This window comes from Canis lupus, chromosome 10 (genome assembly GCF_003254725.2).
Source record: "Canis lupus dingo isolate Sandy chromosome 10, ASM325472v2, whole genome shotgun sequence".
Classification (NCBI taxonomy): Eukaryota; Metazoa; Chordata; class Mammalia; order Carnivora; family Canidae; genus Canis; species Canis lupus.
In genome coordinates, this window is record NC_064252.1 from 16,550,378 (window position 1) to 16,622,466 (window position 72,089).

The 72,089-nt window shown below is 40.5% G+C and overlaps 1 protein-coding gene, 1 long non-coding RNA gene and 1 pseudogene across 5 annotated transcripts in view; 2 read left to right on the top strand and 1 right to left on the bottom strand.

Moving 5' to 3' along the window:
* Window positions 1-16,743: 16,743 nt before the first annotated feature.
* Window positions 16,744-17,677, top strand: LOC112656689 (olfactory receptor 4Q2-like; annotated as a pseudogene).
* Window positions 17,678-30,082: 12,405 nt separating this feature from the next.
* Window positions 30,083-32,041, bottom strand: LOC112674867 (olfactory receptor 4K14). Its single transcript, XM_025471274.3, has one exon. The coding sequence runs from the start codon at window positions 31,175-31,177 to the stop codon at window positions 30,212-30,214; it is 966 nt and encodes a 321-aa protein (XP_025327059.1). The 5' UTR covers window positions 31,178-32,041; the 3' UTR covers window positions 30,083-30,211.
* A 21,347-nt stretch (window positions 32,042-53,388) lies between these two features.
* LOC112665234 (uncharacterized) overlaps window positions 53,389-72,089 on the top strand; it is a 24,207-nt gene continuing 5,506 nt past the window's right edge. For 2 of the 4 annotated variants that reach the window (XR_003140284.3, XR_003140286.3), the window contains exons 1-3: window positions 53,389-54,225; window positions 54,328-54,462; window positions 71,316-71,459. This is a non-coding gene — a long non-coding RNA (uncharacterized LOC112665234). Of the gene's footprint in view, window positions 54,226-54,327; window positions 54,463-55,801; window positions 56,187-71,315; window positions 71,460-72,089 lie in introns of those variants that run through there. The other 2 variants (XR_007413392.1, XR_003140282.3) reach the window with 2 other exon arrangements.

Sequence of the window (72,089 nt, forward strand, 5' to 3'; positions counted from 1 at the left end):
GCTTTTGGTTTTCTATGTAGAGTATCATGTCATCGGCGAAGAGGGAGAGTTTGACTTCTTCTTTGCCAATTCGAATGCCTTTAATGTCTTTTTGTTGTCTGATTGCTGAGGCTAGGACTTCCAGTACTATGTTGAATAGCAGTGGTGAGAGTGGACATCCCTGTCTTGTTCCTGATCTTAGGGGAAAGGCTCCCAGTGCTTCCCCATTGAGAATGATATTTGCTGTGGGCTTTTTGTAGATGGCTTTTAAGATGTTGAGGAATGTTCCCTCTATCCCTACACTCTGAAGAGTTTTGATCAGGAATGGATGCTGTATTTTGTCAAATGCTTTCTCTGCATCTAATGAGAGGATCATATGGTTCTTGGGTTTTCTCTTGCTGATATGATGAATCACATTGATTGTTTTACGAGTGTTAAACCAGCTTTGTGTCCCGGGAATAAATCTTACTTGGTCGTGGTGAATAATTTTCTTAATGTACTGTTGGATCCTATTGGCTAGTATCTTGTTGACAATTTTTGCATCCATATTCATCAGGGATATTGGTCTGTAATTCTCCTTTTTGGTGGGGTCTTTGTCTGGTTTTGGAAATAAGGTGATGCTGGCCTCATAGAACGAATTTGGAAGTACTCCATCTCTTTCTATCTTTCCAAACAGCTTTAGCAGAATAGGTATGGTTTCTTCTTTAAACGTTTGATAGAATTCCCCTGGGGAGCCATCTGGCCCTGGACTCTTGTGTCTTGGGAGATTTTTGATGACTGCTTCAATTTCCTCCATAGTGATCGGCCTGTTCCGGTTTTCTATTTCTTCCTGTTCCAGTTTTGGTAGTTTGTGGCTTTCCAGAAATGCGTCCATTTCTTCCAGATTGCCTAAATTATTGGTGTATAGCTGTTCATAATATGTTTTTAAAATCTTTTGTATTTTCTTGGTGTTTGTAGTGGTCTCTCCTTTCTCATTCATGATTTTATTAATTTGAGTCTGCTCTCTCTTCTTTTTAATAAGGTTGGCTAATGGTTTATCTATCTTATTAATTCTTTCAATGAACCAACTCCTGGTTTTGTTGAACTGTTCCACAGTTCTTCTGGTCTCCATTTCATTGAGTTCTGCTCAAATCTGAATTAACTCTCTTCTTCTGCTGGGTGTAGGATCTATTTGCTGTTTTTTCTCTAGCTCCTTTATGTAAGGTTAGCTTCTGTAGTTGAGTTCCTTCCAGTTTTTGAATGGATGCTTGTATTGAGATGTATTTCCCCATTAGGACTGCTTTTGCTTGGGATCCCTGGGAGGCGCAGCGGTTTGGCGCCTGCCTTTGGCCCAGGGCGCGATCCTGGAGACCTGGGATCGAATCCCACATCAGGCTCCCGGTGCATGGAGCCTGCTTCTCCCTCTGCCTGTGTCTTTACCTCTCTCTCTCTCTCTCTCTCTCTGTGACTATCATAAAAAAATAAATTTTAAAAAGGACTGCTTTTGCTGCATCCCAAAGATTTTGAACGGTTGTATCTTCATTCTCATTAGTTTCCATGAATCTTTTTAATTCTTCCTTAATTTTCTGGTTGACCCTTTCATCTTTTAGCAGGATGGTCCTTAACCTCCACGTGTTTGAGGTCCATCCAAACTACTTGTTGTGATTTCGTTCTGATTTCAAGGCATTATGGTCTGAGAATATGCAGGGGATGATCCCAATCTTTTGGTATCGGGTCAGGCCCATTTTGTGACCCAATATGTGGTCTATTCTGGAGAAAGTTCCATGTGCACTTGAGAAGAATGTGTATTCAGTTGAGTTTGGATGTAAAGTTCTGTAGATATCTGTGAAATCCGTCTGGTCCAGTGTATCATTTAAAGCTCTCATTTCTTTAGAGATGTTGTACTTAGAAGACCTATCGAGGGTAGAAAGAGCTAGATTGAAGTCACCAAGTATAAGTGTATTATTATCTAAGTATTTCTTCAGTTTGGTTATTAATTGATTGATATATTTGGCAGTTCCCACATTCGGGGCATATATATTGAGGATGGTTAAGTCCTCTTGTTGGATAGATCTTTTAAGTATGATATAGTGTCCCTCTTCATCTCTTACTACAGTCTTCAGGGTATATTTTATTTTATCTAATGTAAGTATGGGTACCCCTGCTTTCTTTTGAAGACCATTTGAATGGTAAATGGTTCTCTAACCTTTTATTTTCAGGCTGTAAGTGTCCTTCTGTCTGAAATGAGTCTCTTGTAGACATCAAATGGATGGGTCCTGCTTTTTTATCCAGTCTAAAACCCTGTGCCTTTTGATGGGGTCATTAAGCCTGTTCACGTTCAGAGTGACTATTGTAAGATATGAGTTTAGTGTCATCATGATATCCATTCAGTCCTTGTTTTTGTGGACTGTTCCACTGGACTTCTTCTTAAAGGGTAATTTGAAGAGTCCCCCTTAAAATTTCAGGCAGAGCTGGTTTGGAGGTCACATATTCTTTAGTTCCTGCCTGTCTTGAAAGCTCTCCTTCCATTTTGAATGAGAGCCTAGCTGGATAAAGTATTCTTGGCTCATGTTCTTCTCATTTAGGACCCTAAATATATCCTGCCAGCCCTTTCTGGCCTGCCAGGTCTGTGGAGAGGTCTGGTGTTACCCTAATACTCCTCCCCATAAAAGTCAGGGATTTCTTGTCTCTTGCTGCTTTAAGGATCTTCTCTTTATCTTTGGAATTTGCAAGCTTCACTATTAAATGTCGAGGTGTTGAATGGTTTTTATTGATTTTAGGGGGGATCTCTCTATTAGCTGGGTCTGAATGCCTGTTTCCCTTCCCAGATTAGGAAAGTTTTCAGCTATGATTTGTTCAAATGCATATTCTGGCCCTCTGGCCCTTTTGGCACCCTCGGAAACCCCAATTAAACGTAGGTTTTTCTTCCTCAGGCTGTCATTTATTCCCCTTAATCTATCTTCATGGTCTTTTAACCGTTCGTCTCTTTTTTCCTCAGTTTTCCTCTTTGCCACCAACTTGTCTTCTATGTCACTCACTCGTTCTTCCACCTCGTTAACCCTCATCTTTAGGACTTCTAGTTTGGATTGCATCTCATTCAATGATTTTTAATTTCTGCCTGATTGGATCTAAATTCTGCTGTCATGAAGTCTCTTGAGTCCTTTATGCTTTTTTCTAGAGCCACCAGTAGCTGTATAATAGTGCTTCTGAATTGGCTTTCTGACATGGAATCGTAATCCACATTTTGTAAATCTGTGGGAGAGAGGACTGTTTCTGACTCTTTCTTTTGAGGTGAGGTTTTCCTTCTAGTCATTTTGCTCAGTGCAGAGTGGCCAAACAAGTACTGGGAAAAGGAGAAAAAGAGAGGGGAGAAAGAAGGAAAGAAAAGAGAAAAAGAAAAAAGAAAAAAGGAAGAAAAAAAGAAAAATAGAGAAGAAAAGGGGAAAGAAAAAGAAAGAAAGTGAAAAAATAGGGTGAGGTAAGCAAACTGAAATCAAATAGCAAAAAACAAAACAAAACAAAACAAAACAAAACAAAAAAAAACACGGGGCTGGTCTTGTGTGGGATGGTCCTGTTGTGCTGATTTTCAGGTGTTAGCACTTGGGGGAGCTGCTCCGCCCCCTGACTGGTGCAGGGCTCAGTGGGGGTTGTTTACTCCATGAGGCCCTAGGAGGAACAACCCCAGTGGCAGCAGCCACGTCTGGAGCCCTGGATTCAGCCCCCACAGTAACTACAGAGCTCTCCGTCTGCAGGGCCTGGGGGCTCCAGGGGCGGGGCCGCTGACCTGCTCAGCTCAGGGCAGGAGCGTCCTTGCTGTCCTGGGCCCTCCCGGCCTCTGCCTGTCCCGGGGGGAGGCGGGATCCTGGGCTGTGTCCCCAGCGCCCAGTGCTCCTGGGCCTGCGCTGTTGGATTCGGGCTCCCGGTCGCGCAGCCCCCTCCACAGAGCCGCCGTCGGCGCCCCTCCTAGCTGCTACCGGTCCAGCTGTGAGCGCTGCAGCCCTTCAGGGAGCTTGGCGCACTCTCCCAGGGGTGCAGGTGTCTGTTAGTGTCCCAGGAAGCCTGAGGGCATCCCCGCCCCTCCTGGGGTCTTGCTCTAACTTCCTGCGTGCCCCTTTCTGTCCTGGATGATTGGTGAACGTCCTGTTTCTCCTGGATGGTGTTTTCCTGTCTTGGGGACATTCGCCCCGGCTTTAGCCCGGCTCCTCGAGGGGCCCCTCCTCTTGGATGCCTTTTGTTTCTTTATTTCTTTTTTCCCCGTCTTCCTACCTTGATAGAAGCGTGAACTCTTCTCACTGTAGCATTCCAGCTGTTATCTCTATAAATCTCAGGCCAAATTCCTAGATTTTCAAGGTGACTTGAAGGTTATCTAGGTAATTTGGTGGGGACAGGTGACTTGGGGACCCTGCTCTTCCGCCATCTCCCCAAAAAGTAAATTAAGAAATCAATTTCATTTGCAATTGCATCAAAAAATACTTATGGAAAAAATACTAATGCATAAATCTAACCAAGGAGGTGAAAGACTTGTACAATGAAAACTGTAAAATTGATTAACGAAATTATAGACACAAATAAATGTAAATACATCCTGCATTCATGGATTGGTAGTAATGTTAAGATATCTACACTATAACAGTGAACTACAGATTCAATGGAATATCTATGCTATGTGAATTTACCAAAGTTGCTACAACTAATCTAGAAAATTTTTTAAAAGTATGGTTAAAGAAATTGAGATATTGTTTCTAAGGTGTAGGTGAAAACACATAGAACTTAGAAAACACAAAGCATTATGGAACAACAGAGTAAAATTTACAGTATCAGATATTGAGCCTAACGTGATTAGGACAGTACTTATCAGCAAAAGAACAGAAATCTAACACAGCAGATTGAAATGCAGGCCTAAACTTACACAGTCATGATATCTACAGATAGTCTCCTTTGTAACCCAATGGGAAATTAATGGTCTTTTTAATACGTTTTTAGGTCAACTGAGCATCCATAAAGAAAATAAAACTACCTCACATCACATACAAAATTTAATTTAACATATATACTATCAGAACATGAGAGATTCCTAACTCTGGGAAACAAACTAGGGGTGGTGGTGACTGGGTGATGGGCACTGAGGGGGGTACTTGATGGGATGAGCACTAGATGTTATTCTATATGTTGGTAAATTGAACACCAATAAAAAATAAATTTATAAAAAAATAAAAATAAAATAAAAAATAAAATAAAATAAAATAGATACTATCCCCAAATGTGAAAGCCAAAATATTTAAGTATCTAGTTTACAGGAAAATATTCTCATGACTTATAGAGAGATGATTTATTAAAATAGAAATGTCTTTAACCATATGTTAAAAAAACTTGACATCATTAAAGAACTTCTGTTTACTAAAATACACCAGTAAGAAAGTGAAAAGGGAAGTCATCAGAAGGATTAGATCATTGCAAATATCTATTCAGCTAAAGATTTTATTATATAATTTTTTGTATAATGTCAATAAAAATAATGCATACGATCCATCTAACAACTGAGGAAACAATTTGAATGGATACTTCATGAAAAATATTTCCAAATAAAAGGCAGCAACAGAGCCATAAATACAGGGAGTAAACATAGCTGCCAGAGGGAGGAGGAGAATGGGGAAAATGGGCAAAATGGGTGAATGGGGAATGGGAGGCACAGCTTTGCACTTATGGAATGAGTAAGTCATTGGGATGGAAGGTACAGCATGGGGAATACAGTCAATGGTATTGTGATAGTGATGTATAGTGATGGTAGCTATGTCTTTGGTGAGCACAGCACAACATATAGACTGGCTGAACCACTACACCAAACACCTGTAACTAAGGTAACATTGAATGTCAATTACATTCAAATAAAAAAATTAAATAAAAATTTTGAGCAAAAAGAAATTTCCACATGAAAAATGTGTTCACCATCTTTACTTAACAGGAATATGCAAATCAAAGCACAATTATATAGTACCACACACCCAGTAGAATGTGTATATATATATATATATATATTTTTTTTTAAGAGAGCGTGCGTGAGGGAAAGAGGGAAAGGAAAAGAATCTTAAGCAGACCCACATGGGGCTCAATCTCAGGATCCTGAAATCGTGACCTGAGCCAAAACCAAGAGTTGGACACTTAGCTGACTGAGCCACTCAGGAGCTCCTAAAATACATCCATTTTTAAGGATGGATACTGAAAAGTGTTGAGGAGGATATGGAGCCACAGAAATGTTTACAATGCTGGGAGAGTGTAAATTAGGACAATCACATCTGAATCATGTCTGATGGTTTCTAATATTAAATCAATATCTACAGTAGGTTTAAAAAGACCCACTTAATATAACATCCAATGGTAACAAGTGTTGCATCCTTCAATAAACATCTATAGGAACGCTCATAACAGTTATAGTTATATCTTCCAAAAATTAGAAACCACCCAGAAGTCCAACAGTGCCCCGTGTAAATTATTGTATGATCATACAATGGAAGGAATCATACAACTCATTGGCAATAAAAATGTACAAATCCTAATAATCATAACAGTTTGGATGAATTTCACAAACATAGTGTCAAGTAATTAAATACAGAGAGAGCATGTATCATATAATCTCATTTAGATGATGTATAAAATTAATCAAATGTGATATAAGTCATAAAAAAAGTTAACTGTAGGGTTACTGACTGAGTGGTATGAGGATGCCTTTGAGGTAATATTAGTCTATTCCTCCATTTGGTTGGAAGTTTACCTAAGTAAAAATTCAATTAATTTACACTAAAATTAAATTGCATCATGCAATACCTTTGAAATCTAGGGAACTTTTGTATATTAATAATGAAAACATAAACACTCAGTATGTAAAATGACAAATGAACAGGAAATCTTCAGAATATATAACATGAAAAGCCTAAAAATGTTCATTCACAATGCTGATAAGGCAAATGCAAATTAAAATAACAGGGTATCATTTTTATCCATCACACCTGTAAAATTAAAATTAAATGACAGTAACAGCTGATATTATCCAGTGTTGAGGAATGTGAAATTAGTGCCATGTGTATTATTCATGGGAGCATAACGTAGCATTGCTACTTTGGCAGAAAAAAATTCTGTCAATATTTGTCTCAGAAATTTCACATTCAGACCTTCTTATAAATAATAAATGTCTAAGGAACTATGAACAAAATTTAAAATTCAACATCGTTTTTATTGCAGCACTGTTTGTAAGAATAATAATAGATAATCTACAGGCTATCAAGAGTAGTTCATTATACCATAGCCATGTTTTAAAAATATCATGTATCAGTTAAAGAGGAGTTAGAGCTGCATATATCACATGGAAGCGCATCCATGAATCTCTCTTCTCTCTTTGCCCCAAGACATACAGTGGAATAGAGGTGGCAGTGGAAGAAAGGAGAGATTTTTTTTTTTTACTTTACATATTCCTATCATTTGGAAAAATTAAATCTAAAGTCAAAAATTCTGATTAGAGGGGAGCGGGGGCTCAGTCAGTTAAACATCTGTGTTGAGCTCAGGTCATGATCCCTGGGTCCTGGGATTAAGCCCCTATGTTGCCCCCCCGCCCACTCACAGGAAAGCCTACTTCTCCCTCTCCCTCTGCCTGCCATTCCCTCTGCTTATGGTCTGTATCAAATAAAGTCTTAAAATAAAATTCTGATTAAATTAGGTGCTCCATGTGGAGAGCCATGAAAGCAAAGGTGTCCTGTTTTGGGGAAGGCACCTGCAGCCTAACTTTGCTTATTGTTTCATTCTCTTTCCCATCAACTTTGAATACTTTGGTATTGGAAACACTCACTTCTCAATATAACCCAGATGACATTATTCTAACTATCACATTTTTTCTGTTTTATTCTTTTTCTTACCATTGGCTTTTACCCTCACACCCCACTATAAACCCCAAACACACATATTTCCATGTTACATAATTTCTGATAAAAGGTTGTGATTAAAGTTTTTAATGATTCCCTTTGTGATTTGACTGCAAGTATCTGGATCCCTAAATCCCTAGCCATTGAAATTTCCTAACGATGGCCAGTGCAACTAGGGGGTTCCGTTTAATTTATTTATCTTCTGGTTCAATAGTGTCTAGACGTCTTTGTTTTGCTAGCATGCCAGACGTGTGACTCCAAGACATAAGAATCTACACTTTACAGAAAGAAGTTTGTAATCTGACATAAGATCCAATATACTGAAAATCTTTTTTTCTCATATTCCTGTTATCTGTACCCACTTGTAAAATCAGTATTTCATAGTAATTATGTATTTTCAGTAATATATCACATTGCATATGTAACAGCATATCAATTATATAAATTAAGTAATGCATTCAGCAAAGGTTCTGAGAATATGCGACTAGCTAAATAATGTCTCCATTTTGGCGTTGGATAATCATTTTCTTCATTTTTTCATGTTTCTACATCTCAGCAATATGCATTGATTATTTTTATAATCAGAAAAAAATTTAAGACATTAAAAATTAAATAGCAAAATACTTCTTGCAAACCAAATCCATCATTGAAAACTTGTGTTTCATAAATCTGAGTTTGATGTACACATAAACAACAACTATAATTCTCAAAAAGATAATGGGTTATAATTAAAGGTTAGTTAATTAATTAGCTGAAATTTAGTAACTGTAAATTAATAATAAGCTGCAAGAAAGAAAAAATTCCAAATATCAAATTTTTCATATAAAAGTTAAATAGTCCTAGGACCTGTGGACATGCATAACCACACAAGTTCACAGAAAGTTCAAATATTTATCATAAATATAAGAGTTCCCTGTAGCAAAATTGAAGCTATCAATAAATAAAAAGAAAGTCCCAATTGTCAAAGCCAACATTTATGAAGGCTGTTGCCTTGACCTTTAATCTAGTGACTTATGGTTTTACTTTCTTGTGTATATAGATTTTTATTATTTATTTGAGAGAGAGAGGGCACATGCACACACACAAGTGGAGGGAGAGAGAGAAGAGCAGACTCCCCACTGAATGCAAGTCTGACAAGTGTCTGGATCCCAGGGCTGTGGGACCATGACCTGAGTCGAAGGCAGACACTTAACCCTCTGAGCCACTCAGGTGCCCTATGTACATAGATTCAGTCATATTTTAAATGTACTTTGGTGTTTCTCCTTTCGTTATGTGATCATTTTCTCAGATTAATGAATCTTTTTGCAAACATCATTTTAACAAAATAGTATTTGCATTTTGGGATTTTTCTTCATATTATTTATTGGTATTTATAACTGTTAGAGAGCACGTTTCTCCTGACATATGTAAATTTAATTGTTTTGTTTAAAATGAACTTTATGGGCAGCCCGGGTGGCTTAGTGGTTTAGCGCCGCCTTCAGCCTAGGGTGTGATCCTGGAGACCTGGGACCAAGTCCCACATCAGACCCCCTGCATGGAGCCTGCTTCTCCCTCTGCCTGTGTCTGTGCCTTTCTCTCTCTCTCTCTCTCTCTCATAAGTAAATAAAATCTTTAAAAAATAAAATGAACTTTATATAATTTATAATTAAAATTATTTTTCAAAACTTTTATTGTTATTGAATTGCCTGAATAAAGATATTCAGTTTATAGAGAAGGCATAAATTAGAATGAGATAAGAAAATTCACCAGTATCTAAACTTTAAATTATTATGTCTCTTAATTGCTAAAAATATTTCTGTGTTGTAGAACTGTAAAATTTGAGTCAACAGCAACTAACATGAGTCTCCACATTCCTCATAGGACTATAAACTATTTCTCATGCAGTAGCACCTTCCAGCCATCATTCATATGAATGCATAAAAAATAAAAAAACACACACTCCCTGGAATGGTAATTATTTTATCTCAGAGAAATAATTTCTTTTTATTCAGTTTGATAGGATAAAAGAGGGAGTTCACCTGAATGTTTAAATCACTGATTTATCATTCTATTTATAACTTTAAGAGCCTAATCTGTGCCCATATGTCCACAGCTAGTACTTAAAATGAGAAATGTGTTATGCACAATAATAAGCTGCACAGAAATGTATTATAAACGCACAGATATTCAGGAAACTCAGGTACGCATCAATGAACTAACAATAAGCTTAAATGGAATGTGATCCTTCCTCCAGCCATGTACAGAGACGGAGCTCCACATGAGTTACGGTGATAGAGAAGGTCACAGGGCTACTATAGCAGCCTAACCATTTACACAGGGAAATTTACCATCCCAAATAAAACATCTACAGATTCTAATGCTTGTTCCATGGAATCTTAAATTGTACCTTCAAAGCTTTATCCTAAGTGTTTTTTTTTTTTAAATAGTACCTCATGGATATGTAACTTAAGTCTTAGAGACTAAATGTAAAAATGAAGAGAAAAGAATACTGATTGATAAAAGACAGAAATGCATCAATTCAAAAATAGAGACCCTAGACCAGGAAACTTTATGTTCCAAAATATCTTGGTTACTTCATTAGAGTCTTAACGCTGTAACTTACTGAAAATATATATTCAATATCAGCTAAGGACAAAATAATTTCTTCTAGAAAATCAATAAGGATATATCCTAGAGAGAAATATTTCCTTTGAAATGGGAAGGTTCTTGCGTTTTGTGTGAAATATTCACTTTCTTTTTAAAATATTTTTATTGGAGTTCAATTTGCCAACATATGTTAAAACACAAAGTGCTCATCCCATGAAGTGCCCCCCTCAGTGCCCATCATCCAGTCATCCCAAACCCCCACGCACCTCCTTTTCCACTAACCCCTGTTCGTTTCCCAGAGTTAGGAGTATCTCATATTCTGTCACCCTCACTGATATTTCCCACTCATTTTCTCTCCTTTCCCCTTTAATCCCTTTCACTATTTTTTGCATTCTCCAAATAAGTTAAACCATATAATGATTGTCCTTCTCCGATTGACATACTTCACTCAGTATAATACCCTCCAGTTCCATTGATGATGAAGCAAATGGTGGGTATTTGTCATTACTAATGGCTGAGTAATATTCCATTGTATACATAGACCACATCTTCTTTATCCATTCATCTTTCGATAGATAGCGAGTCTCCTTCCACAGTTTGGCTATTGGGGACATTGCTGCTGTAAACATTGGGGTGGAGGGGTCCTTTCACTGCATCTGTACCTTTGGGGGTAAATCCCCAGCAGTGCAATTGCTGGGTGTAGGGCAGTTCTATTTTTTAACTGTCTGAGGAAACTTCACACAGTTTTTCATGGTGGCTGCACCAGTTCACATTGCCACCCACAGTACAAGAGAATTCCCTTGTCTCCACATCCTCTCCAACATTTGTTGTTTCCTGTCTTGTTAATTTTCCCCATTCTCACTGGTGTGATGTGGTATCTCATTGTGGGTTTTTTTTGTTCTTTTATTTTTTTATAAATTTATATTTTATTGGTGTTCAATTTGCTAGTTTCCAAGATCTATAAAGAACTTATTAAACTCAACAGCAAAGAAACAAACAATCCAACCATGAAGTGGGCAAAAGACATGAACAGAAATCTCACAGAAAGACATAGACATGGCCAACAAGCACATGAGAAAATGTTCCGCATCACTTCCCATCAGGGAAATACAAATCAAAACCACAATGACTTATTTCACTCAGCATAATACTCTCTAGTTCCATCCACGTGGAAGCAAATGGTGGGTATTTGTCATTTGTAATGGCTGAGCAATATTCCATTGTATACATAAACCACATCTTCTTTATCCATTCATCTTTCCATGGACACTGAGGCTCCTTCCACAGTTTGGCTATTGTGGACATTGCTGCTAGAAACATCGGGGTGCAGGTGTCCCGGCGATTCATTGCATCTGTATCTTTGGGGTAAATCCCCAATAGCACAATTGATGGGTCCTACAGCAGGTCTATTTTTAACTCTTTGAGGATCCTTCACACAGTTTTCCAGAGTGGCTGCACCAGTTCACATTCCCACCAGCAGTGTAAAGTGTTCCCTTTTCTCCGCATCCTCTCCAACAATTGTGGTTTCCTGCCTTGTTAATTTCCCCCATTCTCATAAAGAAGATGTGGTTTATGTATCAAATGGAATATTACTCAGCCATTAGAAATGACAAATACCCACCATTTGCTTCAACATGGATGGAAGTGGAGGGTATTATGCTGAGTGAAATAAGTCAATCGGAGAAGGACAAACAGTGTATGTTCTCATTCATTTGGGGAATATAAATAATAGTGAAAGGGAATATAAGGGAAGGGAGAAGAAATCTGTGGGAAATATCAGAAAGGGAGACAGAACATAAAGACTCCTAACTCTGGTAAATGAACTAGGGGTGGTGGAAGGGGAGGAGGGCGGGGGGTGGGGGTGAATGGGTGACGGGCACTGAGGGGGGCACTTGACAGGATGAGCACTGGGTGTTATTCTGTATGTTGGTAAATTGAACACCAATAAAAAATAAATTTATTAAAAGAAAAATTTCCCCCGTTCTCACTGATGTGAGGATTGTGGTTTTGATTTGTTTCCCTGATGGCAAGTGATGCAGAGCATTTTCTCATGTGTGTGTTGGACATGTCTATGTCTTCCTCTGTGAGATTTCTGTTCATGTCTTTTGCCCATTTCATGATTGGATTGTTTGTTTCTTTGGTTTTGAGTTTAGTAAGTTCTTTATAGATCTTGGAAACTAGCCCTTTATCTGATACATCATTTGCAATTATCCTCTCCCATTCTGTAGGTTGTCTTTTAGTTTTGTTGACTCTATCCATTGCTGTGCAAAAGCTTCTTATCTTGATGAAGTCCAAAATAGTTCATTTTTGCTTTTATTTCTCTTGCCTTCATGAATGTATCTTGCAAGAAGTTACTGTGGCCAAGTTCAAAAAGGGTGTTGCCTGTGTTCTCCTCTAGGATTTTGATGGAATCTTGTCTCACATTTAGATCTTTCATCCATTTTGAATTTATCATTGTGTATGGTGCAAGAGAGTGGTCTAGGTTCATTCTTCTGCATATGGATGTCTAATTTCCCAGCACCATTTATTGAAGAGACTGTCTTTTTTCCAGTGGATAGTCTTTCCTGCTTTGTTGAATATTAGTTGACCATAAAGTTCAGGGTCCACTTCTGGATTCTCTCTTCTGTTCCATTGATCTATGTGTCTGTTTTTGTGCAGTATCCCACTGTCTTGATGACCACAGCATTGTAGTACAACCTGAAATCTGGCATTGTCATGCCCCCTGCTATGGTTTTCTTTTTTAAAATTCCCCTGGCTATTCGGGTTCTTTTCTGATTCCACACAAATCTTAAAATAATTTCTTCCACCTTTCTGAAGAAAGCCCATGGTATTTGATAGGGATTGCATTAAACGTGTAAATTGCCCTGGGTAAAATTGACATTTTCACAATATTAATTCTGCCAATCCATGAGGATGGAATATTTTTCCATCTCTTTGTGTCTTCCTCAATTTCTTTCAGAAGTGTTCTGGTTTTTAGTCATTTCTATACACTAACAATGAGACTGAAGAAAGAGAAATTAAAGAGTCAATCCCATTTACAATTGCACCCAAAGCATAAGATACCTGGTAGATGGTTCTACAACCTTTCATTTTCAGGCTGTATGTGTCCTTTGGTCTCAAATGAGTCTCTTTTAGACAACAAATAGTTGGTTCTTGTTTTTTTATCCAGTCTGAAACCGTGCGCCTTTTGAATGGATCATTTAGCCCATTCATGTTCAGAGTTACTATTGAAAGATATGAATTTAATGTGATCTTAATCCTATTCAGTCTCTGTTTTTGTGGATTATTTTTTGGGCTTCTTTCTTTTACAAAGTCGCCCTTAATATTTTTTGAAGAGCTGCCTTGGTGGTCACATATTCTTTAAGTTTTTGCCTTTCTTGGAACCCTTTATCTCTCCTTCTATTCTGAATGAGAGCCTTGTTGGAAAAAGCATTCTTGGCTGCATGTTCTTCTCTTTTAGGACCCTGAATATATCGTGCCAGCCCTTTCTGGTCTGCCAGGTCTCTGTGGAGAGGTCGGCTATTAACCTAATATTTCTTCCCATATTAACCAGAGATCTCTTGCCTCTTGCTGCTTTAAGTATTTTCTCTTTATCTTTGGAATTTGCAAGTTTCACTATTAAATGTCGAGGTGTTCAATGGTTTTTATTGATTTTTTGGCAGGAACCTCTCTATATCCTGGATCTGAATGCCTGTTTCTCTTCCCAAATTAGGGCATTCCTCATCTATTATTTATTCAAATGCACTTTCTGGTCCTCAGTCCCTTTTGGTGCACCCTGTAACCTGAATTATACGTAGATTTTTCCTTCTGAGGCTATCATTTATTTCCCTTAACCTTTCCTCATGGTCTTTTAATTGTTTTCCCCTTTTTTTCTTCAGCTGCCTTCCTTGCCATCAGTTGTCTCCTATGTCACTCACTCTTTCTTATATCTCATTAACCCTCATCATTAGGACCTCTAGTTTGGATTGCATCTCATTTAATTGATTTTAATTTCAGCCAGATTTGATCTAAATTCTGCAGTCATCAAGTCTTTGCATCCTTTATGTTTTTTTTTCCAGTGCCACCAGTAGCTTTATAATTGTGCTTCTGAATTGCCTTTCTGACATCAAATTGTAATCCAAATTCTGTAACTCTGTGGCAGAGAGTACTGTTTCATATTCTTTTGTGGTGAATTATTCCTTCTAGTCATTTTGCTCAGTGCATAGTGGCTGTATGAGTGGCCTGAGTCCAGAATATCAACCCATGACCTAAGTAAATTTCTATTTAGATGATTCTGATGATGTCAGTGACCAGAAATTTAAAACAAAGATTGGAAAAAAGTAAAACAGAAGGACCACTAATGTGAAAAACTAATTTTAAAACAAAGTAGTTAAAAACGAAAGGCCAAGAATCTGATACAAGAGGAGAAAAAAGAAAAGAATAGAAGAAAGCAAGTATAAAGAGGATAAATTTTTAAAAAGGAGGAGAAAAAAATGAGTTGGGGGACTGGGACATGGTGGTCGTGACGAAGTTGTAGTGGAGGGAGATTGTAGTCTATCTGAGGGGTCCTAGAGAGTGATCCTCTTGGTTCTGAGTATAAGTTCTGTATGTTAGAAGATGCTCAGTCCCAAATTTATATAAACCAGAAATACCGGTAGAAGGTCCCACCATTGACTAACAAAACATAAATGAGATAAAAGAAGGGGGCAGTATGGGAAATAAGAGAAAATATAATCTCACAGACTGAACCAGCACGGTATGCCACTTTGTTCTGGGTGCATTATGGTCATGTTTTAGAATGTGTTATGTTCCACCATTGTAGAAGAAAATGAGGCAGAGAAAACAAAAAATACGAAACAAACAAACAAAAAATAACATATCTTGTATATCTCCCAAAATTAAGTTGAGTATGTTGAAGGGAATCTGGAAGTGGAAAATATATCTAAGACCTGTAACTGTAGAAATATAGAAGTCAAAAAGGGAGAAAATTAAAAATGAAGAGGTGGTAAAATATTGTAGTTAAGATGGGAAAGAAGAAAAATTGGAAATTTATAGTCTTATACAAAAACCAGTTGTATTGTAAAAAGAGAAAAAAATAGAAGGAGGGATACCCTCTAGTGCTATATACTGTAAACCCCTTGATTTTCCCTGGAGCTTTCCAGCGCTGCTTAGTCAAGAACTTGCTCTTCCCCTGTCCTTCCAGATGGTCTTCTGGGGGAGGGACCTGCTGTGCTGATTCCCAGGTCTGCATACCTGGGGGAGATGTCCCACCCTCTGCCAGGTGCTGGGCTCAGTAGGAGCTGTTTACCTTGTGAGTCCTCTGCTCCCTGGTGGCCCCGCCCCTCCCAGCTACAGGGTGAAACAAGGAAGAACAATAACAAATGGTAGCATCCAGTTTTCCATCCCTGGATTCAGCTCCCACAGTAACTACTCACAGAGTCCCAGTCCGCACTGTCCTAGATGCTCTCAGGTGGTGGAAGTGCACTGATGCTTAGAGACACCCAGCAGCTGTAGAGTCCTCTCTGTCCTATGCCCTTCTCGCCTCCCCCTGGGGGCTCCCAGCAGCAGGAGAGTCCGTGCTGTACTGTGCCCTTCTGGCCTTCATCTGTCCCAGGAGGAATGCAGGATCATGGGCTGTGTCCACTGATGCACCCTGGGATCCGAGGCCTGTGCTGCTGGATTCGCACTCCCAGGGCACGTGGTTCCCCAAGGCAGCAGCGCACAGACCCCTCTGTCTGGAGCCGCCCATCTAACTGACTGGCTTCTCCCAGATGCCCTTCCCTGTGCATGCTGTGGCTTTTTACTGAGGTCGGCCCACATTACGTGGTGCCCTTTACCCTGGGGCACACTTCCTCTGTTAATGACTCTGGGAAACTGGACTTCACTGCCCCTTCTGCAATTCTGTCCAATTTCTCTGCTAAGCACTTTTCTGTCCAGGAAGAATCTGGTGTGAATTTTTTAAATTTCCCACTTCTCTGGGGCTGGGCCTTCCTGTCCTGGAGGCTCTAGGTGCGCAGCCTTAGCCTGGATCCTCGCAGGGCCACTCCCCCACTTGATTCATTTTTATTTTATTTTTTCCACCTTCCTACCTTGTTAGAAGTGAAACCCTTCTCTCTGTAGTGTCTGGATGTTCTCTCTTTAAATATCAGGTCAGATTAATAGGTGTTCAGGACGGTTTGAAAGTTATCTAGGTAAGTTGGTGGGGCCAGGTAAGGTGAGGACCCTTACTCTTCCACCATCTTCTATCTCATTCACTTTCAATGTTACTAATGCCCCTTGTTTAATTTCTTTAATCAAGAAGCCAGGTCAAATGGATGAAAACCAAAGAGAGATGGTGAGAATCTTTGTCCTGGAAGGTTCTCACAGACACCACCTATCGAGGCAGGGCTATTTGTACTATTTATTTTCTTCTATGTGCCCACTTGGGTAGGCAATGTCCTCATCTTGGTCACAGTAGCCTCTGATAACTATCTGAATTCATCACCCATGTATTTCCTTCTTGGCAACCCCTCTTTCCTGGACTTACGTTATTCAACTATCCCTAAGCTTCTGGCTGACTTTCTTGATAATGAGAAGCTCATTCGCTATGGCCAATGCATTGTGCAGCTCTTCTTTCTGCATTTTGTAGGAGCAGTTGAGATGTTCCTGCTTACAGTGATGGCCTATGATCTTTATGTTGCAATTTGTTGCCCTCTGCACTATACCACTATTATGAGTCAAGGATTACGCTGTATGTTGGTAGCTGCTTCCTGGATGGGAGTGTTTGTGTAATCTACTGTCCAGAGGATCCTTGCTATACGTTTGCCTTTTTTGTGGACCAAACCAGGTGGACAACTTCTTTTGTGATGTTCCCCCATCATCAAACTTGCCTGTGTGGACACATTATTATTGAATTACTAATGGCATCTAACAGTGGGTTAATCTCTACCAGTTCCTTTATTATACTGTTTTCTTCCTATTCCGCTAACCTGGCTAAGATTCACTCGAAGGAGGGAAGGCGAAAGGCACTCTCCTCCTGTGGCTCCCACCTCATGGTACTAACATTCTTCTTTGGACCCAGTATTTTCATCTATGCTCGTCCCTTGTCCACATTTTCTGTGGACAAGATGGTGTCTGTACTCTACAATGTTATTACACTCATGCTGAATCCCCTCATCTACACACTTTGGAACAAAGAGGTCAAGTCAGCCATGCAGAAACTGTGGGACACGAGAGGACTTGCTTGGAAAAAACAGGAGACATAAACAGTTGAAGTGAGTTTTTGAGAGCAGACGATCTGAGGTTAAAATAATTACTGTTTCACGAATGAGTTAGGAGATGATAGCCTAATTGTTTGGTTTTCAATCCAATCATGAAATGGGCAAAAGACATGAAGAGAAATCTCACAGAGGAAGACATAGACATGGCCAACATGCACATGAGAACATGCTCTGCATCACTTGCTATCAGGGAAATACAAATCAAAACCACAATGAGATACCACCTCACACCAGTGAGAATGGGGAAAATTAACAAGGCAGGAAACAACAAATGTTGGAGAGGATGCGGAGAAAAGGGAACACTCTTACACTGTTGGTGGGAATGTGAACTGGTGCAGCCACTCTGGAAAACTGTGTGGAGGTTCCTCAAAGAATTAAAAATAGACCTGCCCTACGACCCAGCAATTGCACTGTTGGGGATTTACCCCAAAGATTCAGATGCAATGAAATGCTGGGACACCTGCTCCCCAATGTTTCTAGCAGCAATGTCCACAAGAGCCAAACTGTGGAAGGAGCCTCGGTGTCCATCAAAAGATGAATGGATAAAGAAGATGTGGTTTATGTATACAAGTGGAATATTACTCAGCCATTAGAAACGACAAATACCTACCATTTGCTTCAACGTGGATGGAACTGGAGGGTATTATGCCGAGTGAAGTAAGTCAATCGGAGAAGGACAAACAGTGTATGTTCTCATTGATTTGGGGAATATAAATAACAGTGAAAGGGAATATAAGGGAAGGGAGAAGAAAAAGACTCCTAACTCGGGGAAACGAACTAGGGGTGGTGGAAGGGGAGGAGGGCAGGGGGTGGGGGTGAATGGGTGACGGGCACTGAGGGAGTCACTTGACAGGATGAGCACTGGGTGTTATTCTGTATGTTGGCAAATTGAACACCAATAAAAATAAATTTATTATTAAAATAATAATAATAATAATAATAATTGTTTGGTTTTCTTCCATTAAATCATAATACTATTTAAGGCTGTATAATTAAAGTCATCAAAACTCCCTTCATACTGAATTATTCTACATTTGCTTCCTTTTCCTCAAAGCATCTGTTTTCTGTTTTTCTATTAATTGTTTTTCCATTCTACTCATTCATCTGATCAAATCTTATTCTATCCATTCTTTTCATTTAGTTTGGTGCCACACACTAGTACAAAGCACCCTTTCCAAAGTCTCACCAATTTCTTCTCCACATTGTGCTTGCTTTCATTGTCTTTTCAACTTTCACATTCTAACCAGATGTCTGCAAAGACCTGAAAAGGAATGTATATATGTTTCTTAAAGTCACAAAATATTTAGAGGGTTATCATTTAGATGAGGTAGAGTGAATCCAATTTATATAACTGTATAACAAACTAATGGATATATTATCTGCCTTCACTGCTTCATCACACCACTACCATGTAGTAGTGCAATTCAGGGAGCAACTGTTTAACATGTGGGTCCAACTAACTCTCTTTGAATTACAAATCAAGTGAATCTTAGGCAAGTCATTTAAAGTATTGCAGCCCTAATTTCCTTAGCTGTAGTATGCATAGAATCATGCCTACTTCTTAGTGCTCTGGTGAGGGCTAAAAATGTCAATACATACAAATATGTTTAGTCTGTTGCTTGACACATAACAGGACTTTACTATTATTTATTCATTAGATTTTTCAAGGACATAAAGATACTGATGGTGGAAATTTAAACTGGCTGATTTGCTTTAATGAAACAAACAGTATGGTCTACCAAAACCACTTTAAGGAAAATTCTAGAAACTGTATAGAAATGAGCAATGACTTTTTTTCCTTATCCACTTGGGGCACGGTTTATACTATTATGACCATTATCATAAAAAAACATTGCTGCATTTTCATACTCAGAATTATATTAAGACTAATTCATAGGCTTATGTAGTCCTTACTAAAATTTTATAATTAAAGAGGGGAAAACTGAATTGACATTCAAGTTAAGAAATAACTAGACACAAAATATAAATGGACAATAAAGCATTTTTATTTTTACAGTTATTAATTTTTAATTTTTAAAACATTTATTTATTTATTTTGAGAGAGAGAAAGAGCATAAGTGAGCAAAGGTAAGAGGGTTGGAGGTAGTAGGAGAGAAAATCTCAAGCAGACCCCACACTGGGCAAGGAATCTCCTGGGAGGCTTGATATCAGGACCCTGAAATCACCATGTGAGCCAAAACCAAGAGTCAGAGATTTAACTGATTGCACCACCCAATTGCCCTGTTTTTTACTGCTTTTTAAAAAGTAAGTGAATTATAGAAGCAATTTCAGCAATAATTTGTGTGACAGAGATAGAAGCCAAGAATGTTAAACTCATTGAAGACTGAAGTTTTGTATTTATCTTTACATTCCCAAAGCTTACTTTTTAAAATACCTAAAATAAAATAGAAACTCAATAAAAACATGATTGATAAATGAAGGAATTTTGTACATATTCTTTGATCAGTGTGGTTAAGTTTATGGAAGAGACACTTCAGACCTGTTTTCTTTTCCCATACTTGGAAAGATAACTTGGAAATTTTTCATTAAGAACTAGGAACTAAGAGATTTTACTGAAGCAAGATTTCCCCAAAAAAGATATCAGGGCAGCCCTGGTGGCTCAGTGGTTTAGCGCTGCCTTTAGTCTGGGGTGTGATCCTGAGTCCTGGGATCGAGTCCCACGTGGGGCTCTCTGCATGGAACCTGCTTCTCCCTCTACCTATGTCTCTGCCTCTCTTTCTCTCTCTGTGTGTCATGAATAAATAAATAAAATCTTTTAACAAATAGATATCAAAACATCTAAGGATATACCACTATTATTGTCAGAGAAGTTAGATACTTCAAAATTAAACAGATAATTAAGTAATCAAGTTCACAACAAGTATAAATCATGTGATCTCATCTAAAGATATTGACTATGATATCAGGAATTCTATATTTGAATTCTTAGTACTTTAATAACAGTATCACCAAGAGAGGAATTTTTGAGGGTTAAAATTCAGCAAACTTGAGGCAATCATAATGACACAATTCAGTTAGTTTTCCCTAGAGATTGATACAGAAAGATTCTCTGGTGCGGTTAGAAATTTCCACTAATCAATGCCATGTGGAAAAAGCGATACTTGGAAATTTTAAAAACTATTCAATATTTGTAGTAGTAGATAAAATTAAGATAAAATCAGTGTTCTGAGAAAAAATATTTAAAAAACAGACATAACCATAAGTTCTATAAGATAAATGGAAATATGTATCTTCGTATAAATACAAAGCCTAGAAATTCTCAAGGAAACCAACATATTAAAATATTGGACTGCTTCTGTGTATTTAAACAAGTACTCAAATTGTTTACCATACTACCAGTTTTAAATTGCTTTTTTCTTATCCTTTTCAAAAGGCTGCCTTCATTTCAACATAACATGAAACTCTATGAGAAACCTATCCAATGACTCATACAGTTAAATCTCACATCCAATATCTAATGCTCTTATTCAAATGAAATATGAAATCTTAGATTTTAAACAAAAATTCTTAACCAGTAGTGGAATTATTTGGCCACGTGGTAATTCTCTTATTAACTTTTTGAGGAACCTCTATCCTGTTCTCTACAGTCACTGCACCAATCTGCATTCCCATCGGCAGTGTGTGAGAATCATCAACACTTCATCAACATCTTTATCTTCATCAACACTTGCTATTTCTTGCCTTTTTTATTAGTCATTCTGGCAGGTGTCAGGTGATATCTCATTGTGGTTTTGATCTGCGTTTCCTTGATGATGAGTGATTTTTAAAAATATTTTATTTATTTATTCACGAGAGAGAGAGAGAGAGAGGCAGAGATACAGGCAGAGGGAGAAGCAGGCTCCATGCAGTGAGCTTGACGTGGGACTCGACCCTGGGTCTCCAGGATCATATCCTGGGCTGAAGGTGGCGCTAAACTGTTGAGCCACCCGGGCTGCCCAATGATGAGTGATTTTAAGTGTCTTTTCATGTGTCTGCATGTATTTTTAGAAAAAATGGACCTCGTCTAATTTTTAATGGGATTATTTGGTTATTTTGGTTTTGAATTGTGTAAATTCTTTATAGATTTTGTATAGTAATCTCTTTTCACAAATATCTCCTCCCATTGAGTAGCTTGCCTTTTTGTTTTATTGATAGATTCCTTCACTGTACAAACCCTTTTTGTTTTGATGTAGTTCCAATAGTTTAATTTTGCTTTTGTTTCCCTTGCCTTTGGAAAAATGGGAAATATATTCCTTTACATTCCTCTGCATAATCTTCTATGTAGAAAAATGATGCTATAATCAATGTCAAAGAAATTACTGCCTGTGTTGTCTTCTGGGATTTTTATGGTTTGTTTCATATTTAGTTCTTTAATCCATTCTGAGTTTATTTTTGTGTATAGTGTGAGAAAGCAGTCCAATTTCATTCTTTTCCATGCATCTCTTCAGTTTTCCATGTATCATTTGTTGAAGAAAGTTTTTTCCCTGTTGTATATTCTTGCCTCCTTTGTCCTAGATTAACTAAGCATAAATGTGAGTTTATTTCTCGACGTTTTGTTGTGTTCCATTGATTTAAGTACTAACTCTTTTGACTACTACAGGTTTATATCTTGAAATCTAGTATTGTGATATGTCCAGTTTTACCATTCTCTCTCATAATTGCTTGGAATATTCAGTCTTTTCAGGTTACTCAAAGAAAACAAAAACACTAATTTGAAAATATGTATGCACTAGTACACTTATTTTAGCATTATTTATAGAAGACAAGATATGGAAGCAACCTAAATATGTGCATCCATAGATGAATAGGTAAAGAAAATGTGTAAATGTGTGAGGGTGTATGTATACACACAATGGAATAGTACTCAGCCATAAAATAGAATGAGATTTTGCCATTTGTAACAACATGAATGGATCTAGAGAGTATAATGTTAAGTGAAGTAAGTCAGATAAAGACAAATACCACTCATTACAAATTGCACTCATATGTGGGGTTTATAAAACAAAGCAAAAAAAAAAAAACAAATTAAAAAACCAGGCTCTATAGCAGCAATGTCCACAATAGCCAAACTGTGGAAGGAGTCTCGGTGTCCATTGAAAGATGAATGGATATAGAAGATGTGGTTTATGTATACAATGGAATATTACTCAGTCATTAAAAACGACAAATACCCACCATTTGCTTCGACATGGATGGAACTGGAGGGTATTATGCTGAGTGAAATGAGTCAATAGGAGAAGGACAAACATTATATGTTCTCATTCATTTGGGGAATATAAATAATAGTGAAAGGGAATAGAAGGGAAGGGAGAATAAATGGGTAGGAAATATCAGAAAGGGAGACAGAACACAAAGACTCCTAACTCTGGGAAACGAACTAGGGGTGGTGGAAGGAGAGGAGGGTGGGGGGTGAGGGTGAATGGGTGACGGTCACTGAGGGGGGCACTTGACAGGATGAGCACTGGGTGTTATTCTGTATGTTGGCAAATTGAACACCAATAAAAAATAAATTTATATATAAAAATATATAATATATATATAATATAAAAAGGCTCTTAAATGCAAAAAACAAATAGGTTGGTTGCCAGAGGGAAGATGGGTGGGGGATGGGTGATATCGACAAAGGGGATTAAGAGTACACTTATCTCATAATGAGCACTGCCTAATGCACAGAATTGTAGAATTATATTTTAAACTTGAAACTAACATAACACTGTATGTTAATGATACTTCAATAATTTAAAAAATCTAACCTATGTTGACAGTATTTTTCAGTTCATAATGAAATCACTAACGATCCCTAAAATTCCATTCTCTTAACTCAACAAATATTTATGTATGTATGTATGTATGTATGTATGTATTTATTATTGGATTTTGATTTGCCACCATACAGCATAACACCCAGTGCTCATCCCGTCAAGTGCCCCCCTCAGTGCTCATCACCCAGCCATCCCGTCCCCCCGCCCACCTCACTTTCCACCACCCCTCGTTCCTTTCCCATAGTTAGGAGTCTCTCATGTTCTGTAACCCTCACTGATACTTCCCACTCATTTTCTCTCCTTTCTTCTTTATTCCCTTTTACTATTTCTTATATTCCCCGTATGAATGAACCCATACAATGTTTGTCCTTCTCTGATTGACTTACTTCACTCAGCATAATACCCTCCAGTTCCATTTACGTCCAGACAGATGGTGGGTATTCGCCATTTCTGATGGCTGAGTAATATTTCATTGTATACATAGATCACAGCTTCTTTAATGTGCGCTGACAGAGTAGAAAAGGCCTTAGACAAACCACCTGAGGAACGTTTCCAGAGAGTGACCAGGATGAAAACTTAGGAGATAAGCAATGAGAAGAAGGCGCCCATGGAAATGAACCTGCTGTTGGCAGTCACCATGAATTCCATCCTGTAAGGGTCTGCGCAGGCACATTTGATGAACCAAGGAAGTTCAAAGCAAAAGCTGTCTATCTCATTAGGACCACAAAAAGTCAAGTGGACAACGAAAGCTAACTGGGCCACTGAATGAATGAGGCCAACAGCCCAAGCACCAGACAGAAGCAAAATTCACATCTGCGGACTCATGATAGTCAGATAGTGGAGAGGCTTACATATGGCCACATAGGCGATCCAAGACCATGGCAATGAGCAGCACCATCTCAGATCCACCCAGGACATGAAATACAAATAAATGGATGACACATCCCTGGAAGGATATGGTTTTGTGCCCTGAGTGCAGGTCATGAATCTTCTTAGGAATCATTAAGGTGGAAAGACACAAGTCAATGAATGAGAGATTTGCTAAAAGGAAGTACATAGTGGAATGTAAGTAAGGGTAAACATCACTCTAAACACAACAAGGAGGTTTCCCAGGATAACTGTTACATAAAACACTGGAGAAAAGGCAAGGAGAAAATTCAGTGCTGGTCTATAGGTAGAAAGTGCCAAGGATATAAACCAAAACACATCAGAATAATTTGATTCATACATTGGCTTTGCCTGGTAAAAACCTAAAATACCAAAACCATAATAATAAATCAAGCATTTAACAAAAATTATCATTTAAAAACACAGATTTGAGCTTTCCTTAACTCTGGCATTAAGAAATATCCAGTAACAGCCATAAGATGTTTTTTAAAAATATAATACATTGACTTATCCATTCAGCTAATATACTTAATGAGCACAACTAATATTCCTAATGAGTATCTACCATTTGCCTAGAGCTATGTCAAGTTCTGAGGTAAAATAGTGATCCTGACTTCAGGAGGTTTACAGGCTGAGGGTGGAACTAGACATTAAATAGCTCTAAATACAAATAGAACTCTGGTAATTAATTTAAAGAAATGAACTGTGGTGAATGTGTTTCTTAGGCAGAACCATAAAACTGCAAGAGTCACTTCCTTCGTCAAGATCATCTGGGTCCTCCTAATGGATGAAGGAGGCAATACGAGGAGATACAATGATTGGACATATATTTATTTCTGTGAAAGTCTCCCTAATCTTTTCATCTTCAAACTGCATCTGAGATCAAGGAGAAAGAGAGAGAAATGAAAAAAATATTTCCCCATGTATAGGAATGGAATTTTACTTCCAATGGAAATCTTTACATTTGGAGGCTCCCCTTTGAGAATTTAACATTTAGAAATTACTTATATTGAAGAATTCTTTATACAAAATCATTTGATTTAAAAGCTGTCTAAACATTGACATGAAAGAAAAACACTCCTGAGACCAGATAGTGATTATACAGTGACTATGGGAGATATAGCTCTCTAAATATTGCCCCCTCTGAAATCTGGGCTTTCTGGATTTCAGCATGGTTTGAATTGCTAAGTGGCAAAACCAAGCTTGCCATTTTGTTTTTCAAAGTTTTTAAGGCAGTTAACTATATCTCACAGAGAATCGAAAGAGGAAAGAGCTGATCCCTTCATGACTGCAGGGAGAGAAGAAATGTTTAGGATGCCTCAACTTCACAGCACCTTCTCAGTGATAGACTCATCTGTCCATAAACAACACATTTTATGAGATCACAAATTTTGAATCAATATGTCCTAGTCACATTTTTCTGAGACTATATCCTGGTCCATTAATAGAGATTTCTCACATAAGCAAATCCTTCTAACCGACCCTTAAAGCAGCTACCCCTGCAGATGGATGATGCCAACAATTATCTGGTCGTTTTTCAGTCATGATTGTGAATTAGAATTATCTGAAGCATCTTGGTGTAAAAAGCACATTTCTGGGATTTGGTCCTAGAATACTAATTCAGCAGGGCAATGATGGACCCTGATTATTTGCATTTATAAAGCCTTGCAGGTGATTTTAACGTGGGTGGTCTTCAAATTACACTTAGGAAAACAAAGTATTTTGGATTTTACCTTATTTCAAAACAGGAAAATGAGTTTCATAAAAGGCTTCCTCAAAATTCAAAGAAGTTCCTCCACTTAAAATCTATAGCTGCACTGCCTGTACACTGACTCACAAATTGCCTACAAAAACCCACAATTTGGGGAAAATTGGTGACTTTGGTAACTCAAGTTTCACTAACAAATCAGGCAGGCATACTCCTTCAATCTAGACAGCTAGAGATTTCTGCACCTAAGGTGAAATAGTGCAAGGGTCCACATCCATTTTCATGAATCTGACCAAAGCAAGATGGAGTGGTGAGAAGAGACTGCAGATAAGAGTCATGGATGCTTCTAAACAGTCGGAAATGCCTGTGGGATCTAGCATCTACTTCGGCATTTACTACAGGACTGGTTCTGTGCTGAACATGCTGTGCGTGTGTGTGTGTAATAATAGGACAAAATACAGAATCCTCAGAAATCAAAGAAAAACTGATGTAAGAAAGGAACTTTTTCCTAACCAACAAGACTGGATTGTTTCCCTCTCCTGCACTCAGATATCATGTTTATTGCTATCATAGATCTCACATGACAGCATATTTTGTGACCATTCCCTTGCTTTTATTCCACTCAACACACACTCAAGAATGTGTTCTTAAATACTCTATGTTTGCTCCTAGTTCTGCTGATGTAATCTGAACTATAGCAGGTGTTTGACATTTATTACTTGAATAATAAATGTATAAATAGTACTAGACATATCTTGATATAAAATGGCTATGTCTTAAGGTCTACAAAGTCAATTACATCAATAAAACTAAGGAAATTAATCCAAAACAGATGGAAAAGAGATAATTTAAAAGTAAATCTATTTTTTCCACATTACAGGCCCTGTGGAACCACTGCAGAATCTGAAGTAGCTATGATGTGGTTTCCTCCCAAAAGAATGCCGCCTCAATTGAAATAGAAGACACTGAAAGACTAGGCCCTTCTCTGAGTCTTGTTCAATGAACGATCTGGAAGCCCTCGAATTTGGCATTTTAATTAGGACTACCTGTAAGAGTATAATCACCCCCTCACTGAGGCAACAACGACAACTTATAACTTATTTTCCCCATCATTTTTGGGACCAGGCTGACCACAGCTGCTGTCTGAGCCACACAACTACGAAATCACCGCCACATCCCTGACAGGTGGCTGTCCAAGGTTGGGACGAAGGTCAAGTGCACCACCGACCTATTCTCAATCTGTAAGTACTGGGAAATATCACCACAACACATGCCCCACTACGCAGCTGGAGGAGAGAAGACGCCACCAGAAGCCTGTCCAGAGGACACTCCTTCAGTCGGCCCATTAAGTGGGACCCTTCAAGGACATGTCCTGTAGGCAAAGCACAGAAGGAGAGGCACAACCTCTCCCAAGGAGGTCCCAAACTAGGACGCCATCCGGATCTTCTCCGTGACCTGGCGCCACCTACCTGTTGGAGATCCAGGGTCCCCATCAAGTGGCTCGTGACATCTTCGGAGTCCTCAATGGGAAGCAGGTGGTCCCCTGGAGGAGTCCCCGCCGGCCAGCACCCCTGAGCCTATGGGAAGTCCTCGGTGCCCTTTGAGGGGTCCATGCACACCTGAGGTCCCATGCACTCAGCCAGCCCCCACCCCCACCCCTGTGTGTTAAGCAGCAGCAGATCCTGCCCCCAGGCCTCACTGCCCTTCGAGGGGTCCCACGCCCACCTGAGGCTCCACACAGCCAGCACCCCCCCCCCCGGCAGTTTGAGCAACAGTGAATCCCACCCCGAGGCCCTCTGGACACCCCAGCCTCCACAGCCAGAGGATGCCGGCGACCTGCAAGCATAGAACTCTGAAGGAACACTGGCAGCCCGGGCACCTGGCCCTGCTCCCTGTCGCGCCTGCGCAGGACCCCAGGACCCCCCAAAGCACTGAGCGCTGCACATGAAAACAGCTGGCAAGGTGTGGACGCAGCTGCTCCAGGACAGCTTCTGGGCCCACTCCGTCCATAGCTCAACACTGACACCTGATGCTCTCTCTTTTGATGTTATTTCAAAATTTCAGAGGCAACAGAAGTGCCTTCCCACCTGGGACTTATTTGAAGGGAGGGCTAAGGGAAGGCTCGGGACACTCAATACTTTTGTCCCATTTCTTCAGAGGGAAATGCACATGTCCCTGAAAAATTTTTAAATAATGGCATTAAGAGGAAACCATGAGAGTCCCATAAAATGATGTCTATCTCTAATAGGATTTAAATTATTAAGACAATATATTTCCTCCTTTTTTATTTCATTGTATTCTAGCATTTTATAAATATTACTTTATCTTTCAGATTTTAAGCCTTTTTTTGTCTTCAACAGTTTAAGAGAGGAATATAGTGTCATCTTCTTGAAAGCTCTTGTGGTATCCACTCTTTGTTTTAATTGAAGTATAATTGACAGATAATACCCTATGAACTTCGGGTGTACGTCACAGTGATCAGAACTTTTATACATTAAAAATTGATCCCCTCAGGAAGTCTAGTTACTGTCAACATACAAAGTTATTACCGTATTATCGACTATTTTCCTATGCTGTACATCATATCCCTGACATTTATTTGATAACCGAACATTTGTATCTCTTAATTTTCCTTCACCTATTTTGTCTATCCTCCACCCTCTTCCCATATGATAAACACCACTTGTTCTCTGTGTCTGTAAGTCTGTTTCTTTTGTTCATTTCTTTTTTAGACTCCACATTTAAGTAAAATCATATGGTATTTGTCTTTCTCTGTCTTACTTATTTAACTTCCAATAATACCCTCTAGGTCCATGCATTTTGTCTTAAAGGATAACATTTCATTGTTTTTTAATGGCCAAATAATATTCCAGTATTCCATTATATAGGTAATATACAGATATATAAAAAGATATAAATATAGGTACCACTTCTTCATCCATTCATCTACATTTGGACACTTAGGTTGCTTCTATATCTTGACTATTATACATAATGCTGCAGTGCACATAGACAGCATATATCTCTCTTAAGCTCTTTAAATGTTCGCATAGATGGGTGTAATTCATCATAGAATTTGACTATGCCCAAAGTTTATAAAATCAAAATACAGTATTATTACAGTGCCAAGCAAGAGGACTCCTGAGAAATGTATCCTAAAGCAGCTGTTTTCAATCTGTGTTCTTTTAGTGTTTGTGAAAATGTGTGACATTACAGCCATAAGAGAAGCCAGAAGTGCTCTGGAGCATGCTTCTCCTTATTGCAAACATTGTCTAGGGGTAGCCTGGGTTGCTCAGTGGTTTAGCATTGCCTTAAGCCCAGGATGTGATTCTGGAGACCTGGGATCAAGTCACACGTCAGGCTTCCCGTGGGGAACCTGCTTCTCCCTCTGCCTGTGTCTCTGTCTCTGTGTGTCTCTCATGAATAAATAAAGTCTTTAAAAAAGGAAACATTGTCTAAAATTATTGGCAGTTTCATCCAGTTACTCAAGTAATTTGCTCATTACCTGATTCTCTCCTTTTGTGTGACATTTCAGAATCGAAGTACAAGAAAACTGAACTCTTTAACCATTAGTTTAATACAAAAGTTACCTCTTGCTTATGATTATCTTCTTAAGATCCAAAGACATCTAAAAATTCAGCATGAGATATGAATCTGTGGTACTCAAGCACACTTCTGAATAGATGATTCCCCAAGGGACAGAATTGACTCAGTAAGACAGTGTAAATGTAGTGTTTATTTACAGTCTGTGGGTAAAAATTTATTAATTTTCTAAACCAATGCACTTTATTTTTTAATTTTTTTTATTGGAGTTCAATTTGCCAACATATAGCATAACAGCCAATGCTCATCCTGTCAAGTGCCCCCCTCAGTGCCCATCACCCAGTAAAATTATATTAAAATAATATAATTATTATAATGTAATATAAACCATACAATATCAGGTAGTGATATTATATGTCATAAAATTTTATTTAAAGCATAAAATTATACAGAAGTATATACATGATTTTTGTTGTAATCTACAACTATTTCTCTGCAATATAACACAATACAAATTATATCAGTAAAACATCAGAGTGAAATCTTTGCACAAATCATATTAAAGAAATTATATCCCCTAAATGAGTAAGAACATGTAGGCCTATGGAAAGTTGGGATTCAACGAGAAGTCACATGGTGGTTACACAGTTTCTTCATAGCTATTTTCATCTCTTTATTTCTCAGTGTGTAGATAAGGGGGTTCAAGAGTGGAGTAAAAATGGTGTAAAACACAGACAGGAGCTTGTCCACAGAGAACCGGCTGAAAGGCCACACATAAATGAAAATGCAGGGCCCAAAGAAGAGTGTGACAACCATGATGTGTGCAGAGCAAGTGGAGAGTGCTTTGGATACGCCACCAGCAGTGCGCTGTCGGACAGTGATGAGGATGACAGTGTAAGAGACCAAGAGGAGCAGAAAGCAGCTCATGGAGAGTAATCCACTATCTGAGATCATAAGGATACCTAAGATGTAGGTGTCCATGCAGGCAAGCTTGATTACAAGAGGCAGGTCACAAAAGAAGCTGTCCACCTCATTGGGGCCACAGTACGGTAAATTCACAGTAAAGGCTACTTGACTGATGGAATGCACAAAGCCAATGACCCATGAGACCAACACCAGCCCCACGCAGGTCTGCCGTCTCATCACAGTCATATAATGCAGAGGTTTACATATAGCCACATATCTGTCATAGGCCATGGAAACCAGAAGTACCATCTCAGCCCCACCAATAAAGTGCAAGAAGAAGATTTGAGCCATACATCCTCCAAAGGAGATAAGCTTTCGGTCACTAAGAAAGTCCCTGAGCATCTTGGGGGTGGCAAAGGAGGCGAGCCATATGTCTAAGAAAGATAGGTTTCCTAGCAGGAAGTACATAGGAGAGGAGTGCAAGTGTGAGTCAGAAATTATGGTGACCACAATGATGAGGTTACCCAGCACACTGGCCACATAGATCCCAGAGAAAAATATGAAGAATAAATGCTGGAGATGTCGTGACGTGCAGAGTCCATACAACACAAATTCTGACACCAAGGAATAATTCTGCAACTTCATTATCTCCAGTTTCAGGCTGTGTTCTGAATCCATATGAAGAAAGGAGGTGGATATGAAGGGGTCTGTCAAATATCAGGCACATGAAATTGATGACCTAAATTTTATCTGAATGTAATTTTAATTTGTAAGATGTTAATTCAAAATGCAATACAGAGAAGATTAAAGCCCAGCCCAGCCAGAGAATTTGCTTTTCTCTCATATTAAGGCTGCTTGGAATCTTCCTTTTGTTCTTTTTTAAATCTACTTTATTAAGATAAAATGTACCTATGCACTAAAATTCACCCATTTTAAGTGTAAGACACAATGTTTTTTAAACAGATTTATGGAGTTATGCAGTTATGTCCACAATGCTTTCTTTGAAATCTTGGCAATCCAGACAGTTTCTGAGACTTCTCCTGGTAGCCGTGAAATTATCTCTTCCTTCCATATTCATTTGTTCATTCACAAGCTCACTATTCAGACCGTGTCTATGTATCACTGACAGTTTACCAATCTCACTTAAATCAGTTAATAAAGCAATAAGTATAAAGGAAACTAAACCTATTAACATAAAGTTCACACAGCTCCCCTTTCCCACATTTTACTACTGCTCTTATCATCTCCATCAGTTGGGTTTGCGATTAAAGAGCCAATGATCCAATCATTTATAGGTTTACTGTATATAAACTGACTACTTATGACAGGATTTTAGAGTGGCTTCAATGAAAGAAATATTTTGCAAGAGCTCTCAACAAGGACCAGAACATAGAACCCATGCAATAATTTTTTGGGTGGATGATGTAGTTTTTACAATATACATGAGTGATTGATAAGTTCAGCGTTTTATTAAAAATATAGTACTGAACTTCCAGAAGAACTGGGATGGAATGGATAGGTCTCGTTATCAGTTTATCACGGAAATGAGGTGACACCCCAGTCTTCTCACTAAGAGGAACATATTGTATAAATTTTTTATAAAGATACTGAACAGAATTCTTCAGAGTAATTTCACAAAAGATGCAGAACTGTCCTTTGTATGAACTCTTAGTATGTTAGCCCTTTATAAGATTGAAGACTATAACATGAAACAACAGTTTGGTAAGGCTTCTCTTACAGGGAACTAAAGTAACATATTTCGGATTTGAAATATTCTGATGATGGGAACATATAGTAATAGAATTTAAAAATCTAGAGGAATTAATGTCTATTATATCTGTTTGAGCCCACTCGAATGGCAACAGTCTCAGGCAGGTTTTTGTCAGGATAATGGACTCAAAATCCTTTTGTTCCTTTTAAACTTTTCTAAATGGATTTTATTAAAAGATTTCATTGCAAGACTCTTTGGCTATAGGTGCTACCCCTCTTTAGAATGGGATTATAAATTTAAATTTAACCACAGCCAAGGCACAATGGGTATAATCACAACTCAGGATCTCTTCACAAGCTAAGTTAGATGACCTGACACCAGCTAACTTACATATTACAGACCATAATGGCTGTTCTTTTATTGGTATACTTGTGCTCTACAGACATGAAGTTTTCCTCATGTAAACCTAAAACATAACTGTGTTTCATTTAGTGTGTTTTAGAGATTAGGTGAACAGAACGTCAAAGCAATCAGATGGAAACATGGGAAACAAGCAAAAAAGGAAATGTTTTACTTGCTATTGAATTAAAAGTGCTCTGAAATTAGATATTGGTGACAGTCGTACAACTCTGTAAATATGCTAAAAACCATTTAATTGGACACTGGAAATGATGTAAATTATATAACAATGGTATGTAAATTATATAGCAATACACTTTTGAAAAAGGATGTTAAAAGAAGTGGAGGAAATGAATTTAAACAGGGTTCTGATTTCAGAGAACACTTCATGACTTACAAACGCATTTTAAAGTTTGATAAATGTTGAATTTATACTCAGAAGCAAATGAGGAAGGTTTTGCAAACCTACAAATGCTACTTAGGAAACAAATACAACAATAACAAAATTTGACTTTAACTGACAATGACTTTAATGTAAAAAATAATAGACTGTATTGATCTCTGGTTGACTTGTATGTTCAGAAACAGATTCACTAAATGTCTATCAAAGGCTATTTACTAACCTGGGGTTGGATGCTCACTGCTGACGCTGTTGACACTTCAGCTTGTATTTCAAATCTATAATGTCTGGTTAGAACTTTTAAAAACATATATGCTTTGTCTCCTATAAACAATTTAATAATCTCTTTCTCCTCCTCCTGGAAAATAATTCAGGAAAAATATCACTTTAAGAAGCTAGAGAACTTCATATTTGAGCCTTCTTCAGACTTTAGATGTAAACATCTACATTCTGTCTCCCATCAAATAAAGTATCCCTTAAAGATGGGTCATTGATGGCCAATTACCATCAAGGAGCTTGGGGAATAAATTATCTTCAAGTGAAAATATGTGCTAATAAGTCATGTTCATTTCCACAAGTGAGAAAGGAAGATATATATATATATATATATATATATATATTTTATTTGAAGTTCAATTTGCCAACATACAGTATAACACCCAGTGCTCCTCCCGCCAAGTGCCCCCCTCAGTGCCCATCACCCAGTCACCCCATCCCTCTGACCTCATCTTCCCCAACCCTTTGTTTCCCAGAGTTAGGAGTCTCTCATGGTTTGTCTCCCTGTCTAATTTTACCCACTCACTTTCTCTCCTTTCCACTATAATCCCTTTCTCTATTTTTTTATATTCCTCATATGAGTGAAACCGTATGATGATTGTCCTTCTCTGACTGACATACTTCGCTCAGCATAATACCCTCCAGTGCCATCCACCTTGAAGCAAATGGTGGATATTCGTCCTTTCTAATGGATGAATGGAAAAAGATATATAAGTTATATAGATATAGAGACATAAGTTTATATATATGTATATACATATATATATGTGATTTTAAAGATGTCAGAATCTATGAACACAGTTTATTTCAATAGTTTAAGCAAAATAATGTGTACCACTATCCAGTTAATAGACTGTAAAATGTGCTTTTCCTTTAAATAAAGAAATTAACACTAAAAAATAAATAAAATCTTTTTAAAAAATTAAAAATTAAAATTGTCTCTGTCTGTGTCCCTACCTTTTCTCTCTCATGAATAAATAAATAAAATCTTTAAAAAACTTAAAATTAACAAAGTGCATTTTAAAAATGTACTGAAAATCTGCCGACCTTGCACATTATTTTATGTAACTTTAATCAAGCACAATACTTTGGAGCATCAGATTTGTATGTGTCAAAATATTTGCTTTCTCCAGATTCAACGATCATGAATAAAGAAATCTCCTGGTGTCTGAGTTATTTTGCAGATTTCTTATAATTGTCTCGTTATAATATCCTAGAATTTCCTGATGAATGATAATCACATTCACAATTCACGTGATGTTCAATTCCATATCAGTTATATAAGCACAACCCAATTTATATGGGATTTCACTGCCAAGACCGCATCAAAGTATAGTAAAAAGCCTCTTTTCTATATAGGCTTTAGATAATTCTGTTTCATTTCAGTAAGGAAATGAAAACTTTTCTGTTTCTCTATTGAAAACACACAAATAATAAGTGCTGAAGAAAAATTGTAGAAGTAACTTATAGGCTTCAATGTCATTTTCTTTTCATATACAGTCATCATGTGGGTACAACTATACTATGTAAATACAAGAATTATGGAGAAACTCCTGACAACCAACAGAGTCAATGTTTGATTTGGAGGTAGGGAAAGATTTCCTAAACATAATTATTAATATAATGTGACAATTGGCTGGAATATTTTTGGATGAGATTACCATTGAAATTGGTAAACTCTGAGTGAAACAGATTCCCCTCCAAGAAGTGGGTGAGCCTTATCCAATTAGTGGAAAGCTAGAAGGGGGCTGGGCAGTTCCACGGGTGCACACACCTGAGAATCAGCACAGCAGGCCCCTCCCACAGAAGACCAGCTGGAAGGAAAGTGGAAAAGCAAGTTATTGACCAAGCAGCACTGGAAAGTTCCAGGGGAAGTCGAGGGGTTTACAGTATATAGAATCAGAAGATACTCCCCCCCTTTTTTTTGTTTTCTGCTTGTTCCCCCCCTTTTTTCTTTTTTTGTTCTTTTTCTGCTTTTTCTAGTAAAACTTGTTTTTAGCCACTCTGCAGTGAGCAAAATTTGCAAATTCCAAAGATAAAGAGAAGATCCTTAAAGCAGCAAGAAACAAGAAATCTCTAAATTTATGGGGAGAAATATTAGATTAATAGAAGACCTATCCACAGAGACCTGGCAGGCCAGAAAGACTGGCAAGATATATTCAGCATCCTAAATGAGAAGAACATGCAGCCAAGAATACTTTATCCAGCAAGGCTCTCATTCAAAATAGAAGGAGAGATAAAGAGATTCCAAGATAGCAGATACAAAAAGAATATGTGAAGACCAAACCAGTTCTCCAAGACATATTAAGGGGGAGACTGTAAAAGAAAGAGGAAATCCAAGGGAACAATCCACAAAAACAGGAACTGAATAGGTCTCATGATAACACTAAATTCATATCTTTCAATAGTAACTCTGAACATGAATGGGCTTAATGACCCCATCAAAAGGTGCAGGGTTTCAGACCGGATAAAAAGCAAGACCCGTCTATTTGTTGTCTACAAGAGACTCATTTTAAACATAAGGACACCTCCAGCCTGAAAATAAAAGGTTGGAGAATCATTTACCATTCAAATGATCCTCAAAAAAGCAGGGGTAGCCATGCTTATATCAGATAAACTAAAGTTTATCCCGAAGACTGTAGTGATGAGAGATGAAGAGGGAAGGATCTATCCAAGAAGAGGACTTAACAATCATCAATATATGTGCCCTGAATGTGGGAGCTGCCAAGTATATCAATCAATTAATAACCAAAGTTAAGACATACTTAGATAATAATACACTTATACTTGGTGACTTCAATGTAGCACTTTCAACAATCGACGGGTATTCTAAGCACAACATCTCGAAAGAAACAAGAGCTTTAAATGATTCACTGGACCAGATGGATTTCACAGATATTTACAGAAATTTACATCCAAACACAACGGATTATACATTCTTCTCAAGTGCACATGAAACTTTCTCCAGAATAGACCACATACTGGGTCACAAATCAGGTCTGAACCGATACCAAAAGATTGGTGAATATTCTCAGACCATAATGCATTGCAATTAGAACTAAATCATAACAAGAAGTTTGGAAGGATTTCAAACAGGTGGAGGTTAAAGACCATCCTGCTAAAAGATGAAAGGGTCAACCAGGAAATTAGAGAAGAACTAAAAAGATTAATGGAAACTAATGAGAATGAAGATACAACCATTTAATATCTTTGGGATACAGGGAGGAGGGGCAAGATGGCAGAAGAGTAGGGTCCGCAAATCACCTGTCCCCACCAAATTACCTAGATAACCTTCAAATCATCCTGAAAATCTACGAATTTGGCCTGAGATTTAAAGAGAGAACAGCTGGAATGCTACAGTGAGAAGAGTTCATGCTTCTATCAAGGTAGGAAGACGGGGAAAAAAGAAATAAAGAAACAAAAGACATCCAAGGTTAAGGAGCCCCGCGAGGAGCCGGCTAAGGCCGGACTAGTGTCCCCAGGACAGGAAAGCTCCGTCCCGGAGAAGCAGGAGCTTCACCAAACTTCCCAGGTGGAAAGGCCTCCCAGGGAGTTGGAGCAGGACCCCAGGAGGGCGGGGATGCCCTCAGGCTCCCTGGGACACTAACAGACACCTGCACCCCGGGGAGAGTGAGCCGAGCTCCCTAAAGGGCTGCAGCGTGCACGGCGGGGCCCGGAGCAGCTCGGAGAGGCTCCGGCAGCGGCTGCGCAGAGAGGGGGCTGTGTGGCCCAGGAGCAGCTTGGAGGTGGCTCCAGCAGAGGAAGAGGCTCCGAGCGGAGAGGACTGCGCGAATCCAGGAGCAGCTCGGAAGGGCTCGGGCGGTGGCTCCGGGGAGGGGGCTGCTCGTCTGGGAGCAGGAATCCAACAGCGCAGGATCCGGAGCACAGGGCGACTGGGACACAGCCAAGGATCTGGCCTCCCCCTGGGAAAGGCAGAGGCCGGGAGGGCCCAGGACAGCAAGGACGCTCCTGCCCTGAGCTGAGCAGATCAGCGGCCTCGCCCCAGAGCCTCCAGGCCCTGCAGACTGAGAGCTCTGTAGTTACTGCAGGAGCTGACTCCAGGGCTCCAGAGCTGGCCACCGCCACGGTGGTTGTTCCTCCTGAGGCCTCACGGGGTAAACAACCCCCACTGAGCCCTGCACCAGGCAGGGGGCAGAGCAGCTCCCCCAAGTGCTAACACCTCAAAATCAGCACAACAGGCCCCTCCCCCAGAAGACCAGCTAGATGGACAACTTCTAGGGGAAGACAAGGGACATAAAGTATACAGAATCAGAAGATACTCCCCCGTGTTTTGTTTGTTTGTTTGTTTTGCTTTTTGATTTCAGTTTGCTTCCCCCACCCTTTTTTCCTTTCTTTCTTTTTCTTTCTCCCTTTCTTCTCTTTTTTGTCTTTTTTTCTTCCTTTTTTATTTTTTCTATTTCTCTTTTTTTGCCTTGTTTCTCTCCTCTCTTTTTCTCCTTTTCCCAATACAACATGTTTTTGGCCACTCTGCACTGAGCAAAATGACTAGAAGGAAAACCTCACCTCAAAAGAAAGAATCAGAAACATTCCTCTCTCCCACAGAGTTACAAAATCTGGATTTCAATTCAGTGTCAAAAATCCAATTCAGAAGCACTATTATACAGCTACCGGTAGCTCTAGAAAAAAGCATAAAGGACTCAAGAGACTTCATGACTGCAGAATTTAGATCCAATCAGGCAGAGATTAAAAATCAATTGAATGAGATGCAATCCAAACTAGAAGTCTGAACGACAAGGGTTAATGAGGTGGAAGAACGAGTGGGTGACATAGAAGACAAGTTGATGGCAAAGAGGGAAACTGAGGAAAAAAAGAGACAAACAATTAAAATAACATGAGGATAGATTAAGGGAAATAAACGACAGCCTGAGGAAGAAAAACCTACGTTTAATTGGGGTTCCTGAGAGCGCCAAAAGGGCCAGAGGGCCAGAATATGTATTTGAACAAATCATAGCTAGAACTCATACAGCAATTTGGTAGCGTGGCAGGATACAAAATCAATCAAAACTTTCCTAATCTGGGAAGGGAAACAGGCATTCAGATACAGGAAATAGAGAGATCCCCCCTAAAATCAATAAAAACCGTTCAACACCTCAACATCTAATAGTTAAGGTTGCAAATTCCAAAGATAAAGAGAAGATCCTAAAGCAGCAAGAGACAAGAAATCCCTGACTTTTATGGGGAGGTAGTATTAGGGTAACAGCAGACCTCTTCCCAGAGATCGGGCAGGCCAGAAAGTGCTGGCAGGATATATTCAGGGTCCTAAATGATAAGAACATGCAACCAAGAATACTTTATCCAGCAAGGCTCTCATTCAAAATCGAAGGAGAGATAAAGAGCTTCCAAGACAGGCAGGAACTGAAAGAATATGTGACTTCCAAACCAGCTCTGCAAGAAATTTTAAAGGGGACTCTTAAAATTCCCCTTTAAGAAGAAGTTCAGTGGAACAATCCACAGAAACAAGGACTGAATAGATATCATTATGACACTAAACTCATATCTTGCAATAGTCACTCTGAACGTGAACGGGCTTAATGACCCCATCAAAAGGCGCAGGGTTTTAGACTGGATAAAAAAGCAGGACCCATCTATTTGCTGTCTACCAGAGACACATTTTAGACAGAAGGTACACCTACAACCTGAAAATAAAAGGTTGGAGAACCATTTACCATTCAAATGGTCCTCAAAAGAAAGAGGGTAGCCATCCTTATATCAGATAACTAAAATTTACCCCGAAGACTGTAGTGAGAGATGAAGAGAGACACTATCTCATACATAAAGGATCTATCCAACAAGAGGACTTAACAATCCTCAGTATATATGCCCCGAATGTGGGAGCTAGCCAAATATTTAAACCAATTAATAACCAAAGTGAAGAAATACTTAGATAATAATACACTTATACTTGGTGACTTCAATCTAGCTCTTTCTATACTCGATAGGTCTTCTAAGCACAACATCTCTAAAGAAACGTGAGCTTTAAATGATACACTGGACCAGATGGATTTCACAGATATCTACAGAACTTTACATCCAAACTCAACGGAATACACATTCTTCTCAAGTGCACTTGGAACTTTATCCAGATTAGACCACATACTGGGTCACAAATTGGGTCTGAATTGATACCAAAAGATTGGGATCGTCCCCTGCATATTCTCAGACCATAATGCCTTGAAATTGGAACTAAATCACAACAAGAAGTTTGGAAGGACCTCAAACACGTGGAGGTTAAGGACCATCCTGCTAAAAGATGCAAGGGTCAACCAAAAAATTAAGGAAGAATTAAAAAGATTCATGGAAACTAATGAGAATGAAGATACAACTGTTCAAAATCTTTGGGATGTAGCAAAAGCAGTCCTAAGGGGGAAATACATCACAATACAAGCATCCATTTAAAAACTGGAAATAACTCAAATACAAAAGCTAACCTTAAACATAAAGGAGCTAGAGAAAAAACAGCAAATAGATCCTACACACAGCAGAAGAAGAGAGTTAATTAAGATTCGAGCAGAACTCAATGAAATCGAGACCAAAAAATATGTGGAACAGTTCAACAAAACCAGGAGTTGGTTCTTTGATAGAATTAATAAGATTTTAAAAAATAAGATAGATAAACCATTAGGCAGCCTTATTAAAAAGAAGAGAGAGGAGACTCAAATTAATAAAATCATGAATGAGAAAGGAGAGATCACAACCAACACCAAGGAAATACAAACAATTTTAAAAACATATTATGAACAGCTATACGCCAATAATTAGGCAATCTAGAAGACTGGATGCATTCCTGGAAAGCCACAAATTTCCAAAATTGGAACAGGAAGAAATACAAAACCTGAACAGGACAATAACCAGGGAGGAAATTGAGGCAGTCATCAAAAACCTCTCAGGACACAAAAGTCCAGGGTCAGATCGCTTCCCTGGGGAATTCTATCAAACGTTTAAAGAAGAAACCATACCTATTCTACTAAAGCTGTTTGGAAAGATAGATGAGAAGGAGTACTTTCAAATTCGTTCTATGAGGCCAGTATCACCTTCATTCCCAAACCAAAGACCCCACCAAAAAGGAGAATATAGACCAATATCCCTGATGAACATGGATGCAAAAATTCTCAACCAGATACTAGCCAATAGGATCCAACAATACCCGAAGAAGATTATTCACCATGACTAAGAAGGTTTTATCCCCAGGATGCAAGGATGGTTCAACACTCATAAAGCAATCAATGTGATTGATCATATCAAGAAGAGAAAAAAACAAGAAAATGTGATACTCTCAATCAATGCAGTGAAAGCATTTGACAAAATACAGCATCCATTTCTGATCAAAACTCTGTAGAGTGTAAGGATAGATGGAACATTCCTCAACATCTTAAAACCCATCTATGAAAGTCCACAGCCAATATTCTCAATGGGGAAGCACTGGGAGCCTTTCCTTTAACATCAAGAACAAAACAGGGATGTCCACTCTCATCACTGATATTCAATATATTACTGGAAGTCCTAGCCTCAGCAATCAGACAACAAAAAGATATAAAAGGCATTCAAATTGGCAAAAAGTCAAACTCTCCCTCTTCACTGGTGACATGATACTCTACATAGAAAACCCAAAGGACTCCACCCCAAGTTTGCTAGAACTCATACAGCAATTTGGTAGTGTGGCAGGATACAAAATCAATGCCGAGAAGTCAGTGGCATTCTATACACTAAAAATGAGACCGAATAAAGAGAAATTAAGGAGTCAATCCCATTTACAATTGCACCCAAAAGCATAACATACCTCGGAATAAACCTAACCAAAGAGGTAAAGGATCTATACCCTAAAAACTACAGAACACTACTGAACGATATTGAGAAAGACACAAAGAGGTGGAAAAATATTCCAGGCTCATGGATTAGAAGAAATAATATTGTGAAAACGTCAATGTAACCCAGAGCAATTTACACGTTTAATGCAATCCCTATCAAAATACCATGGACTTTCTTCAGAGAGTTGGAACAAATCATCTTAAAATTTGTGTGGCATCAGAAAATAACCCAAATAGCCAGGGGAACTTTAAAAAACAAAACCATAGCTGGAGGCATCACAATGCCAGATTTCAAGTTGTGCTACAAAGCTATCGTGATCAAGACTGTGGTACTGGCACAAAAACTGACACATAGATGAATGTAACAGAAGAGAGAATCCAGAAGTGGGCCCTCAACTTTATGGTCAGCTAATATTCGACAAAGGAGGAAAGACTATCCAGTGGAATGAAAAGACAGTCTATTTAATAAATGTTGCTGGGAAAATTGGACTTCCACATGCAGAAGAATGAAACTAAACAACTCACTTGTACCATAAAAAAGATAAACTCAAAATGGATGAAAGGCCTTAATGTGGGACAAGATTCCATCAAAATCCTAGTGGAGAACACAGGCAATACCCTTTTTGTACTTGGCCCAAGTAATTTCTTGCAAGATTCATCCATGGAGGCAAGAGAAACAAAAGCAAAAAAGAACTATTGGGACTTCATCAAAATATGAAGGTCTTGCACAGCAAAAGAAAGAGTTAACAAAACTAAAAGACAATGGACAGAATGGGAGAAGATATTTGCAGATGATGTATCAGATAAAGGGCTAGTTTCCAAGATCTACAAAGAACTTATTAAACTTAGCAGCAAATAAACAAACAATCCAATAATGAAACGGGCCAAAGACATGAACAGAAGTCTCACAGAAGGAGACATAGACATAGCCAACAAGCACATGAGGAAATGCTCCAGATCACTTGTCATCAGGGAAATACAAATCAAAACCACAATGAGATCCCACCTCACACCAGTGAGAATTTGGAAAATTAACAAAGAAGGAAAACACAAATTTTGGAGAGGATGTGGAGAAAGGGAAACCCTCCTGCACTGTTGGTGGGAATGTGAAATGGTGTAGCCATTCTGGAAAACAGTATGAAGGTTCCACAAAGACTTAAAAATAGATCTGCCCTACGACCCAGCAATTGCACTGCTGGGGATTTCCCCAAAGATACAGATGCAGGGAAAATCCGGGGCACATGCAATCTGATGTTTACAGCAGCAATGTCCACAAAAGCCAAATTATTGAAGGAACTCATGGCCGCCACATGGGATGAATGGATCCACCCACATTTCAACCACTTCGATGGACGATAAGATCAAGGAAGGGCACTGGGTGGCTCAGTCAGTGAAGCCCCTGTTTCATGTCAGGCCATGATCCCAGTGACCTGGCTTTGAGACCTCCATTGGACTCCCCGCACACTGGGGAACCTGCTTCTCCCTCTCCACCTGCAGCTCACCCTGCTTATTCTCTTTCCCTCTCTCCAAGAATTTAAAAACTTCATTAAAAGTGTTTGTAAAATATCAAGTAAACCTCGGATTGGTCTTTGGATCCAGAGGGAGAACCTTGATGCCTCCAAAGAGCAGGTTGGGAGACTACAGGGGTTGTCGCTGGGGAGCTACTGTCAGCCCAGGATCACATAGATCTCTTGATTTTCAATGGGAGGGCTTCATGTCGGAGTGTTTTTTGGAAGAGTCAAATGAGTCAAAGAGAGCGGCATGTGTGGTCCTTAACCTGGACGCGATCCCTGACCCTAAATAAAGCTTATCCCGAACCCTAAACCTAACGCTAACCCTAACCCGAACCCGAACTCTAACCCTAAACCTAACCTTAACTCTAACCCGAATCCTAACCCAAATCCTAAACCCAAAAGGAACACGAACCCTCACCTGACCCTAACTTTCCCGAACCTGAATCTGAATCTGAACCCAGAACTGTTGTTGGAACCGAGGCCACTTTCAAGTTGTACTCCATGCCAAATCTCACCTCTACATATCAATGCACCATCCTTAAAATTGCGTCTCAGATACACAGGGCACCAGCTCACATGCATTACAAATATCATCCATAGACCCCTGATTATGTCCCTAGGAAGGAGATTCTGTCTCTTCTATCACCATGCAGGGTGGGAACCTGGGGACTATGTGAAAGACACGGTGGGTTAGATAGGTCACAGATCTGGGACAGCAAGCACAGAAAGAAAGGTCTGAATTCAGGTCCAGTCTCCAGAAAAGTAAGACTTTCCTTGCATTTTCAGAGAGTTGTGGCTGTGGCATTTTTGGCTCCTGATGTGCAGTTAAGGAGATGGCATGGGGTAAGCAGTCATCTGCCAAGAAGGGACTTTGGATAGGTCTGACTGAAGGAAGGGGCCCAAGGGCTGGAATCTTGAAAAAGTGACATCACTTCCTTGGGGACAAGCGTGTAAGGTATTTAGAACTCTGGTAACCAGGAAGCTGCATTGAGCAATTTCCCGTTTTCCAGCTCATTTAACTAGAGAACAAGATGTTCTGTTGCTGTTGCCTACTTTCAGTGTCTCTGGGCATAAGAGAGTCCAGACAGAGATGTTCATGTCGCTATGGATGTCAGCTCGGCCCTCTTGGCCGAAGCTTCTGGGTATGTGCGGGAGACCTCAACAGGTACCGCAAGGCACCTGGGGGAAGCCACTGGAGAGCACGCCACACTGTAATCTCAGCTGAGGGGGCTTGAAACTCTTTCACGCTCATTGTGTGTGTGTCCATTTGTGTATGTAAGAGTGTGTGCCAACATGCACATGAGAAAATGCTCTGCATCACTTGCCATCAGGGAAATACAAATCAAAACCACAATGAGATACCACCTCATACCTGTGAGAATGGGGAGAATTAACAAGGCAGGAAACCACAAATGTTGGAGTATGCGGAGAAAAGGGAACCCTCTTACACTGTTGGTGGGAATGTGAACTGGTGCAGCCAGCTCTGGAAAACTGTGTGGAGGTTACTCAAAGAGTTAAAAATAGACCTGCCCTATGACCCAGCAATTGCACTGCTGGGGATTTACCCCAAAGATGCAGATGCAATGAAATGCTGGAACACCTGCATCCCAATGTTTATAGCAGCGATGTTCACAATAGCTAAACTGTGGAAGGAGACTCAGTGTCCATCAGAAAATAAATGGATAAAGAAGATGTGGTTTATGTATACAATGGAATATTACTCAGACATTAGAAACAACAAATACCCACCATTTGCTTCAAAGTGGATGGAACTGGAGGGTATTATGCTGAGTGAAGTAAGTCAATCAGAGAAGGACAAACAGTATATGTTCTCATTCATCTGGGGAATATAAATAATAGTGAAAGGGAATATAAGGGAAGGGAGAAGAAATGTGTGGGAAATATCAGAAAGGGAGACAGAACATAAAGACTCCTGACTCTGGGAAATGAACTAGGGGTGATAGTGAGGAAGAGGGCGGGGGTAGGGGTGAGTGGGTGACAGGCACTGAGGGGGATACTTGATGGGATGAGCACTGGGTGTTATTCTGTATGTTGGTAAATTGAACACCAATAAAAAATTAGTTTATTAAAAAATAAATAAAATAAAAAAATAAATTTATTATGTTAAAAAAGATGTGGTTTATGTATACAACGGAATATTACTCAGCCATTAGAAATGACAAATACCTGCGATTTGCTTCGATATGGATGGAACCGGAGGGTATTATGCTGAGTGAAATGAGTCAATTGGAGAAGGACAAACATTATATGTTCCAATTCATTTGGGGAATATAAATAATAGTGAAAGGAAATAGAAGGGAAGGGAGAAGAAATGGGAAGGAAATATCAGAAAGGGAGACAGAACATGAGAGACTACTAACTCTGGAAATGAACTAGGGGTGGTGGAAGGGCAAGAGGGTTGGTGGGGGTGAATGAGTGAGGGGCACTGAGGGGGCACTTGAAGGGATGAGGACTCGGTGTTATTCTGTATGTTGGCAAATAAAAAATAAATTTATTATTAAAAAAAAATAATAAAATAAAACAAATAAATAAATTATGTATGTGTAATGTGAAAAAAAATTAAAATTAATATTAGAAAAAAAGAGAGAATAAGCAGGGTGAGCTGTAGAGGGAGAGGGCAAAGCAGGCTCCCCACTGAGCAGGGAGCCCAATGGAGGTCTCAAAGCCAGGCCCCTGGGATCATGGCCTGACCTGAAAGCAGGGGCCTCACTGACTGAGCCACTCAGTGCCCTTACTTGATCTAATCGTCCATCCGAGTGGTCGAAATGTGGGTGGATCCATTCATCCCATGCGGCGGCCATGAACATGTCACATCTAACCAACTGTGGACATGCGTGCCTATGACAGATAGATTGACTGTCTGACACTCTGATTAGACTTGAGACCGAGACAGTGTATCTACTGTATTCTTTCAATGATCTTAGTGCTTAGAAATATGTCTGCAATCCTAGGGGCTTTATCTCTATTCTTGGAGAAAGGAATCCCAACCAGTACTTTCCATCTAGTGAGTGGACCTTGAGCTGTTCTGCCTTCCCCCAGTGACCTCTGCTCTGGGCACATGAAGGACAAGGATCAGGGCCAGTTAGATGGAATCCCAGAAATCTTTTGCAAACAGGGAAACGGCCTGCTTTCCATGTGCTTCTGTACACCCAGGGTGCCACAGGCCCATGAGGCTTGATGTGGAGAGCTTCTTGGCTGGAGAGAGACAGCTGCTCCACAGGAAGATGCCCAGCAGCCCTTTCGACAGGGCCAGGCAGCAGAGAAGTCTAGGTCATGTTTTCTGCCAGGATTGCCCACAGTAGCTCCATGAGGTTCATCCTCTTCCACAGCCCTTCTCAGAGGAGGAAAAGGAAGCTCAGAGAGGGGCAGTGACATTCCCAAAACATGCCGGTAGTAGAGGCGAGCCTCAGGCCCTGTGCTGTGTATGGGGTGGTCACTCACCTGTGGAACTGCTGGCCCAGGACCATTTGGGCTGTGCTGAACACCTGGTAGAGATGGGAAACGACTGCATTTTCTGAGAGGATCCTCTCCTGGAAGGATCGCAGCAGGGACTGTACAAAAGTATCCATTCTGCCTTCCCGGAGCGTCCGCATGGTCCAGGACTCACCCGGGGTCAGGGTGGATGATTCCTTTCCACACCAGAGACACAAGGAGGGGCACTGTAGTGAGCTTCCAAACCACAAGCCACTGGGAAGATCAGGGTCTGGCGCTCAGCCCAGAGACACCCATCCCCTCAGGAAGTAGTACTGGAAAAAGGAGTTCAGGGCCCACACAGAAAAAGGTTTTAGGCTTCGAAGTACCATTGTTTGGTTCAGAGGCAGGGCAGAGTATTGGAAACTTCAGCACACACGAATAGCTGAATTCAGACCTTACTCTCTGTGCTTGCCTTCCAAGATCTGTGACCTATCTAACCCACCATGTTTCTCATATAGTCCACAGGTTCCCAACCTGCACAGAGATAGAAGAGTCAGAATCTCCTTCCTAGGGACATCATCAGGGGTCTATGAATGATATCTGCAACGCACGTGAGCTGGTGCCCTGTGTATCTGAGGCGCAATTTTCAGGATGGTGGATTGACATGAAGAGGTGAGATGTGGCATGGAGGACCAGTTGAAAGTGGCCTGGGTTCCACAGTTTTCACTTTACCTCTGGCCTCATTTCAATGGGGGCACCATGATGGGGTAGGAATGCTCTAAGATGCAGACATGGTGATCTTCTGTAGTCAAACGGTCCAATTTTTCCTGTTCTCTTTTGAATGAGACAGAGGTGCCTCCTTCTGGGCTCTGGGGGTCGTAGCCTTCATCATGGCTCCCAGCGATAATGACCTGTGGCATAAATATCCCTGTGTCCCCCCGAGGTCCTTCGTGACTGGTTCCTGACTAACACAATACATCCAACTCAATGGCATGTCACATCTAATTTCCAAATTGATCTGTGTTTAAGTTTAGGGTAAGGCTTCAGGGTTAGGGTGAGGGTTAGGCTTCAGGATTAGGGTCAGGGTTAGGCTTCAGTGTTAGGGTTAGGGTTAGGGTTAGGGTTAGGGGTTAGGGTGAGTTTTAGAGTTAGGCTTCAGGGTTAGGGTTAGGGTAAGGGGTTAGGCTTAGGGTTAGGGTTAGGCCTCAGGGTTAGGCCTCAAGGTTAGGGTTCAGGTTAGGGTTAGGGTTATGGTTAGGTTTAGGGTCAGGGTCTATGCTAAGGTTAGGGTCAGTGTTAGGGTTAGGGTTAGGACTCAGGGTTAGGTTTAGGATTAGGCCTCAGGGTTAGGGGTTAGGGTTAGGCCTCAGGGTTAGGGGTTAATGTTAGGCCTCATGGATAGGGTTAGGGCTTAGCCTGAGGGGTTAAGGTTAGGGGTTAGGCCTAGGGGTTAGGGTAAGGATTAGGGTTTTGGGGTAGGGTTAGGTTTAGGCCTGGGGTCAGTGTTAGGATTCGGGCTAAGGGTTAGGGTTTAGGTTTAGGCCTCAGGGTTAAACCTCAGGGTTAGGCCTCGGTTAGGGTTAGGGTTAAGCCTCAGGCTTAGGACTCAGGGTTAGGGTAGGTTTAGGGCTTTCATTTAGGCCTCAGGGTTAGGATTAGGAGTTAGGCCTCAGGGTTAGGGTTTCGGGTTAGGGTTAGTGTTAGGCCTCAGGGTTAGGGGTTAGGGTTAGGCCTCAGGGTTAGGCCTCCAGGTTAGGGTTAGGGTTAGGGTTAGGCTTTGGGTTAGGGTTAGGCTTCAGGGTTAGGGTTTAGGTTTATGGTCAGGTTCAGGGTTAAGCCTCAGGGTTAGGATCAGGGTTAGGGTTAGGCTTAGGCTTAGGCCTCAGGGTTAGGGTTAGGGTTAGGGTTAGCGTTAGGGTTAGGGTTAGGGTTAGGGTTAGGCCTCAGAGTTCAGTTAGGTTTAGGCCTCAGAGTTAGTCCTAGTGGTTAGGCCTCAGTGTTAGGGGTTAGGGTTAGGCCTCAGTGTTAGGCCTCAGCGTAGGGTTATGGTTAGGGTTAAGGTGACTTTTAGGGTCAGGGTCACAGTTAGTGTTAGGGTCAGGGTTAGGGTTAGGGTTAGTGTCAGGGTTAGGGTTACGCTAGGCTCAGGTTTAGGATCAGTGTCAGGGTTAGGGTCAGTGTCAGGGTTAGGGTCATGGTTAGGTTTAGGGTCAGGGTCAGGGTTAGCTTCCGGGTCAGGGTTAGGGTCAGGGTTAGGGTTAGGGTTAGAGTTAGGCTTCAGGGTTAGTGTTAGGGTAAGGGGTTAGAGTTAGGGTTAGGGTCAGCCTCAGGGTTAAGGTTAGGGTTCGGCCTCACGGTTAGGGGTTAGGGTTAGTCCTCAGGGTTAGGGTTTATGTTTAGGAGTCAGGGTTAGGACTAGGGTTTAGGCCTCAGGGTTAGGGTTAGGGTTAGGCCTCGGGGTTAGGCCTCAGGGTTAGGCCTCAGGGTTAGGTCTTAGGGTTAGTTTTAGGCCTCTGGGTTAGTGTTAGGTTTAGGCTTCAGTGTTAGGGTTTAGGTTTAGGCCTCAAGTTTAGGCCTAGGGGTTAGGCCTCAGGGTTAGGGGTTAGGGTTAGTGTTAGGGTTAGGCCTCAGGTTTAGGGTTGAGGGTTAGGCCTTAGGGATAGACTTCAGGGTTAGGGTTAGGGTCAGGGTCAGGGTAGGGTTAAGGTTAGGGTCAGGGTTAGGGTCAGGGTCAGGTTTAGGGTAGGGTCATAGTTAGGGTCAGGGTTAGGGTTAGGGACAGGTTTAGGGTTAGGGTCAGGGTCAGGGTTAGGATCAGGGTGAGAGTTAGGGTTAGGTTAAGGGGTTAGGGTTAGAGTAAAGGTTAGGCCTCAGTGTTAGGGTCATGGTTAGGCCTCTGGTTAGGGGTTAAGGTTAGGCCTCAGGGTTAGGGTTTAAGTTTAGGCCTCAGGGTTAGGACTAGGGGTTAGGCCTCAGGGTTAGTGGTTAGGATATGGGTTAGGGTTAGGCCTTAAGGTTAGGGGTTAGGGTTAGGCCGAGGATTTAGGGTTAGGGGTTAGGCCAAGGGGTTAGGGTTAGGGGTTAAGCCTTGGGGTCAGAGTTAGGGTTAAGGTTAGGGGTTAGGGTTAGTGTTAGGGTTAGGCCTCACAGTGAGGTTTAAGGTTAGGCCTCAGGGTTAGGGGTTAGGTTTAGGCCTCAGAGTTAGTCCTAGTGGTTAGGCCTCAGTGTTAGGGGTTAGGGTTAGGCCTCAGTGTTAGGCCTCAAGGTTAGGGGTTAGGGTTAGGCCGAGGATTTAGGGTTAGGGGTTAGGCCAAGGGGTTAGGGTTAGGGGTTAAGCCTTGGGGTCAGAGTTAGGGTTAAGGTAAGGGGTTAAGGTTAGTGTTAGGGTTAGGCCTCACAGTGAGGTTTAAGGTTAGGCCTCAGGGTTAGGGGTTAGGTTTAGGCCTCAGAGTTAGTCCTAGTGGTTAGGCCTCAGTGTTAGGGGTTAGGGTTAGGCCTCAGTGTTAGGCCTCAGCGTAGGGTTAGGGTTAGGGTTAGGGTAGTTTTAGGGTCAGGGTCACGGTTAGTGTTAAGGTCAGGGTTAGGGTTAGGGTCAGGGTTAGGGTTATGCTCAGGCTCAGGTTTAGGGTCAGTGTCAGGGTTAGGGTCAGTGTCAGGGTTAGGGTCATGTTTAGGTTTAGTGTCAGGGTCAGGGTTAGCTTCAGGGTCAGGGTTAGGGTCTGGGTCAGGGTTAGTGTTAGAGTGTTAACACTAACAGGGTTAGTGTTAGAGTGTTAACACTAACAGGGTTAGAATGAGGCTTCAGGTTTAGTGTTAGGGTAAGGGGTTAGAGTTAGGGTTAGGGTTCGGCCTCATGGTTAGGGGTTAGGGTTAGGCCTTAGGGTTAGGGTTTATGTTTAGGCATCAGGGTTAGGACTAGGCTTTAGGCCTCATGGTTAGGGGTTAGGGTTAGGGGTTAGTGTTAGGGGTTAGGCCTTGGGGTCAAGTTAGGGTAAGGTAAGGGGTTAGGGTTATTGTTCGTATTAGGCCTCAGGGTTAGGGTTGATGTCAGGCCTCAGGGTTAAGGGTTTGGATTTGGGTTAGGGTTAGGCCTCAGTGTTAGGGGTTAGACCTCAGTGTTAGAGTTAGGGTTAGGCCTCAAGTTTGGCCTCATGGTTAGTGGTTAGGCCTCAGGGTTGTGCCTAAGGGTTAGATTTAGGCCTCATGTTTAGGGTTAGGGTTAGGCTTCAGGGTTAGGATTTAGGTTTAACCCTCAGGGTTAGGCCTAGGGGTTAGGACTCAGTGTTAGGGGGTTGGGTGAGGGTTAGAGTTAGACCTCAGGGTTAGCGGTTAGGGTTAGGCCTCAGGGTTAGGCCACAGCTTTATGGTGAGGGTTAGGTTTATTATTTTTTTTAATAAAATAATTTTTATTGGTGTTCAATTTACCAACATACAGAATAACACGCAGTGCTCATCGCGTCAAGTGTCCCCCTCAGTGCCCGTAAAACACTCACCCCCACCCCCTGCCCTCCTCCCCTTCCACCACCCCCAGTTCGTTTCCCAGAGTTAGGAGTCTTTATGTTCTGTCTCCCTTTCTGATATTTCCCACACATTTTTCTTCCTTCCCCTATATTCCCTTTCATTATTATTTTTTCCCTTTCATTATTATTTATATTCCCCAAATGAATGAGAACAAATAATGTTTGTCCTTCTCCGATCGACATACTTCACTCAGCATAATACCCTCCAGTTCCATCCACTTTGAAGCAAATGGTGGGTATTTGTTTTTTTTTTTAAATTTTTATTTATTTATGATAGTCACAGAGAGAGAGAGAGAGAGAGAGAGAGAGAGAGGCAGAGACACAGGCAGAGGGAGAAGCAGGCTCCATGCACCGGGAGCCTGACGTGGGATTCGATCCCGGGTCTCCAGGATCGCGCCCTCGGCCAAAGGCAGACGCCAAACCGCTGCGCCACCCAGGGATTCCGTATTTGTTGTTTCTAATGGCTGAGTAATATTCCATTGTATACATAAACAACATCTTCTTTATCCATTCATCTTGCGATGGACACTGAGGCTCCTTCCACAGTTTGGCTCTTGTGGACATTGCTGCTAGAAACATAGGGGTGCAGGTGTCCCGGCTTTTCATTGCATCTGAATCTTTGGGGTAAATCCCAACAGTGCAATTGCTGGGTCGTAGGGCAGATCTAGTTTTAACTCTTTGAGGAACCTCCGCAAACTTTTCTGGAGGGCTTGCACGAGTTTACATTCCCACCAACAGTGCAGGAGGGTTCCCTTTCTCCACATCCTCTCCAACATTTGTGGTTTCCTGCCTTGTTAATTTTCCCCATTCTCACTGGTGTGAGGTGGTATCTCATTGTGGGATCCATTCGTAGTTCCCTGATGACAAGTGATGCAGAGCAGTTTCTCATGGCTGCACTACAGTGTGCCTAAGTCCTTATTGACTTGCATTAAGGTTGTCTGGCATATTTCTCTAACTCTGATAAAAAAAATCTCACCATGAACAGTCTTACAGGTATTGAGAATTATGGGTATTATTTTGTATCTTCCTCGTTGAATGACATTTTTTTTCCAGCAGCATTCATCAACATCAGAATATCAAATTGCTGGGATCTGTCATACTGGGGACTTTCTGCCCAAGAAAGCAGAATAAAGAGATCTGGCATGAGAGCATAGACTTTGGGAAGAAAATCATTGAAATTAGGAATGATAGACTCTGAAGTGGGTGAGGAGAGAAATCAAGATGAAAGGAATCAGAATCAATAAGAAGAAAGGAAGGGTCAGTGGTTGTAGTCTCCATGAAGTAGGAACAATTCAGTGATTACATTGTAAGCTCAGGAAGTAGTAGTCAGAAAATGCAACGTATGAGTACATGATTTCAGAAGTGGGATCATTCTTGGGTACTGGAAAACACCAGGTATGGCCATAAGCAGCTGAGGTAGAATGGATGGGTGGATATTATTGATAAAGAAATCAAAGGATAAGCCAAAGAATTGAATCTACATGGACACTGTCGATTCAACGGGATCATCTACGTATACGCTGACAGTCACTCAAGATGATGGACTCAAGGGGTGCCAGGGTTGCTCAGTGCGTTGAGCATCTGCCTCTGCTCCAGATCATGATCCTGGGTTCCTGGGAGCAAGCCACATGTCAGACTCCACACTGAGTGGAACATCTCCTTCTACTTCTCCCTCTGCCCCTCCTCAGCTTGTTCTCTCTCTCTCACACTGCCTCCTCTCTCTCCCTCTCTCTCCCTCCCTCCTGCTCTCGCTGTCATTCTCTGTCTCTCTGTCTCTCTCTCTCTCTCTGGCTAACTCTCTCTAATAAATCAATATTTTTTTTGAAGAAGAAGATAATGGACTCAAGACTAAGACTTTGAGATAAGCGCAAGGTTTTCATAGAGAAAACGGGTATCTAGATCTGGAGTGCCAGGGAAATGGTGAGTAGCAAAGTTTCTATGGAACAAGAGATTTCCTAAGGAGGAAGGGGAATAATAGCTTGAAGGTGTCAGAAGAGACAAGGAAAACACTCTACATCCGCAACTCGAAGTACTGTAGAGTTTGGGAGGAAGGGTCCCTATTTAAGACATATGTAAAGGAAGCAGTATTTTCATGGAAAATGCAGGTTACAGTTAAAGCCAGGAGATTCAAGAAACAGAAAGTCCTGAAACCGTCTAAGGAAACAGGGAGTTTTCCAGCTATTCATCTAGACTTCTTAATAATATCACTGATAGGGATCCCTGGGTGGTGAAGTGGTTTGGCGCCTGCCTTTGGCCCAGGGCGCGATCCTGGATACCCAGGATCTAATCCCACGTCAGGCTCCCGGTGCATGGAGCCTGCTTCTCCCTCTGCCTGTGTCTCTGCCTCTCTCTCTCTCTCTCTCTCTGTGTGACTATCATAAATAAATTTAAAAAATTTTAAAAAAATAATAATATCACTGATATTCATGGAGTGTTCTAAGTGATGTAGGAGGGCTTTGGAGAAGGGAATAAGTTAAGTATCTGGTGGCATGTACTTCCCACATTACCCACACCTGCTTCTGATGCATTCTCTTGGTGCCCAGCCCCTGACTGCAGCACAGCCCTTTGATCGATCTTTGTGTAGTGAGGGGCAACACTACATGTTCTCCCAAGGCCTAGGGACCCCTATCACATTTCTTCTGTCTGCTATTTCCTGGGATCACTCTCCAACCTCGCACCCGGGGCCATGCCCATGGCTGGTGAGCCTGCGTACGTGCCCAGAGGGAGGGGCACAAACATATCATAATGGGCTTTGAGCCAGGGGATGATGCACGGCCTAGCTTGGGACATAAATAATGGGGTAAGTCTGAGCTTATGTCCAGTTACTCATTTGGTCAAGATGAGTAACTAGCCAAAGGCCGTTGGAGACATGACAAAAAAGCTGCCTCGGGTTTCTTCTTCTCGACCCCAGGCTCCACCTACGCACTCTATTCCGTCCTCCTCTCCACCCCAGGCTCCACCTATCCACTCTATTCCTTCCTCCTCTCCACCCCGAGCTCCAACTCCCCACTCATTTCCTTCCTCCTCACGACACCGGGCTCCACTTACCCACTCTATTCCTTCCTCCCCTCAACCCCGGTGTCCTCCTATCTACTCTATTCCTTCCTCCTCTCATTGTCCGAGGAAGTTTCCTCTTGTGTGTAACTCTTTTCATCCACAGAATACTCTCCAGCGTCGGCCACCTCTCTCAACTCATAAGCCTATCTCTTTCCCTCCTGTTCATAGTGCTGTCCCTCCTTGCCGCCCTAACGTACAGGTTTCCCCACCCAAATATTGCTCTATTCCTTCCAAAACCTCCAGCCCCCGCTCCTTTTCTCCCGCTACTGTTCTCCGTTACTCCAGTTTGTTCTTTGCTCCCTACTCCCCCTCCCAGCCCTAAGTAGACGTTAAAGTCTTATCCTCCCCAACATTCCAGCCAACTCCATCCAGACCTCCGTGATACACAAATCCTATCCTGGAGAGATGATTTCCCTGTGAGTGGGACGGTTCTGATATCATCCAGAATTGCCAGAACAATCGATCCGCAGGAGCTTCACTTGGTGAATGTTGGGAACTCAAGACAAAGCCAATCAACATTTAGCTCGGAGGGTAACCCTTGTCCATGTTGGTGTTTTCACCCACAACATGGTTATCGTATTATTCTGTGTATGTTATCTTCATCCTTGTAAATCGCCTTCAGATGCCAGAGATACCTTTACAAGATCGTCTCTGCCAAAAACCAGTTTCTTTCCTCTCTTTCCTACTTAGACGGCCTGAATGAATTCTACATTTATAACTGGTTTCTCCATGGAATTTGGACTGTGACCACCGAGCAAACAGCAAGACCAGGGACACAAGGTAGAGAAGAGTGAGTGGAAATCATGTCATCTGAAATCTACACGGGTGAGTCCTATTGATCTGCCCTTGATGAAAGTGAATGCCGGAATGGGTGACCTCTAAGAACTCCCACACAAGCACAAAACCCCTATTATAAACATAGAAGGATACAAGGTTCCTTGGTGCGGTTCCTACAAGTCTCTATTGTTCTGCACCCTAGGATTTGTGGAAATGGACTAGGGACTTTTTTGCCTTTCAGAAATGCCTCCTGCCAAAAGGAAGGGGGCCCTCCATTATGATCTCATTGAAGCTCTGACCATTGAACCCCTGAATTCCAGAAAATGGCAGGCACCAAAGCCTAGAAGGAAAGTATACATGCCTATCCTTTCCAGATGATAGCATCAAATAAACAGATTATATATCTATATCTATATCTATATCTATATCTATATCTATATTACTATATATATGTATATTATATATATATCTTAAAATCGGCAACATAAAGCAATATATAGATTCAGTGGAAGATCACTCAAAATTCTAACACATATCTTCAGGAAACGTGAGGAGTTGATTGTACTTTACAACGACAGGCCAAAGAGCCAAGAATACCCATGACTCCTTTAAGAACTCGTAAGAATAATTTTGCTACTACCGGATACCAGACTTACCACAGGAGCCAAAAATCCTTAGCTCTTGCCTTTCTATTGTGGGGCGTGGTCCTCTCACCCCATTCTAACTCTAGTCCGGGCGGGTGTCTCTGCCACAGGCCTGCCTACGGGGTATTGGGGTAAAGAGCTCAGTTCTCAGAAATCAAGGGAAGGAGGGAGGTGTGGACCGAAGGCGAGAGGAAGGGAGGAATGCAGGAAGTGATGGAAGGAAGGAAGAAAGGAAGGAAGGAAGGAAGGAAGGAAGGAAGGAAGGAAGGAAGGAAGGAGAGGAAAGATAGGAAGGAAGGAGGAAGGACGGAAGGAAGGAAGGAAGGAAGGAAGGAAGGAAGGAAGGAAGGAAGGAAGGAAGGAATAGGCAGGGAAGGAAGGAGGGAGAGACGGAAGGAAGGAAGGCCTTAGTAAAAAGCTCCTCATTTACTGGAGCTTCTCTTCGCCTGTGGGGCATCACTCCGTGGAGAGCAGACTGGGAGACCAAAGGGTCCAGCGGGGAAGCCCAACCTACACAAGGGGAGCTGAGCCTGAGAGAGCTCCATCAGCCCCAATGTAACTTAGGGCCCCCTCTACACCACTCCAATAGCAAATCTTCTGGCACCCCTCCCGGACATGAGACCACACCACTCCCACTGTGGGGACACTGGGGAAGCCACACTCAAACACCCCCAACTTCTGCCCTCCTGGTAAATTTGAGGAAAATGGATCCATTAAGTTAATTGTGTAAGTTAATCTTACAGCTTCTCTAAGATGGACGTGTCAGATTGCTTGCTGTTGCTTCTCCGTGTAACCACGTCAACAACGTCCATTCTTTCATCCTATGATGGTGTGCTGAGCCCCTGGGGTGTGCTGGCCCAGGCCCCACGGACTCGGAGCCCAAGTCGCCCTCCCTCCCCTGGGGCATCCTTTGGATGCCCACGATCTCCTCTCTGGGTCAGCCCGGAACGTGATGACCACAGGCTGTACCATGTCAGGGTGCACAGCGATATCGCGATCCACAACGCTAAAGTGTGGAGCTTGGGAGAAGATGATCGCCACGCGGAGTGTTCAGCGCCCATCTCAGCCTCGTTCCTGAAACCCAGCCTGTGTGCTGCGTGGATAAATAAAGATGACTTTCAAGCGTCAGTCGGACCTTTCCTTTGTGGAGCCTCACTTTTTTCTGCCCGCATGCACTGGTTCAAATCCTTCATCTTGGGCATGCCTGCGTGGCCCAGCGGTTTAGCACCTGCCTTCGGCCCAGAGCGTGTTCCTGGAGTCTTGGCAAGGAGCCCCTTATCCGGCTCCCTGCCTGGAGCCTGCCTTCCCCCTGCCTGTGTCTCTACCTGTCTCTCTCTGTGTCTCTCGTGATTAAATATATACAATGTTTAAAAAGTACGTAGTGTCCATCTGAAGTGTATACTATCCACTGATTTCTTTATCTCAATGACTCCATTTTTCTTTCTGGGGTTGGTTTCGTTGTTTGTTTCTTTTGGCATCTGTTCTTCAGTGTCTTGTACCTTTTAATAGAATTTCACGTTTTTGTTCTACGCCTTTCATGACATGAAATTATTGGTGAAGTGTTTGTGTAAATAAGCCCTTTTTTATACCTGTTGACCATCCTCTCACATGGATTGTTTGCTCGTCTGTTCCCTTATTCTGGAATGTGAGCTCACCTTCAGCGGGGCTTTCGTTGTGACCTGGACCATGGTGGTGCTCCTACAGCGTGATAGATTTTTTTTTTATTTTTTTTATTTTTTTTTAGATTTGTATTTTAATGCAATCCCTATCAAAATACCATGGACTTTCTTCAGAGAGTTGGAACATTTTATTTAAGATTTGTGTGGAATCCGAAAAGACCCTGGATTGCCAGGGGAATATTCAAAAAGAAAACCAGACCTGGGGGCATCACAATGCCAGATTTCAGGTTGTACTACAAAGCTGTGGTCATCAAGACAGTGTGCTACTGGCACAAAAACAGACACATAGATCAATGGAACAGTACAGAGAAACCAGGAGTAGATTCTCAACTTTATGGTCAACTAATATTCGACAAAGGAGGAAAGATTGTCCACTGGAAAAAAGACAGTCTCTTCAGTAAATTGTGCTGGGAAAATTGGACATCCACTTGTAGAAGAATGAAACTAGACCACTCTCTTTCCCCATACACAAAGATAAACTCAAAATGGATGAAAGATCTAAATGTGAGACAAGATTCCATCAAAATCCTAGAGGAGAACACAGACAACACCCTTTTTGAACTCGGCCACAGTAACTTCTTCCAAGATTCTTCCATGAAGGCAAGAGAAACAAAAGCAAAAATGAACTATTGGGACTTCATCAAGATAAGAAGATTTTGCAAAGCAAACATACCGTCAGCAAAACTCAAAGACAACTTACAGAATGGGAGAAAATATTTCCAAATGTCGTATGAGATAAAGGGCTAGTATCCAAGATCCATAAAGAAATTATTCAGCTCAACACCGAAGAAACAAACAATTCAATCATGAAATGGGCAAAAGACATGAACAGAAATCTCAGAGGAAGACATAGACATGGCCAACAAGCACATGAGGAAATGCTCTGCATCACTTGCCATTTGGGAAATACAAATCAAAACTACAATGAGATATCACCTCACACCAGTAAGAATGGTGAAAATTAACAAAGCAGGAAATCACAAATGTTGGAGAGGATGTGGAGAAAGGGGAACCCTCCTGCACTTTTGGTGGGTATGTGAACTGGTGCAGTCACTCTGGAAAACTGTGTGGAGGTTCCTCATAGAGGTAAAAATAGATCTGCCCTACAACCCAGCAATTGCACTGCTGGGGATTTACCCCAAAGTTACATATGCAATGAAATGCTGGGACACCTCCACCCTGATATTTATAGCGCTATGTCCACAATAGCCAACTGTGGAAAGAGCCTTGGAGTCCATCAAAAGATGAATGGATAAAGAAGATGTGGTATATGTATACAATGAATATTACTCAGCCATTGGAAACGACAAATACCCACCATTTGCTTCGACGTGGATGGAACTGGAGGCTATCATGCTGAGGGAAATAAGTCAATCGGAGAAAGACATACATTATATGGTCTCATTCATTTGGGGAATATAAAAATAGTGAAAAGGAATAAAGGGGAAAGAAGAAAAAATGAGTGGGAAATATCAGAAAGGGAGACAGAACATGAAAGACTTCTTACTCTGGGAAATGAACTATTACTCAGCCATTAGACACGACAAACACCTACCATTTGCTTTGAGATGGATGTACCTGGAGGGTATTATGCTGAGTGAAATAAGTCGATTGGAGAAGGACAAACATTATATCATCTCATTCATTTGGGGAATATAAAAAATAGTGAAATGGAATAAGGGGAAAAGAGAAGAAATGAGTGAGAAATATCAGAACGGGAGACAGAACATGAGGGACCCCTAAGTCTGGGAAATTAACAAAGGCTGGTGTAAAGGGAAGTGGGCACGGTGTGGGGGTGAATGGGTGATGGGCACTGGGGTGGGGCACTTGATGGGATGAGCACTGGGTGTTATGTTATATGTTGGCAAATTGAGCTCCAATAAAAAAATAATTACTATGAATGTAAATTGACAAAACACTCTGATGAAAAGACATAGGGTGACAGGGTGGATTCACAAACAAAACTCTAAAAAATGAAACAAAACAAACTAAACTCTTTCAATCAACAACAGCAACAGCACCAACAAAAGGAAACAAGTTTCACTTATATGCTGACTATTAGAGATTCACTTCAGATCTACAGACACCTGCTGAATGATAGTGAGCAGATGGAGAAAAATATTTATCACTCAAGAGGTTGTTTGAAGAAGGCAGGAGTAGGAACACTTCTTCCAGACAAAACACACTTTAAAATGGAGCGTGTAGTAAGAGACAAAGAAAGACATTATGTAATAAAGTGGAGACCTCACAGCAAGAAGATTTAACAGTTTTAAATATATGTACACACAACATAGGGAACACTTGAATACATAAAGCAATTAGGCTTTAAGGAACTAATTGACAGTAATACAACAATAGTAGGAGACTTTAACACCTCTCTTACATTAATAGAGTGATGACCCAAACTGAAAATCAAAAAGGAAACAATTACTTGGACTAATGCACTGGTTCAAACTTGTTCAAACAGCAGAATACTCATTCCTTTCAAGTGCACGTGGTACCTTCTTCAGCATAGGTCACAGATCAGGCCACAAAACAAGTCTGAGAAATTAAAAAACATTGAAATCATACCAAGCATCTTTTCTGAGCACAATGCTGTGGAACCAGAAATCAATCCCAAGAGAAAAAAATTGTAAAAAAACACATACACGTGGTTTACACCATGCTAGTAAACAATGAATGCATCAAAGGAAAACTCCAAGAAGACAGAAAAAATTACATGGAAACAAATAAAAATGTCAAGACCATTGTCCAGCATCTTTGAGAGACAGCAAAATGGATCCTAAAGAAGGAAGGTTACTGCAATACAGACCTACCTCAAACAAAAATCTCAAACCACATATACCTACACTAAAGGACTCTTAAAAGAACAGTAAATAAAACCAAAAAACAGCAGAAGGCCACAAGTACTAAAAATTAGAGCTGAAATATATGTTACAGAAACAAAAGTAAAAACCAGTAGAACAGATTAACGAAACCACTATCTAGTTCCTTGAAGCTCAACACAATGATAATCTTGTAGCTAGACTCATGAAAGAAGAAGGGAGAAGCACTCAAACAGAATCAAAAAGGATAAAGGAGAAATTACAGCCAATTCCATACATTCATTAAATGATTGAAACAGAATATCATGAAAAACTATTGGCCAGCATATTGGACAACCTACATGCAGTGGATAAATTCCTAGAAGTCTAGAAGCTACAAAAACTGAAGGAGGAAGTAGGTGAAAAGTTCAATGGACAGAATACCAGCAAGGAAATTGAGTCAGTAATAAAAATAGCCAACAAACAAACGTCCAGGACCAGATGGCCTCACAGGAATTTCGACCAAACACTGAAGGAGTGGTAACACCTGCTCTTCTGAAATTCTTCAAAAAAAAAAAAAAATCAGGCCCGAGGGAGGGGCCTATTCAGTTTTGCTGTTACCTCAATTGATTAGGCAAATTGTACCTGTTGCGGTTTGTGCACAAAAACTACTTAAAATGGTCGATTTTGTCTGTCTTCTATACCTTCCGTTTCATTGTTAAGGGCATATATATAAAATTTTTTAAAAAGTTTGTCCTTCTCCGACTGACTTACTTCACTCAGCATAATACCCTCCAGTTTTATGGGTAAACCTTTAAAATACCTTCCAAAATTTTGGTAACCTGAATCTTTGACGTTTCATGTATATTGAAATTCGATTTACAACCCACAGTATAACAGCCAGTACTTATCCCAACAGGTGACCTCTCAGTTCCCATCACCCAGTCACCACATGCCCCCCGCCCACCTACCTTTCCCCAACCCTTTGTTCATTTTACAGAGTTAGGATTCTCATGGTTTGTCTCCCTCTCTATTTTTCCCATTCATTGCCCTCCTCCCCCCAATAATCCATTTTAGTACTTATATTGCCCAAATGAATGAGAACATATAATGTTTGTCCTTCTCCGATTGACTTACTTCACTCAGCATAATACTCTCCAGTTCCATCCACGTTGAAGCAAATTGTGAGTATTTCTCATTTCCAATGGCTGAGTAATATTCCATTGTATACGTAAACAACATCTTCTTTATCCATTCATCTTTCGATGGATGCCGAAGCTCCTTCCACAGTTTGGATATTGTGGACATTGCTGCTAGAAACATCGGGGTGCAGGTGTCCCGGCGTTTCATTGCATCCGTATCTTGGGGGTAAATCCATAACAGTGCAATTACTGGGTCGTAGGGCAGGTCTATTTTTAACTCTTTGAGGAACCTGCACACAGTTTTCCAGAGTGGCTGCACCAGGTCACATTCCCACCAACAGTGTAAGAGGGTTCCCTTTTCTTTGCATCCACTACAACATTTGTGGTTTCCTGCCTTGTTAATTTTCCCCATTCTACCTGGTGTGAGGTGGCATCTCATTGTGGTTTTGATTTGTATTTCCCTGATGGCAAGTGATGCAGAGCATTTACTCATGTGCATGTTGGCCATGTCTATGTCTTCCTCTGTGAGATTTCTGTTCATGTCTTTTGCCATTTCATGATTGGATTGTTTGTTTCTTTGGTGTTGAGATTAATAAGTTCTTTATAGATTTTGGAAACTAGCCCTTTATCTGATACATCATTTGCAAATATCTTCTCCCATTCTGTAGGTTGTCTTTTAGTTTTGTTGACTGTATCCTTTGCTGTGCAAAAGCTTCTTATCTTGATAAAGTCCCAATAGTTCATTTTTGCTTTTGTTTCTTTTGCCTTCGCGGATGTATCTTCCAAGAAGTTACTGTGGCTGAGTTCTAAAAGGGTGTTGTCTGTGTTCTCCTCTAGGATTTTGATGGAATCTTGTCTCACATTTAGATCTTTCATCCATTTTGAGTTTATCCTTGTATAGGGTGAAAGAGAGTGGTCTAGTTTCATTCTTCTGCATGTGGAGGTCCAATTTTCCCAACAGCATTTATTGAAGAGACTGTCTTTCTTCCAATAGATAGTCTTTCCTCCTTTATTGAATACTAGTTGACCATAAAGTTCAAGGTCCACTTCTGGGTTCTCTATTCTGTTCCATTAATCTATGTGTCTGTTTTTGTGCCAGCACCACAGTGTCTTGATGACCACAGCTTTGTAGTACAACCTGAAATCTGGAATTGTGATGCCCCCAGTTATGGTTTTCTTTTGTAAAATTCCCCTGGCTATTTGGGGTCTTTTATGATTCCACACAAATCTTAAAATAATTTGTTCTAACTCTCTGAAGAAAGTCCATGGTATTTTGATAGGGATTGCATTAAACGTGTATATTGCCCTGGGTAACATTGACATTTTCACAATATTAATTCTGCTAATCCATGAGCATGGAATATTTTCCCATCTCTTTGTGTCTTCCTCAATTTCTTTCTTTGGGTAGGTTTATTCCGAGGAATCTTTGGGTAGGTTTATTCTGAGGAATCTTATGCTTTTGGGTGCAATTGTAAATGGGATTGACTCCTTAATTTGTCTTTCTTCAGTCTCATTGTTAGTGTTTAGAAATGCCACTGATTTCTGGGTATTGATTTTGTATCCTGCCATGCTACCAAATTGCTGTATGAATTTTAACAATCTTGGGGTGGAGTCTTTTGGGTTTTCTATGTAGAGTATCATGTCATCGGCGAAGAGGGAGAATTTGGCTACTTCTTTGCCAATTTGAATGCCTTTAATGTCTTTTTGTTGTCTGATTGCTGAGGCTAGGACTTCCAGTACTATGTTGAATAGCAGTGGTGAGAGTGGACATCCCTGTCTTGTTCCTGATCTTAGGGGAAAGGCTCCCAGTGCTTCCCCATTGAGAGTGATATTTGCTGTGGGCTTTTGGTAAATGGCTTTTAAGATGTTGAGGAATTTTCCCTCTATCCCTACACTCTGAAGAGTTTTGATCAGGAATGGATGCTGTATTTTGTCAAATGCTTTCTCTGCATCTAATGAGAAGATCATATGGTTCTTGGTTTTTCTCTTGCTGATATGATGAATCACATTGATTGTTTTACAAGTGTTGAACCAGCCTTGTGTCCCGGGGATAAATCCTACTTGGTCATGTTGAATAGTTTTTTTAATGTACTGTTGGATCCTATTGGCTAGTATCTTGTTGAGAATTTTTGCATCCATGTTCATCAGGGATATTGGTCTGTAATTCTCCTTTTTGGTGGGGTCTTTGGTTTTGGAATTAAGGTGATGCTGGCCTCATAGAACAAATTTGGAAGTACTCCATCTCTTTCTATATTTCCAAACAGCTTTAGTAGAACAGGTATGATTTCTTCTTTAAACGTTTGATAGAATTCCCCTGGGAAGCCATCTGGCCCTGGACTCGTGTCTTGGGAGGTTTTTGATGACTGCTTCAATTTCCTCCCTGGTTATTGGCCTGTTCAGGTTTTCTCCTGTTTCTTCCTGTTCCAGTTTTGGTAGTTTGTGGCTTTCCAGAAATGCATCCATTCCTTCTAGATTGCCTAATTTATTGGCGTATAGCTGTTCATAATATGTTTTTAAAATCGTTTGTATTTCCTTGGTGTTGGTAGTGATCTCTCCTTTCTCATTCATGATTTTATTAATTTGATTCTTCTCTCTCTTCTTTTTAATAAGGTTGGCTAATGCTTTATCTATCTTATTAATTCTTTCAAAGAACCAACTCCTGGTTCTGTTGATCTGTTCCACAGTTCTTCTGATCTCGATTTCATTGAGTTCTGCTCGAATTTTAATTAACTCTCTTCTTCTGCTGGGTGTAGGATCTATCTGCTGTTTTTTCTCTAGCTCCTTTATGTATAAGGTTAGCTTTTGTATTTGAGTTCTTTCCAGTTATTGGACGGATGCTTCTATTGCGATGTATGTCCCCCTCAGGACTGCTTTTGCTGCATCCCAAAGATTTTGAACGGTTGTATCTTCATTTTCATTAGTTTCCATGAATCTTTTTAATGCTTCCTTAACTTCCTGGTTGACTCTTTCCTCCTTTAACAGGACGGTCTTTACCATCCACCTGTTTGAAGTTCTTCCAAACTTCTTCTTGTTATTTAGATCCAATTTCAAGGTATTAAGGTATGAGAATACACAGGGGATGATCTCAGTCTTTTGGTATCGGTTCAGACCCGATTTGTGACCCAGTATGTGGTCTATTCTGGAGAAAGTTCCATGTGCACTTGAGAAGAATGTGTATTCAGTTGAATTTGGATGTACAGTTCTGTAGATATCTGTGAAATCCGTCTGGTCCAGTGTATCATTTAAAGCTCTCGTTTCTTTGGAGGTGTTGTGTTTAGAAGACCTTCGAGTATAGAAAGCGCTAGATTGAAGTCATCAAGTATAAGTGTATTCTTATCTAAGTATTTCTTAACTTTGGTTATTAATTGATTGATATATTTGGCAGCTCCCACATTAGGGGCATATATTTTGAGGATTGTTAAGTCCTCTTGTTGGTTAGACCCTTTAAGTATGATATAGTATCCCTCTTCATCTCTCACTACAGTCTTCGGGGTAAATATTAGTTTTTCTGATATAAGGATGGCTTCCCCCTGCTTTCTTTTGAGGACCGTTTGAATGGTAAATGGTTCTCCAAACTTTTATTTTCAGGCTGTAGGTGTCCTTCTGTCTAAAATGAGTCTCTTTTAGACAGCAAATAGATGAGTCCTGCTTTTTTATCCAGTCTGAAACCCTGCGCCTTTTGATGGTGTCATTAAGGCCGTTCACGTTCAGAGTTATTATTGAAAGATATGAGTTTAGTGTCATCATGATATCTATTCAGTCCTTGTTTTTGTGGATTGTTCCACTGGACTTCTTCTTAAAGGGAAATTTGAAGAGTCCCCCTTAAAATTTCTTGCAGAGCTGGTTTTGAGGTCACATATTCTTTCTGTTCCTGTCTGTCTTGGAAGCTCTTTATCTCTCTGTCCATTCTTACGAGAGCCTTGCTGGATAAAGTATTCTTGGTTGCATGTTTTTCTCACTTAGGACCCTGAATATATCCTGCCAGCCCTTTCTGGCCTGCCAGGTCTCTGTTTGAGGTCTGCTGTTACCCTAATACTTCTCCCCATAAAAGTCAGGGATTTCTTGTTCTTGCTGCTTTAAGGATCTTCTCTTTATCTTTGGAATTTTTAAGCTTCACTATTAAATGATGAGGTGTTGACAGGTTTTTATTGATTTAAGGGGGGATCTCTCTATTTCCTGGATCTGGATGCCTGTTTCACTTCCCAGATTAGGAAAGTTTTCAGCTATGATTTGTTCAAATCCATATTCTTGACCTCTGTCCCTTTCAGCGCCCTCGGGAACCCCAATTAAAAGTAGGTTTTTCTTCCTTAGGCTGTCATTTATTTCCCTTAATCTATCCTCATGGTCTTTTAATTGTCTCTTTTTTCCTCAGTTTTCCTCTTTGCCGTCAACTTGTCTTCTATGTCACTCACTCGTTCTTCCACCTAGTTAACCCTCGTCCTTAGGACTTCTAGTTTGGGTCGACATCTCATTCAATTGATTTTTAATTTCTGCTTGATTAGATCTAATTTCTGCAGTCATGAAGTCTCTTGAGTCCTTTATGCTTTTTTCTAGAGCGACCAGTAGCTTTATAATAGTGCTTCTGAATTGGCTTTCTGACATTGAATTGTAATCCAAATTTTGTAACTCTGTGGGAGTGAGGACTGTTTCTGATTCTTTCTTTTGAGGTGAGGTTTTCCTTCTAGTCATTTTCCTCAGTGCAGAGTGGCCAAAAACAAGTTGTATTGGGAAAAGGCGAAAAAGAGAGGAGAGAAAGATGGAAAGAAAAGAGAAAAAGCAAAAAGAATAATGGAAGAAAAAGAGAGAAAAAGAGAAAAAAAGAGAAGAAAGAAAGAAAGAGAAAGAAAGAAAGAAAGAAAGAAAGAAAGAAAGAAAGAAAGAAAGAAAGAAAGAAAGAAAGAAGAAAGAAAAGGGTGGGTGAAGGAAACAGAAATCAAAAAGAAAAAAACACGGGGGAGTATCTTCTGATTCTGTATTCTTTAATTCCCTTGACTTCCCCTGGATCTTGTCCGTCTAGCCGGTCTTCTGGGGAGGTGCCTGTTGTGCTGATTTTCAGGTGTTACCTCTTGGGGGAGCTGTTCTGCCCCCTGCCTGGTGCAGGGCTCAGTGGGTGTTCTTTATTCTGTGAGGCCGCAGGAGGAACTACCACAGTGGCGGCGGCCAGCTCTGGAGCCCTGGATTCAGCTCCCGCAGTAACTATGGAGCTCTCAGCCTGCAGAGGCTTGGATGCTCCGCGGACGGGCCTGCTGATCTGCTCAGCTTGGAGCAGGAGTGTCCTTGCTGTCCTGGGCTCTCCTGGCCTCTGCCTGTCCCAGAGAGAGGTCGGATCTTGGGCTGTGTCCCTGGTGCCCTGTGCTCCCGGGTCTGTGCTGTTGGATTGGCTCTCCCAGCCAGCCGGGCAGCCCCCTCTCTGCGGAGCCTCCGCCTGAACTCCTTGGAGCTGCTGCAGGGGCTTCGCATCCCCCTCTCCTCGAGCCGCCACCCGATCCCATCCGAGCTGCTCCCAGGTCAAGCCGTGTATGCAATGCAGCCCTTTATGGAGCTCGGCTCACTCTCCCTGGGGCACAGGTATCTATAAGTGTCCCAGGGAGTCTGAGGGCATACCCACCCCTCCTGGGGTCCCGCTCTAACTCCCTGCGAGTGCCTTTCCTCCCGGGAAGATTGGTGCAGCTCCTGCTTCTCCAGGACGGTGCTTTCCTGTCCAGGGGGCACTCGCCTGGCCTTAGCCCGGCTCCTGGCGGGTCCCTCCCCCTTGGATGTCTTTTGTTTCTTTCTTTTTTCCAGTCTTCCTACCTTGATGGAGCATGAACTCTTCTCACTGTAACATTCCAGCTGTTCTCTCTTTAAATCTCAGGCCGAATTCATAGATTTTCAGGATGATTTGAAGGTTATCTTGGTAATTTGGTGGGGCAGGTGACTTGGGGACCCTACTCTTCCACCATCTTGCCACTCCTCCCAACCCATGACATCGGAGGACCTTTGCTTTAGACACAGGTTCAGAAACCAGGATTGAATTGCTATGTAGGGAGATACCAGATGTTGTATGGAGATAGATTAGTCTCTCTTCTTCCGTCTTATTGTATTCATTTAATCTGAGGTTGAGGGATAAACAGAGCACAGAAGATGTTTAGGGCAATGAAAATATTCTGTATGCTAATATAATGATGCATATGTGTCCTTGCATTTTCCAAACCCATATAGTGTACAGCACCAAAGGTGAGCCTTAAGATAATAATGGATTTCACTAGGAATGATGTGTCAGTGTAGACTCTTCAGTTTAAGCAATGTGCCTTCTGGTGAGGGATATTGATCATGAGGGGGACCGTGTGTGGTGGGAGCTCTTATATGGGAATTCCCTGTACTTTGTCTCAATTTTTCTGTGAACCTAAAAGTGCTCTAAAAAATAAAATCCTAAAAAAAAGTAATATTTCAAAAAATAAGTGGAGTTTGAAATAGGTTAATTCTAAGTTATAGGTTATTGCAGGAGCGGTGGTAAAATAGATGTGCTGGTTAGACATTTTTTATTCAGATGTTAACAAACAGGAAATAGGCCAGACTTATTCCCCATTTTATATTCCTGTTGAAACTTCATAATCATCAATTAATTAAACTTCTTTGATTTTTTATTGTCTAATTATGATCTGTTTTTATAATGTCTTTGGATATTTTCATTTCAGGTTTCTCTACTGAAATTTTCAGTTATTTGACTCCATAGATCCTGGTCAACAGCAGTTTTTATGTTGCAGGGTGCAGTGTCTAGGTCTATGCAGGCTTCAGATAGACTTATGACAGAGCTCAGGGACATATACAATCACATAGGTATAAAGCAGGTAAGGACCTCTGGATCTCTGCTCTCCTTAATGCTGTTTTTAATTTTCAGAGAGGAAAACTTCAGTTCTTATAACTAGATAGAAGCAGAAAGGCTTATCAACTTGATTTTAGGAATGTAAAATGTAGATTTACTCAAGTCAAAGATGTGGAAGGTAAAGTAGGATGAGTTTACTTGTTTATTTGTTCTTTTGATTTTTGAAAATTGTTATCTTAAAAAGTATTTGTCTTCTTGCTGATGGGGATTAACTCATGATTTTTATCTTCTGGGAAAACTATTAGTAATATCTGCTTTAGAAAGGAAATAAGATACATAGATACATATATATTATGATGTATATAATTATGTATATATATGTATATATATATGATTATATGAACAAAGAACTGTTGCTGAGTTGATTTTTTCCTTTTCTTTAAACAACAGAATCAACTTTTATTGTGTATTTATGGTCTAACTTTAAAAATAGGTGGGTTTAAAAAATATGTGGGATTTTTAGTTCATTTCATCATTTATTCTTTCTTACCCATTGTGACTTAAATATTATGGAATCTCAATACTTGAAGTAAAGTTCCTTTTTATTGTCACAGAGATTCTAACTGTATTGAATAAGGGAAACAGTTGAACTTTAATATGTTTGAAGGTAGCTTTGTGATCCATTCAGTAATTATCAGAGTGACCAAATATAAATCATTAGAGCTCACTTAAATTAAAACAAGAAAAAAAATTTTTGCTTTAGGGTTTTAAGGTAAACCATCCTTGTGTCTGAGTTATTAGATGTTTTGTGATCCTGGTTTTTAAAAGAAATCTAAAAGTTTATCTGTAGAAAACCAATAAAGTACAGTTAAGTACTTACCTATGGGTTTACTTTTAAATGTTAAAAATTCCTGTTTTTATAGCATTGTAGTACATTAAAATTAATAATCAGATATTACATGGAATTGGTTAAATTATGGTATATGAATAAAATAATTTTCCATTGAGTTATTTAAAAATTTACGATAGACTCCTTATATACTAAGTTGAAAAGATGCCCTGGGAAGTCGAAGAAAGATTATAAACCATGTAGAGGGATTCCATTTTTTTCTTTTTATAATTTTCTTTTCCCTGGAGTTCAATTTACCAACAGATAGCATAACACCCAGTGCACATCCTGTCAAGTGCCCCCCTCAGTGCGCGTCACCCAGTCACCCTAACCGCCCCACCTCCCTTTCCACTACCCCTTGTTCATTTCCCAGAGTTAGGAGTCTCTCATGTTCTGTCACCCTATCTGGTAATTTCAATCATTAAAGATTTATTCATTTTTGAGAGACACAGGCAGAGAGAGAAGCATGCTCCATGCAGGGATCCTGACGCAGAACTCGATCCCGGGTCTCCAGGATCATGCCCTGAGATGAAGATGGCGCCAAACTGCTGAGCCACCAGGACTGCCTGGGATTCCATTTTTATAAAAATACTTGCATGTGTTTAGAAGAATATTTAAGGACATATGATTTCGCATAATTTTTTCCTCCCACTCACAATTAATGGTAACACTTTCTCAACTCCTTAAAGAAGCCTTTTCGTTGATGGCTTTAATTATCTGTTAAGAGCCTAAGCTATTCAGGTCCAATGGCAAAGTATTTACAATATAGCTTAATTGTTTTGTGTTTTTATTTATTTTTTGTTTTGTGTTTTAACTCAAAATATGTAGATTTCATGATTGTCTAACGTGTTCAATTACACTGAAGTAATAATTAAAAAGAGCAAATAAAGAGTAACCTAGGGGCACCTGGGTAGTTCAGTTGGTTAAACATTTGATATCTTTTTTCTGCTTAGGTCATGATCTCAAGGTCACAGGATTGATCCCCACATCAGGCTCCGGGCCATTTTGGGATTCTCTCTCTCCATCTGTCCCTTCCCACACCTATCTCCCTTAAAAAAAGAGAATCCTACATGTTCTGTATCTTTACAGGGATTTATTCAGTGAGACCCATAAATGACAGTTTATATGACTGGCATGTTAAACTACAGAAGTAAGTCCCTCTTCTATTGCTAACCCAGTCTTCGTATGATGGACCATCACAGTGGAAATCTTTTTCCCTCTGATTTGATACCTCTATGATATGGTTTCTACTTAGAACTGTTTCTAGCCTGCCTGATCTCTGTGAAGAGGTCTGCTGTTAATCTAATATTTCTCCCCATATAAGTTAGGGATCTCTTGTCTCTTGCTGCCTTAAGTATTTTCTCTTTAGCTTTGGAATTTGCAAGTTTCACTATTAAATGTCGAGGTGTTGAACAGTTTTGATTGATTTTAGGGGGTAATCTCTCTATATCTTGGAACTCATGCCTGTTTCCCTCCCCAAGATAGGGAAGTTCTCAGCTATGACTTGTTCAAATGCACTTTCTGATTCTCTGTCCCTTTTGGCACCCTCTGGAACCACAATTAATCGTAGCTTTTTCCTTCTGAGGCTGTCATTTAATTCCCTTATGTTTCCTCATGATCTTTTAATTGTTTTTCTCTTTTTCCTCAGCTTCCTTCCTTGCCATCACTTGTCTTCTATGTCACTCACTCGTTCTTCTACTTCATAAAACCTCATCCTTAGGACCTCTGGTTTGGATTGCATTTCATTTAATTGATTTTTAATTTCTGCCTGATTAGATCTGAATTATGCAGTCATGAAGTCTTTTGAATCCTTTGTCCTTTTTTTCCAGAGCTACCAATAACTTTTTAATTGTGCTTCTGAACTGGCTTTCTTTAAAAAAAATTGGAGTTCAATTTGCCAACATATAGCATGACACCCAGTGCTCAACCCGCCAAGTGCCCCCCTCAGTGCCCATCACCCAGTTACCCCAACCCCCAGCCCACCTCCCCATCCACTACCCCTTGTTCATTTCCCAGAGTTAGGTGTCTCTCATGTTTTGCCACCCTCACTGATATTTTCACTCATTTTCTTTCCTTTCCCTTTATTCCCTTTCACTAATTTTTAGCCTCAGTTTTCTTATATGCAGAGCAGGAGCAATGATGCCTAACTTCACAAAGCCTTTGAATGTAGTCAAAACTCAATACATATTGATTTGAAATGCCTTTTCCAGAATGCCATGTAATTGGAATCGTACCGTTTGTAAATTCTTCCCCTTAAGAATGGAGTTTCTTTCAGTTAGTAGTATATATTAAAATTTATTCCAGGTCTTCTTTATGGCTTGATAATCCATATCTTTTTAGTACTGAATAATATTCTATTATCTGGATGTGCCACAGTTTGTTTCTCCATCCACCTACTGAAGGACATGTCAGTTTCTTTCGACCTTTGGCGGTTATGAATAAAGCTGCTAAAAGCATCTCTGTGTAAGCTTGCATGGGCGCTAATTTTCAACTTCTTTGTGTAAATATCGATAACCTGATATTCCCTTATTGACATATCAACAGAAAAAAATCATTTACTGGCTTATTTTACAAATACAACTGACCCATTAATTCATAACTCTTCATTGCTGCTTCAATCAGAGTTATTGATCCAGATTGAACCAGAACCCCATTTTCTCATTAACTAAGCCAATATTTACAAAGTTTCTCACAAGATTCTGAACATAGAACCAGAGATAGAGGGAGAAATCAGCTGTCACCTTTAAGACTATTCCAGAAACACAGACAAGGGAGTAAAGGAGTACAGTACAAAGGAATGAACAAGAGTGAACAGATGTGAATAGAATACAAAGGCAGGTTCTCCATGGTGAGGCTGCCTTAGGAAAGGATGCGAGAGGAGGCAAGATGGCAGGTCAGCCTCTGAGCCTCCCTTGACATCACCCCTTACCCCCTACAGTTATGGCTGTGCTCCACTCTCCTGAAGCACTGCACCTTGACGGACTTGCATGATAAACCATCTCTGTCTTCCAACAGTGGAGACTGAATTCACACAAGAGGAGACTGAAGGGAAATAAATGGAGCAGCAACAACCATTTTGCATGTAAGATCAATAGGCATTAGTGACTGATATAGTGGCAAAATTGAGAGGAAAGATGAACTCTTAGCATAAGCCTGGGGTATGTATGTGTATCTATAGGTGGATATATAAAGACATACATGGGCATGTAACTTCTTGAGGACAATTGGATGTGACTGTGGCCATGATTTTTAATCAGGTGATGTGAAGATCATGTCCTAGAGGTTGACATAATGACATGATGCTTCTCTGCTCATTAGTCAGGAAAGATTTTTTTGTATGTTTGTTTTTTTGTTTTGTTTTGTTTTGTTTTACTTATTCTACTGGGGATAAGATGAGTAGCTTGTGATACATTTATTTAACATGACCAGTCCTTTACTTTGGCTTCTCTGAGCAGCCCCTGCCAACTTATCCTGCTGATCAGAAGTGATAGCAACCTGGACTCAGTGAACCTACCCCTGGAAATCCAGAAGAATCATTTCCCTTCTTTTTCTGCATCACCCAGAACAGATCGCTCTGATTAAGCTGTGTGGCCAGGCTCAGTCCCTATTCACAGCTCCATCGAATGTAATTGATTTGAGACTCCTCCCTACAAATGTGCTGATTCCTTAAATGACCTAAACTCTGTAAGCCTCAGCTCCCTATTCTGTACAA

Excerpts from the sequence above, each read along its gene's own strand:
- LOC112674867 (XM_025471274.3), bottom strand. The coding sequence starts at position 31,177 with ATGGATTCAGAACACAGCCTGAAACTGGAGATAATGAAGTTGCAGAAT.